At 43.0% G+C, this 72,089-nt stretch overlaps 2 protein-coding genes across 2 annotated transcripts; both read right to left on the bottom strand.

Annotated features, from left to right (window-relative positions):
- Positions 1-15,069: 15,069 nt before the first annotated feature.
- Positions 15,070-54,263, bottom strand: GLB1 (galactosidase beta 1). Its single transcript, XM_059819080.1, has 16 exons — positions 54,228-54,263; positions 52,780-52,949; positions 45,612-45,762; positions 44,651-44,711; positions 43,725-43,819; positions 42,238-42,418; positions 40,861-40,919; positions 39,839-39,960; positions 39,697-39,737; positions 39,121-39,233; positions 36,037-36,111; positions 30,183-30,272; positions 28,202-28,315; positions 26,963-27,094; positions 20,409-20,642; positions 15,070-16,354 (listed from the first exon to the last, which is right to left on the bottom strand). Exons 1-16 carry the CDS (start codon positions 54,261-54,263, stop codon positions 16,094-16,096), a joined length of 1,935 nt encoding a protein of 644 aa, XP_059675063.1. The 3' UTR covers positions 15,070-16,093.
- Positions 54,264-60,197: 5,934 nt separating this feature from the next.
- TMPPE (transmembrane protein with metallophosphoesterase domain) lies at positions 60,198-64,764 on the bottom strand. The gene is made up of 2 exons (XM_059818507.1): positions 64,716-64,764; positions 60,198-61,776 (listed from the first exon to the last, which is right to left on the bottom strand). The coding sequence occupies exon 2, from the start codon at positions 61,685-61,687 to the stop codon at positions 60,368-60,370; it is 1,320 nt and encodes a 439-aa protein (XP_059674490.1). The 5' UTR covers positions 61,688-61,776; positions 64,716-64,764; the 3' UTR covers positions 60,198-60,367.
- Positions 64,765-72,089: the final 7,325 nt, after the last annotated feature.

A 72,089-nucleotide genomic window follows, 5' to 3' on the forward strand; every position in this document is an offset into this window, starting at 1 on the left:
CTATTAAACTGTCTTTATCTCAACCCGTGAGTTTTCTCACTTTTACTCTTCCGATTCTCTCCCCCATCCCACCGGGGGGGAGCAAGCAAGTGGCTGTGTGGTGCTCAGTTGCCATCTGGGGTTAAACCATGACACAGATAGAGTCAGAGTTTAAAAATACATATTGGAAGATATTTCTGGTGTGTCTTTTTGCTGGACAACAACCATTCAGCAGGAAGACACTTATTTTTCTTAGGCTGTCAATAACAAAGTGCCTGCTCAGCTTTCAGGCTTAGCTGCAAAGAGCAGACAAGACATTAAAATGCATCAGGAAAGGGCTGGAGAAGAAATGTAAAAATATTGTAGTGCCATTGTTCTCATCACGCTAAATAAGAAATGTAAGTGGAAGCTCACCTCCATGTGACCTCTCTCATGATACAAGACTGAAAATAAAAAGCAGCACACTTAAATACTCATGCATACGCATATCCATCATAATTAATTTTGGGAATGCGTTACCATTAGAAAAAGACTGTAAATTCTTACTGCTCAAAACCTTACAAGCCACTGAGTAAATCAGCTGGGAAGAACCGCTGCAAGGGGTGGGTTAACCCACCCATTACCTATTTTGAAAAGGAAGAGGAAGACAAACTGCAAGTGTCAGGTGCTTCAAAGTCTCACAGATGTCACTGAACCCAACAACATGTCACTCCCAAGCCGGCACGGCACATTGTCCTCACAGATGTGATGCTGATGGCACAGGCACTGCCAACTGCTGAGCTATTCATCAGTCAAGCGCACAGACTAACCTGGAAGCCAGACAGCACACCACGGTTATTTTTTTCTTGGTCCTGCTCTCTGATCCTTCTAGTCAGTAAGAATAAATGGGTCCTTTTGAGAAACCTTGCTTTCCGGACCAGGGGAAGGGCTGCCTGTGCTGGCCTGGCAAAAATGATGGGCAGCAAGCAAAAAGCAAGCCATAGGCTCTTGACGACCATAAGAGAGGGCCGGGGCTAAGAGGAGTGTTAAGGAATGGCACCAAGACGGCCAGCAGCTCGCAGGCTGGTCCAGCTCTGGGCACGCACGCTGTGGTGGGGGAGGATGCCGAATCTGCTCATGTGTGGAAGTAACGGGCCGCACCCAGCGGCCGTGCAGCATTGCCATAAAAGGAGCTAGCGTAAAGCCCCTTTTCCACACAAAACTCAAAGGTGCTTCACATCGCTGCTTGGCTTTGTGCCCCACAGCCCGTGCACACGTGCCTTTGGTGCAGAGGGTGCCTGGTGCAGCCAGAGGTCCCCCCAGGTGAACGTTGTCCTTGTTTCTCTGCCCAACAAGCTCTTCCAGTCCTCCCAGTAATACTCACAGCTACTCAATTTGTGTGCTGGATGAGCAATGGAGGTAAAAGTTGTGCTGTGAGCTGGTTTGCTGAATTGGGTGCAAGGGGAAGCTCACCTCTAAGTGATGGGCTCAGGAATCCAGGTCCTGGGACTGGAGCTCACCAGACCAGGGTGGTTTCATCCTCTCTGTCACCTGGAACAAACCTTCCTCCCCCATGCATTGAGCTGCAGTGGATAATACCACTCCTCTTTTGAGACAGGGCTTTGAAATCTGCCAATGAGAAAGGATGAGATAATAGTATTAACACAAGCAAAAATAAAGCAGGGATTTTCAAAATGTCAGTTGACCAAAGGTGTCATTTTAGCTGAGTAAGAGTTTCCAAGCAATGAATGATGGTATGTACAGACCTAATGAACCATGAAAGAGAATGGATAGACATTTGAGTGAAGCAAAACTGACTCATTCGTAAACCCACTTTTTTACACCAGAAGGCCAGCCTGCGTCCTCTCTTCAGTTGCGCTAAGCAAAGTTAGACAAGGGCAAAAATCAGCTTAATTATATTAAATATAAATAATGATGAAGAGGTAAAAACAAGCGCTTAGGCCACCACAGTCACTCCCTAAACATAAAGCTGAATTACACACTTGTCTTTTACTCTGGAAGACGGCTTCATCCCTTTTGATTGTGCAGAAGCAGCATCGTGGTCGGCAGCCTCCTCCCAATCTGCTCCTCTCAATCTGAGAGCCAGCCCTGGAAAGAAAGTAAGGAATTGCTATTCTCCTTCCTACACTATTACTGCTTGCCACTGTCCCAGCACCAGCTCTGCACACCTGGTCTGAAGGAGAGTGCAATTCAGCAGGCACTACAGTGCTGCTCTGTTACCAGGATGCTTCCAGTCTAAAACTGGAATCTAGAGGGATCTATACTCATACATTTTCCTCCAGGAGCTCTTAATGGTTTCCAGTTTTATCCAACATCTCTCCCTTAACACAGCCAGAGACCAACCTCATCAAATCCCACGTCTTATGCAAATACCTCCATTTGACTTGATTTACAGTTAGCAATCAAGAGCCATTTAGTAATGTCAATCAAAATGATCATTAAAAAAGTGCTTAAGACAATGGCTACAGAGCTCAACAGGACTTCACTATTCCAGGCACGAAAGGAGCTTTTAAGTAGGAGACTGGAAATGAATATTCAATATAACTGTGGTGAGATTTCTAGCATTTGCATAACTGATAAGACCATTCAAAGGTGATGTAGTACTGGTCATCTCTGCAGTAATCTTACTGTAACACAGCAACGATGTATGCAGGTGCCACTGGCAGTCATGGAGAAAACACACCTAAATGGAGCAGGCGCTGTCAATGAGCATACAGCAAGTTAGATGCTTCCAGGATGATTTTCACAGTCGTTCAGCAGCAACATCCATCAGAAAAATCAACAAAATCCCATCTCATGGGACAGTCATTGAGTCAAAGACACTTCTCACAGAAATGAGGCTCAAAAATGGAAAAGCCCTTTGTCTCTCCCTGACCAGCAAAATCCAAGTCCTCTGCCACGTTCGTGGTGGAGCACTGGCACGACTGGCCAATGCTGCTGTTCTCTTTCCCTCGTCATCAGAGCGTATCCCTCCACATATCCTTCACGTGCTCAGCTCAGAAGACAACTGCTCACAGGCCACGCTCAGGCTTTTGTCTTAATTTATTTCTGATCCTCCTTTAACTCTCACAAATGGTAGTATATGATATCTCTACTGAAAAGAGTCATTAATGTCTTCTCTTCTGCATCACTGGCCACTTGACCTTACTTTTAAAAAGCTGCTATCTTATAGCTAGGGGAGCTGGGGCACAGAGCAAGAGCTCAGACATTATGAGCACAATGAACATTTTTCACAGAATCTCAGAGCTCTCCTAGCTCTCCTTGGGGAGGATTCACATTTCAGCTTGGTGAGGGGGACTCCAGGGGACTCCGCCCACACTGCGCCCTTTCTGGTAGCCAAATCTGAAAATGGCCCAGCCAGGAACGTCCCTGTCTGGATCTGGGTTCTGCAAGGACTACCACAAGTTAATGTGAAGGGTATCTGGAGGTAAGTGGATGAAGATGACCAGCTAATGCCATCTTCCAATAAAAGATGTTCTTCACTGGCACAGATAACAGAGAGTGTTACCTGTCTTAAAACACCAGAGAGCAAGGATTCCCGTTCGCAGCTGACCGAAAAAGAAATAAATTCATCCTCTGTATAAATGCAGCCCAAATACACGATTGATCAGTGCATCGTACTCCTTTAGTTTTTGTGTTGTTTGGGGTTTTTTTTTTTTTATTTCAAGTCATCTTGGAAAGGTTGAAGTTTCTCTGGGTTTTAGTGTCTTGTTTCAGAGTAACAGCATGCATTCAGCATATGGAGCTCAGTAACTGCACACTGCAAGCTTTTTATGATTTCAGGTGCTGCAAAGTAAGGTACTAAGAATTTTTTAAAATTACAAGATGTTTGTTTCCTTGCTTTTGCTTTTAACGACTACAGCAAGTAATCAAGAATCTGATCTGCAAGAATCTGATCTGTTTCCACAGATATGAAACCCTCATAAAAGGCACTGTCGGTGCTGCTAGCAACCTGTAAGACAACAAAGCCTGAATGAAGATTGACATTACCAGATCCACTCTTCTGCTAAAAAGAGGCCGGTGGCATTTGATCAGCATTTTCCGAGAAGCTCCAAGCAGCCAAGTTCAGGAAGAGACCTTTGTACCCGGGACAATGATTGGAACAACCGGTGGACGTCCCTGCATGAACAGCCTATTTGCCTCTTTTGCACAGGGACTTTACACTCCTTAAAATATCTCCACAGAAGTATTGTGGTTTGGGCAGGTAGGTCAGAGAGGGTCCCTCCCTGACTTTTAACCTGTCGCCATCACACAGAAATAGAAAGAGCAGTACCAGCTAGTAGTAACATAAAACTATTTTAATCAAAGTGAAGAAAGACCACAACAGGTCTCAGTACTTGCTCATAACTGGTAAACTGAAATGTGACCACAAGTAAGACCATGACCGCAGACTGAGTGACTTGCCTTTTCCGCTACCAAAGTATGTGGGAAAGGTGTAAAAAGCATGTAGAGAAGAAAGAGAAGGATGGCTTTTCCTGTTGCTTATGCCCTTGTTGCTCATTCACAAGCACCAGGAATGGAAAGAAAATAAGGCTGGTTGACTGCAAGTGACAACATCGTTGTCTGCAGGCCCTGCAGAGAAACAGTGCTGAGAAGCTGCAGAGCACAGGTCTGCCCTTGCTAGCAAAAACCTTGTTTACGCTTTCTGGAAGAGTGAAACCCATAGCATGAGGTGTCACACAAAACCCTGCAACACTACAAAGAAGGGGCTGAAGAGTTTACAGAAGGAAAGAAAAAGGAAGTTTGGATTTAGGCTGTTTTCTCCTCAGTTCTGCTTCACCAACCCATCCTTGCATAATGCAGGTCAGTACTTGCTTCCTCTCCTCAGAAATATTAGGGAACCCCCAAAATCCCCCATGGGGAGGCTGGCTCCTGTCTCCTCCTGGCTTTTTGCATGAATGCGTATGCTGCAACCTCCTCTCCCACAGTCACATGGAATTGAGAGTGAATCCATTCATTTCCTCACCAGCTTAAGCTCACAGTCTCCGCATGCAGCGGTCACGCAAGTAGGATGTCCATCTGGTGACTACACTGGCAGAACATTTTGCATTTGAAGAGGCAGCTTCATGAAAATCTGAACACTGGAGAGAACAGGTTTTTGGTGACAGCTGCATTGGCTAGCGATCAACACCTTTTAACCCAATGCTATTCTTAGTTTTAATCTGAAGCTGAAACAAAATGCAATCTTAGAGTAAGTGCAGCCCATTTTTCAACCTTATTGAAATAAAATATTTCATTATTTCTGATCTGAATTCTTATTAAAATTTTATTCTGATGGGGGAAATAATTTCAAAAGTCCTCATGTAACCAAAAATTGTAGAAAGAACTGATGGATTTGTCTTAAAACATTTTTTGTTAAAAACTTCAATAGAATAAATCTACCACATTGCTCAATCAGTAGCTTATTCCACATACCCATAGGAATGTGCCAGAATTTAGAAAAAAAGCTAGCATTAGAAGCAAAATTTCAGTAAAGTGATGAACATTACTGTAGAAGTCTACCAGACAGAAAAGGGGTTTTTTTGTTGCGGGTTTTTTTTTAAATCTACTGACTTTGTTCATGAGAATTTGCCTAGCAAATGAACTTTTGTTGCTTCTATAGTGTAAAAAACTACAATGTTTTATAGACACTATTAAAATGGGACTATGTGAATAAAATTTAGATGATCAAACCTCAAATTAGCATTTATGAAAGGCCAACCATGAAGCGATAATTATTTAACAATTTGTGTCAGGGACTGACAAAGCAAGGTCAGCACTAGATATCCAAGGTTCTGCAGAATTTTTCTTTGCAGGTTTATTTTTTTTTTGTATGTTTGCTGGTTTTTTTGTTGTTGTTGGGGGGTGGGGTGGGCGTGTTGTTTTTTTTTTTAATTCCAGGAATGGGTTTGTACAGATGCAGGGTAACTACTAATTGTGTCAAACAGAAAAAAGATCTCACCTTTTCTGTAAAGTAATTCACAATAAAAAACTCAGTCATAATATAATAGGACTGAACGTGGCCTGGATTTTCAGGAGGGCACATGCCGAATTCATGAACTGTCATGCCAACATAAACCAGTGGGTACGTATAGGCTTCCAGGTTCCTAGAAAAATGTAAAAAGAGCTCTAGAAGTGTCAAATGCTTGTATAGAAATAGCTGTAGAAAAGCTGATACTCCCTAACAATGGAGCAAATAGGTAGCTAGTATCAATGTTTATTTTAGTGACACGTCCTAACAAAATCTGCCGTGTTTTCTAGACCTGAGGCCACAAGATCCCACAAAGTTACTGCTTTGGCAAAAGCAAAACAAAACACAGTCAAAAAATAAAAAGAAAAAAATATCAGTGAGATCCTTCACAGCAAAAGCCATGTCTGCCTGGTCAGCGAACGGCACAAGTTAGATGTGTCTACTCCAACAGGAGCAGTGGCAGAAGACCAGGTACATGAGACCTCGTACAGACCCACCAGCCAGACGTGCCCTTTGAATGGAAGGGTGCTTCTCCTTTGTGACAGCAAACGCAGAGAGCCCCACGCAGACAGACGGTGGTGCATGGGGGTAGACTGCAACTGGCCCTGGTCATGTTCATGCGGACAATGCTTGTGTTTAGGAAAAAACCCATATTTTATTACCTGCAGCTTACTAGATGGCTTCCACTGTCTGCACTAGCTTCCTTACCACATTAGGCCACAGACTTAAACCTGGCAGAAGTAGCCCAAGCATGTCCATCATTACCTGTCAACCAGAGTTGATATGCCCAAGAGAGACTGTAGCACCCTTATCCTTTACTTCTCCCTGGAGGGGAAAAAAAAACAAAAACAAACCAACAAAAAACCCCCAAACACCGCCTTTTTTAAGGTGCTGTTTTCAGCCTTCCCAGGGACCTCAGTCAATTCAACTCTTGCATCTGCTACATGGAAATCAAGACTCTGCCCTCCTTTGTAAAACAAGCCATTTTGCAGATGAAAAGTACTGCAACAAAACTAAGTATTTATTATTATAGAGACAAAAATCTGTATATTCATTGCTAGAATTCTTGCCTTGTCTCAAGACATCAAGAACCATGCATGCTCTTATTCACAGCCCAAAAAGTTTCATCTCCTTCCACAGAAGATGAAAACAACTTCATAATGCATTATTCTAAAGAAAAAAGAAAAAAACCACCTTTGGTTTTGAGCAATTTCTTCCTAACATTTCTCAGTCAACGGGTGACTGCTGTCCTCAATCATGAAGGTTTGCAGGCAAAACCCCTACCCTTTTAGACTTGCTTGCCTGATTTACTTCACATTTTGACATTAGTACTCAAGCAGGGGGTTTCACCAATTTGCATGAACACACTAAAACAGGTAGCAGGAAAAAATTGATTACTTCGTAAGAACAGGAACATTCTTTCCAAGTCAAACCAGCGTCACGTTTTCGCATCAAAAGGCGACAGCCTGACAATAAGTGAGTAAGCCCCAAAATCAAAACACGCTATGGAGCACAGACCAAGGTTGTTAAAAGGCAGCCAATGCTTTTAAATAATCTCAATTGCTGTACACCAGTTTGCATTGCAGAGTGTGAGTTTTATAGTTCAGGGTTTTTTTTTTGCAAACTGAGTCATGGTGCACGAGCAGCAAGCAGCTGAATCAGCAGTCAAAGCTGAGTCTCTTCTACTGAAACGACTTTAAAAGCACTGAAATTCCAGCTCAACTTAGTAAGAAAAAAAGACTTCACCTGAAAGTTTCAGGTGAAGTTTCAGGTTGAAACTCAGAAAGATGATCAGATATGTTCACCTTCAAAAGAGGATACAGGGCTAGATGGGCCTTAGTCAAACTCAGTAGCATTATTCTTATATGAAAAAAATACATTTTTATTACCTGAGAAAAAGAAAACAGGGACAACAAATAATGTGAGCTGAGCTGTGTATTTTTGAAGTCCCCAGCCTCTGAGACAAAAGCATTCTCATGTGCTGTGCCAACAGGGCAGACCCTTGACAAACTCATTACACAGAGAGGGAAGAAACAGTGGCAATCCCTAAATGTTCTTTCACTCACCTTGCAGGACAAGTACCACAGCGCGGTTGTATTTCTGAAGAAGGTACTTGCTCACCAGAAACTGTAGTGACACCAGACCAGGCATCATCTAGCCTTATTATTTTGTGAACAACTGAAAATATGTGATGCATATCAAGGACTATCAGAAAAAGCATGGTTTCTACCTTGAATTGCAAGAATAAAATGGAAGACAAGACGGTGATAAGCAGTTGGGGAGCAAGTACCAGCAGAGCTACGGGTATTCACAACCTTGCGGTTAAGTGTTTTTTTGTTAGGATTTGGATATATTTTCCCCACCCTGCACATCCAGCCAGGGAAGCTGAATCTTCATCCCAGTTTATGTGCTTTCTTTCATGTAAAATTTTCCACTTGTAGCTATGAAAATCTGAAAACCACAGAGCTCAGCACCATTCACCTTTGCCAATTCAGTGAGATGCAAGGCCGCAGCATGTAGCTGGTTGGTGGTGGCTGGAGGCACCAAAAGGGAAATTGTTTTCTTTCCCCTCTCCACTGCCAACTTGCTTGGGTTTGGGGAAAAAAAATTTAAAAAACCCAACAAACAACCTACTATTTACCTGACACATTATTATGCTTTCCCCTCTGTTTTCACAAGGCTTCTCATCCAGATCATGTTTTGTAACACTGATTATTCTTATTTGCTTGTAGGTCCATAGTGCTTAAACACCCCTTTTCAGCACTGTTCCTGTAGGTGCAATACAAAGAAGAAACAAGCTTCATGCAAGCCAAGTATGTTACTACTGTAATCTCATTTCAGTATCTTTGCACAGACTGGGATTTTTTTCAGAATTTAAGAAAGAAAAAAGCAGCGCCTTTTGGGTGATTTCAGCATAGCTAGATTCTACACTTGCATCTGAATTACTGGCACCTTCTGTCCAAGTTCTCTTTATCAAGCTTAATTTTAGGGTGGTGGTGGGTTATGGTGTGTCCCTTTTTTTTTTTTCAATAAAAGACTTTAAAAGGAGTCCAAAATTTGGCTAATACTAAAACACCAACTGTCTTGACATCAGACAGTTAAAATTAGAAAGGATCCGTAGAAGCTCTAGGTTTTCTTCAACATCTCTGAAGCCTTTGAGTCAAAACAAACAGACCTGAGAGGATAGACTTGTAAAAAAAAAAAAAAAAAAGAGCTGCTTCAGCAGATACCAACCAGCAGCAATTTTCTTCTATTTCAACATGAGCTAGATGGACTCAATGCTTTAAAGTCACGTCTGGAGGTGTCTAAGTTTGGCTGTAGTCAAAAGACTCACATTGTTTTAACTTCAGCCTTTGAAGCAGATCCTGCTCTGGATCAAAGGACCAAAAGAGCAACATAGGCATGCACTGTAGCAGAAGCCACTGCTTCGAGAAAATTTTGCAGGAAATCATGCTAACCCCTCACGAGTTCAGTACTAGGTTCTCAGGTTCTTCAGTACACCGGATCTACCTATTCATGATTAGTGCAAACCACATCCTAAAACTGAGGAGAAAAAAAAGTTAGAAAGCTTGAAAGAAATTATGTAGAGTGCATGCAGGATCCAGACCCATCTCTCAGACCCTAAAGTCTTCTGGGAAGCCTCGCTGGTATAGAGGAGTGTTTCAACATCCAGAAATAAAATCTAACATGGAGGAGGCAAGAAAGGAGAGCAAATTTTCCTTCTGCACAGCTTTTTTCTTATCCCGTATGTGCCTGCTGTGAAAACAGCAACTAACATTTTCAGTAAACACAAGAAAGGTTACAGTCTAAAGCTGAGCAACAGACAGGGCACGAGGAAGGTTAAGAGTAAGCTATCAGTTTCTTTCCTTCTTCTCCTCAACAATTCTACCCAGCTTCAGAAGGCCCTTTCACCTGTAATGCAAGAACACATCCAGATCCTGCAGCCACCACACACACGACACAGAGCCATTTGCCTTCTCCCAAGGCAAGTGCTTCGGAGAGTGCATTGGAGAAGTCCACAACCAGGGGACACTTGTGGCTAAATCTAGACTAGAGATCCACAAAGAATGTTCACTCTGTGCACCTAACCAAGATTTGTGGGACTTGTGAAAAGGAACCTCTGAATGGGATTTGGAAGAAATGAGAAAGGTGTAAGCAAGCTGGAAGCAAAGTCATCTTCGTCCAGCTTGCAAACAATGGATAGATGATGGAAGGGGTGCAGATCAACTCTGGTTCAGACAACCAAAGACATACTGAAGGAAATTTTTTTAGTTTCTCTACACATAAGACTTCCCTAGTACGAGAGGAAGAACCAGCAAGACTTAAGGAAGAATGAAACAGGAACCAGAGAAGCGTAATTTCTTAACTATAGCATTAAAGGGACAACCCACAATTGCTAGGCATTTCCCCACTCTGTGCTCAGATCTGTGCTCTGGCCCACAGCCACAGACAACACTGAAAATGCTCAGTTAATATTAGTATAGAAGCACCAACTTTAAAAAAGTGTATACACTCACAAGGACTAAAGAAACTTAAAAGAAAAATCCTTTCAAACTATAGATACTGGCTGCATTTTCCTACTGGATTTGCACCAGTATTCAACAGATCCACTCTACTTAACAAAGGCCCTTTCTGTTGGAGTTTCAAACTCAATACCCAGTTCCATTAGGGAGCCTTTTTTTTCCCTTGTCTACCAAAAAAACGAATTTAGAAAGGGTAAATTAGTGTCCTGCAGCTGTAAGCACGTTACCAAAGTGCAAGATAGTGATCTTATCACAATGCTTGCACCAAGTCTGCTATGAACGCATGCTGGGGAGTTACATGAGCAAGACTGTGCTGCCCATTACACCACTACAGAGTTAAAAGTGGGACCTTCCTAAGACCCTGACTTTGGAGTTCTATCTGTTCTTGGCTCCTCAGGGACAGGTGTATGTGCTAAAGTCCAAAACAGGAATTCTTAAATACATTGCTGATTCCTTGGCCACAAAGACCATATATCCTACTGAAAGGGAATTGCATTACCAAGGGTCTGAAACTAGCGCTAGCTCTGTGAAACCTCTTGTAGGTAACACATAACTTCAAGACTTCCCCCAAAGCTAGGGACTCTGGTTCACTACTCCCATCTTTGGTAACATAACAAGCAACGGAAAATACCTTCTGAAAAGGGATTTTTAAACATACATACTTTATTCAGCAAAAGCATGACAAAGATCCCTGTGACATCTTTTCCAACATTTTCCCATTCAGCCCTTTGCATCAAGTCTCAAGCTCATCTCTTCCTGCCCTGTTTTTTTTCTTGTTGAAGAAGAAAGAACCATTAAAGTAGACCTCATTCTTCTGTAGCTTCCAGTTCCCTTTGTCACGTGATCTTCCAGCCAGGATCTTGAGGCCGACTACCACGCTTTTAAGTCCTGGTCTGCAAGACAGCTTTCTTGCAACTCAGTCATTTCTTTCAAAAAAAAGCTGCTGCAGCACCTGGACCAGGTCATTCAGGACCTCATCACCCTTTCACATCCTTGCTGAGTCTTCTCTATGTTGCTCTGCACCTCTTAAAATTTCTGTAAATCCAGTCCATCAGAGAGGTAAGAAGATAACAGAGAGGGCACGAAACAGTTTCAGAGCACAAAGAAATACTTCATGTTGGCTGTGGACAGTGAAACTGATAACTGACTTATATACAGCAATGAAGACTTCAGTTTGCTGTTGACAAGTTTCCTAAAAGTAAACACTAGAATAACTTGCCCAGGGAAGTCTGGGGTCTCCACCACAGGAAACTTTGAAGAACAGGTTGAACAAATACACTGGGAATACTTTAGATACAGTTGACATTGGCTCAGGGTAGAGAGGCATAGGGCTAGATCATCCTCTCATGAACCTTTTGCCTTGTGTTAGCTGTTAAAATGGTGTTTGCAGTCTGGAAAAGATGCATACAAGAAGATATTAAAATGAAAATGTGGGGACTGCACATCAATCAGCGGTTCCTTCGGGAAGTTATGCTAGAGCATTTGCAAGCAAAAAAAGGAAGATGATGAATGATTGCAAAGCCATGTAACAGAAAAACATTCTCAAGTAGTTTCCTGCTGGTACAGAGACAACAATGCCCAGTAAATAACTAAGCTGCTGTCAGAGGCTCAGGTTAGGATCTATCAGCACTGTGAGCTATTTGCTCAAATATGGATGGATGTCCAGGGAGACCATCCTAGGAAAACTGTCAGAATATCCATTTTACATGTACGGAGACACTGCTGTTCCTAGTGATTTCAATATATCTGAAATGAGAACACAGGGGGACTGCAATAGTCTAGTCAGTCATCCAGTTATATCCAAGTGACCAAATCCATCCAGAACAGTAGATTTCTTCCCTTTGCAGTCCAGACTTAAGTGTTTTGTTAACAGATCACCTTCTCAGCCTGCATAATTCAGTATCACTTCCTTCAGAGCACACTGTTACACACAGGATTCTTCTGCAACTGCCATTTCTGAACACCTGATGCATTTGTCAGGTGGATAGTGTTTGCTGTCCAATCAAGAGGATTATTTCTAGAGTCAGACTCATGTAAACATTCAAACAAATGAGTATTTCATCAAAAAACTGGAAAAGAAAACCACAGGCACTGTGGAGCCCCCAAAAAGATGGGAGAGCAGGGAGACAGGGAGAGCTGCCTGCACAGGAGAATTACAAAAGGCACAGAGAGTCTAAAGGGGTATGGACAAGGTCAAGTCTCAAGTGATTCAGGAACTGTGAAATTTTGGTCAACACTTAGGAAGATAATTGTATTGTGAATATAAGGGAAAGAGTAGTCTCATACATAGGTTAAGAAAGAGAATTCAAATATATACTGCACACTATTCACCAGTTCATATTCACCTACTTGTTCATTCATCCCAGATTATCACATTTAAAAGGCCTTCATTCATGCGTACACAGGATTACAATCTAAATTTACAAACCCCACTCCAAGGCTGGAAAAAATATCTGTGCTAAGCTGAGCCCCTACAGCTACACTCTAGGGGCAGATTTCAAATGGCGCTCCTCTACAGAATTGCAAAAATCACACTTACCTTCCAGATGGGACCAGTGTAAGATCTCCGCTTCTCCTTACAGACTGATTCTGACTAAATACCAGGTTTGCACTGGTCTGCTGAAAGCAGGGAACACTGTGCCCTTTATTCAGCTGCTGTGCCAGCAAAGCACTTGCAAATTCCCGAGGACAGACAGGAGGGAGCATTTGAGAAGCCACAATTTTAGCATTAGGAACATTCTTGCCACACCATCAGGAGGCAGCTGGCTTCACAAGACAGACCATCCCATTGAGCTTCAGCATCTGGAAGAGATCACACAGCTACACTGCAGATACTAACCAGGGGTCTGACAATGTTTTCACATCATGCCCTTCAAAACCAAATTGAAACTTGGTCAAGGTGAGCCAGCTAACTCCCCCCAGCCCCTGCATTTGGCCTTCAGTCAGAAGGTTTCATTCTGATTTCATTTCCACCCCTGAACATGGACAACAGAACCACATCTGAGGTTAGGTTAAAATAACCGACCTGCTCGAGACTGCAAAGGAGCAAATGCCAAGCTGTCCCATTTTGTATCACATACTGAATCCCAGGACGACTGCATGTGAAGGCTAGGAAACCTAGGATAAGCCCCAGCCATGTAGTAGCAGCAGTGGTGTGGGCACAGCGAGCCGCTACGAGACACGGGCAGGGCAGAGCACCCTCCTGCAGCACCTACAGACACATCCTTGGGTAAAGCAGCAGCAAGTGGCAACAGGTTCTTCTTGGTAGTGCTGTATTCTGAAAGCCCTTTGTCACAAAGACCTCCCTTCTGCATAGTCAAACAATACCACACCACTTGGCAATCTCTAGCAGTGCTTTCACATAGGTAGACCAGGATTAGGAATCAGGGCCCCAACTTTCAGTTCCTTTCTGTAGATAAGAGATCACTTCACTGAAAGCAGTAAATAGGCAGGTGTGTTAATGAAGCTATCTAGAGCACACCTGAAAAACTTTTAAGCCCATTTTTTCCATGTTGTTCTTGTTAGTCTTGTATCTAACCAGATGCATGTTTGTAATCTTTGATGCAAAGCCTTTCTGCTTGTAATATTACAGAGAGTTATGGCAAAAAGTGAAGCCTCATGGATTACACTATGTTTTCACAAGCACAATGTAAAATGAAACGAAGTTAGAATGAGAGCCAGGAGTTCCACTCACCTCACAGCATTAACTGCCAGGAAAGTAAAAATACTCCTGGCTGTTAAAGCACTGAACTGTTGTAGGAGTAACACCTAAATAGTACTGTCATTCTGCACACTTCAAGCCACAAATCCCACAACCGGTATGAAACTAATTCTGTTCCATTCCTTACTTTCAAGGCCTGGCTCTGAGGTAATTAATACTTCATAATAAACTGCTTGCAGAGCATGTTCCGGGGTCTGCATAAGGATGGTGCCAAGAAAAAAAACAAATCTGGGGTCAGGGCAGACCACTTTATACCAAGAATGAAGAGTGTCAGGTATTGAACACACAGCCCCCAGCCACTAGACTTTGCATTTGATGTGAGAATTTAATAGAAGCAGCTCTCTGGCTCAGGTGAACTGCATATGTCTGGTTTGAAAGCCCATCAAACACATGTCAAACACATAGCAGAGATGTAGATACTCAAGGGAGTGGTGCTTCTTTTCATTCTCTCCTCAGGTGACAGTAATAGTCCTCATCAGCTAAGAATAAATAAGGTTTTGCATTGGCTATCTCAGAAAAGGGTGGCACCTCTGGGGTCCACACAGTCCATTACAACCATTTCTTTCGCTTTACTTTGCACACATCTTCATAACACAGAAAACAAATGAGATATCAACAGGAACTCCTTGATCATAGAGACTTTACAACCTCATTTCTCCCTTAATACTGTAACTACTCATAACTCTTCATCATCCTCTTTTTCCTTCCCAAACAAACACAGGAAGGATTTAATCTTTAAAAAACCATTTTAATAATGTCAAACAAAAATCAAAGGAAGAAACCACAGATTATGAAAATACTTGATTCCATCATCGTAATCTTTCGTTGTTTAAATCTCACCAAGGAGTTTACATGATTGACATCAAACCCATAAGAATCAAAAAGAAGATTCAGTCTGTTGTAGAAAGTCAGCTTTACTGACAGAGATTGTGCATCTTTGCAAATATCAGGCACTTACAAAGATCATCAGTTTACTGGAACAAAACAGATGTTGTGAATCTCAATGACTAAAAGAGAATTAAAATTCTTTAACTTAAAGCTTTCCACTTCCAAGGTGCTGGCCTATGAAAAACAGGTACTCCAGGCCCATTAGGGAGAAAAAAAACAGGATCCATTAAAAGGAAAAATGGCTCATTTTAAGACTACATTCTGCAGGCAGGTTAATCAGAGGCTATAGTCCAACCAAAACAGCCTAAATTTTACGTATGTCCTTGTACTTATCCATTTACTTAAAGTCTTCAGAGACAGCAGAAGGCATGCAGTAAACTGGCTTTCCAAGAGGGGACAGATGCAGACTACAAGGTCCCTCCATGTTACTGCTGTTTGGACCAGCCTGCATTTGAGTGCTCTCTTCTCACTGCTCCCATGAGAAACCACCTGAAATTTTTCCAAGGTCACTTGCAGGGAGGTGAAAAAAATGAGGTCCACTCAACATTGGCAGTGAGCCCCTTCAGATTATTGATACTAACCAGATGATAAAAATCAGCTGAAAGCATCTAGTCTATTGGCAGCTCTGACCTACCAGTCCACATGAGTAAACAGCAAGCTAGTGGGACTGTGCACCCCTTTTGTAGGCTCCTCTCCAGTTGCAAAACATGGTAAAAAAAAAGCATAAAAGGGTTCCTGCAATGTAAGCTGCCTACAAGGACTATGTTTTTACTAGACTGATGTGAATGTTATCTTCCAGTTGAGTTCAGTTTCACAGTCCAAGGCAAAGACGAAAGCTACAGCTTTTATTTTTCAAGAGAATTTCTGTATTTAACTCTGGTAGATTTAAAAAACCAAAAAAGTCCTTGAAGAATTTAAAAAGTTGCCGCAGCTAAACAACTTACTGATTAACAATGAGTCTTTAAAAAAGGGAAGTATGGTTTGAGGGAAAGGGAAACAAAGTGGGGGGGAGATAAGGAAATACTCAAATCCTTATAGATAGTTCAGCCATATGTCTCTAACAAAGAGTTGGGGGGCATCATTTTCATGCTGTGCGGTTGCATTGATATTAGGTTTGTCTACAAATTCTATCTCGCATGCCTGGGTGCTGCAAGGAGAATGCTCCAACTCCAACACTGTTACATTGTTTGGCACCGATGAAACAAGTATATTCCTTGGAACAAAAAGGGTCAGCTGAGGACCACGGGCCGGCCAGTAGCGACCAAGATTAAAGCCATTGATCCAAATTTGCCCCTGTTAAAAGAGAGAAAGAAAAAATAACGACATTTTAATAATTTGACAGAGGTCAAATGACAAAACAGCTTTAAGCATAACTCTTCACTGAATTTCCTCCATCCTTCAGTTTGACAGAACACAAGGATAGAAAATTTGTTCAAGAAAATGCTAATGACAGTCAAAATAATTTAAGTTCCCTGATGAGTTAAAGCCATCATTAAAAAGACAGTGGTCAAATACTGCAGTAAATCCAAATATGACAATACTTAGGAAAACAGAATTGCAGGTTCCTGGCACTGAATTTTGCACCAAGTTTCAGATCAAAGCAAACCTGAAAATTTTATTTGCTTGAAGCTCATTGTTAAAAGGAGAAAGAATTCACAAAACAAAAAAGCAGATCCTAATTCTGCTGTGGCTGTCTGTACAAGTGTCAGACTACATTATCTCGGTAGTCCCTTCCTGTTGCATGATTTCATGAAAAAGATACAGCTTGCCTAGATACATCAAATTCAGTTGTCTATTATACTTGTAATAGCTTAGTCAACAAAAGAACTTGTGAAATCACACTGCAAGAGAGTACTGTATTTTGTTGTAGTTACGTACAACCACTAAAATCTTTGGGGGTCTTCTAGCATTAAGTTCAATGAAATTGTGGTTAACTTAGCATACAAACTCTTTAAATTACTTTTTATAGTGGAGGTGGCCAGAACAGCTAGTTCAAAATACTGTTCTAATATTATAAATACCTTAAGTTCAAAAGATAAAACAAAATTGGGCAAGAGGAAAAAGAAAAACCTCAGAACAGTCATTTATACACCACAAAACAGACACACTGAGGTGACACAAATGCAGATTTTTTCCAAAAATCTATAAATTGGTGAGTTGCAGGATGTTCAGTAAAACTATAAATGGACTCCTACTGAGTTGAGCTGAATCTTGTTCACTAAAAAAGACATAAGGGAGGATATACAGCTGATTTGGACAAATAATTTGTTTTTACTCCTGCTAAGTGTGTCTTTTCACCATATGTCAGACAAAAGTTCAGTGGACAAGAAAAGGGATGGGAACAGATAACTGCATCTGTGTTTTCCCTCTTGCTTTGACCTTTGGTAATCAGAATATAGAGGAAAACAAACTAACTAATGGTATTGATGTACACTGATAAAAATAATAAAACAGTCTGAATCAGTGGAAAGTAAGGACTTTTACTGCACTCATGTTGATTTCTAAAATTGTCTGGGATAGCTGAAATCAGAATAATACTTCTAAAGGTTTTACAGAAGCACAATTGTAATATAGTGAGTATTGCCATTCAAGCTGTTTTAGAGGCATTTTTCTTGTGTTTTCTTTTTCAAGTATTTATGAAAACAAATTTTATGAAACTCATAAGGGAAATTTTATAAGGATTTAGTACATTTGCAAATGCAGATGAGTTATTTCAACTCTGTATTCACTTCCGTGGTGTAAGATCCTGTCCTGCACAGTTCTGCCAAGGTGTTAATAAACTTTGACCTCAAACTTTTTTTTTTTTTAATAATTTTATTTTGCTTTGTGGCTTGTTTTTGCTGCATTAAAAGGCAAGAGAAGAGCTATTTATTCAAGCTCACTACTCTGCTTCTGTAGTAGTTTTAGAAGAAAACATGGCATTAATGCAATCTCCCCCCACACAAGATGAATTAGTGAGTGTACCTACCAGACAGTAGCCTACCTACTGCAGAGAGTGACTGTAACCCTGGGGGAAGTAGGAGTTTATTGTAGGAATCCACTGCATTAGAGTTCTAATGCAGGAGGTATGATCAGACAGGTCTCTGTTTCTGATCTTAGTCACCGGTTCTAACTCCTTTTTCCAGTAAAGCTATGAACTTAAGTTCTCAATTCCAAACTGTCCTTATTAACACTGCAGTTTCTAAAGACTGCACACTCAGGAATTTGTATGCCTTAAACCAGCAAATCATGACACTATATACACTACCAATAAATATGCCAGAGACAAAATAAAGGAGGGGGGGATCTCTATCTTCAGTAACAAGATTTCCTTTAGCAGGGTCAGCAACTACAACTCATGATTCCACAGAAATCAAGAACAGTCCTGACTCCAAATCCTCTTTTCTGTTGAAGAAAAAAAAAAAAAGTCTGATAAATCTAGCCATACATTCAGAGGCATGTATGCTTAAAGGCATCGTGCTTCCTCAAGCGATCGTGGAGGAAGTTTTATTAATAGTGAAGGTTTTAAAAACCACTGAAGGCAAGCAAGCTACAACATACGTTATGTCTGTTAATGCTGCACCCTTCTTCCAGGCTGTCCAGCATGCCATATTCCTTGTCTTAATATGCAAAGGCAGGATCATGATTAGAACTATGTGTTTTTTGGTAAATGTTGTTTCCATGGTTTTCCAGCTACTCAAACAGGTGGGTTTTAATCCCTATTAAAAGTCCCTCTCCACACCTTGGCATCAGCAATTTATACAGTGCCACTCAAGGAATTAAGGCCCAGAACCAGTGGGACCTGAGTGGAATTTAAACCCTTATGGCCCTGTGCCTTAAAGGCATTTGCTCATTGGTAAAGTTATCTGGAAGTCTCAGTTTCCGCACCCAGTATCACCTCAATCTTATTTACTCCTAGTATCTTATTTAGAACTTTGGTCCAATCCATATAAAGCTTGAAGGACCAATTCAATAGCTCTACTTGCAGTTTGTCTGGGATCTCTTCACCTTGACTGCTTTAGAGGGTATACAAACTGTGTAAAACAGAGGTTTATGTTCAATAGATCAGAGGAAAAGACTCCCACCAATACATGAGAATTCTTGGACTCATTTGCCATTTCAAAGATGAGTTTGCCAACAGGCAGGTATGGTCATCTCACTTCCTGAAGAAGCTTTATGATTCACGGGGTCACAGAATTTACTGCAAAAGTCTCAGATTCCAGTTCCTGTGCAAAGAGCTATTTTTGGATTTTATTCAGTGATTGTGTAAAATATGCACATATATAGGAAGAGGGACTAAGTAAGACTTCCTCATCCAAGCTCAGTGCCAGCAACACTCAGTGCCTGCAATGAATCACAGTCTTCTGCACATTGGGAAGTACTTTAACCACTACAATACTGTAGACAGATCACCAGCAACTCCTTCTCCTACTCTGTTTTAATAGCAGTGAATTAATTGTTTCAGAAGAGAATAATTTTGCTACCTGACACTATCACAGACACTTCCCTGAAGCCTGGACTGAAATACTTAGGCCTCCAACAGAGTGGCACTTCAGTACACACATTCTGCTCTCCATGCCTCCCACCAGCTTGTTGAGATGGTCCTTGCCCATCCTGCATGCTGGCTGTTTCAAACTCGGCACTGTGAAAACACACTCTTTGCTGCTCTAGCTATGCTCCAGCCCAATGAGAAATTCCCATTAACAGAGATCTGCCCACACGCTTCTCACAGCAGTGGTCTCTGATCCGTTCAGGCCAGTTACAGGTAACCTCCAGAAGACAAGCAGTAACATCTTCCATGCATTCAATCCATATCTATGGGCACAACACCAGCAGTTGTGTCCAAAACTCTCTATGCTTTGTAACAGGATCCATAGCTCCTCACACAACAGCACAAATATGTTCTTAGTTACTTTCATATCAATCAATATAACCAAGAAAGTATCCTATAGCATCTCACTTCCTCCAGAATAAAAAATTGTTTTATCTCAAGGCATGTATTCCCCTCCCTCCAAAAAACTGTTTCTGCTCCACATCAAGACCAAAAAAACCCAACACAACTAAATGCAGCACTTCTAAATAGCCTGATAGTTCATCTTTCTCAATGTTGAAAAACTAGGGGGTTTTTGTCGTGATGCTCCACTTTCTGGACCAATACCATATATCTTTTGAACATGTTTCCCTTCTCTTAATGGTTTATCTCCAGATTTAAAGCAAGGAATCCATTTCCTAGTCGTTTAAACATATTTGAGACACCTCACCACCACAACCAACTTCTACCCATGCAAGAGAAGTGTACTTTGATCGTCTGCAGAAGTTTCAGTAGCTTTCTGAGCGGACTTCAAGTTTTTACAACAAAAAGTTGTACCTTTGTCCAGCCAGGAAATTTGACATAGGTGTCTTGAGGCAAGTCTGGAATCCCTCCAGGAATTGAAAGTCTACCGGTATAAAAAGTAGGTGCTTCATAACTCAGTGGATCACCAACAGATCTCTTTGGTCGGTCAAGGTTAATGTCATGGTTCACTGCTCCATCTACGTCCAGAGGATAGATTTCCCATTCAACAAGTATGTCTTGATCAAGAGTTAAATTTGAAACTAGACCCTAGGAGGAGGAAAAAAAAAAAAAACCAAAAAAACCCCCATCAAAACATAACATAATTAGGTTTGTGTTATTGAAGTTATTTGGCTGCAACTATAAGTCAGTCAGGAATAAAAACTGAATCGAAGTACTTGCAACAGCTGCCAATCTGTGTATGAAAAAAACCAAACATCTGGTCTTCACCAAGTTATAAGCTTTGCTTAAGAATAAAGGGTTTCATTTATTTTGTGTGAATGATCTGTTCCTCTTCAAAGTTTTGAGCTTTCACTAATGCCCAAGGTTTTTTTTTTTTTTTTTTTTTTCAAACTTTTTTCCTGTAACTGAAGATTTCTGTTTTAACATGAACACGATTCCAAAACCTGGGGCTTAGTAAAAAGTGGAAGAAGCATTAAATATCGTAAGTTTGAGATACCATCAAGAGATTTAGTAACACTGAGTCACTAACCCAAGACATTAACCTGCACAATAGCAGAGAAAGCAGTATTTACTTCCTACGAATCTTCTACAGCTAACATACAGTATCACAAAATCAAGGCACATGCTTTGTGACCCTGATTCAGTGAAATACTTTAAGCTTACAGTCAGCTTCAAGCCCACAGAGTCCTGTTTCATTTTTCACTACTATAATAATAGTTTCTAAAGTTGTGTTTCAGTGCAATGCAAGGGGTTGATTTTAAACCAATGCTGCTACATCCATGTAATTGCTTAAATAGACCCTGTATAGAAGCTGTTTTTCAGTGCAACTTCAGTTGTGTTGCAAACACCACATGTCGAACAGAACAAGCAAAACCACATTTTCTATGACCTTGGAGGGCTGATATGTTGTGTGTCTGTTCTGATGTCTAATAAGCATTGCGCTGATTACACAAGCCTCATCATCAGTACAAGCACTAATTGGTTTTCTCTTCCTTTACCTAGATGCCCACTTTACAGAACAGGAGCTTATTTTTCTTATATCAAAATAAAATATCTGCATAGAGTTAAGTGGCAAAACTTTTCAATACAACCTAAACTCTACTGTGTCTAGCAATCAACTGAAATAATGCAACATAACTTTAGCCCAAACTAACCTGCCTCCCTAAGCCCATCTTCAGGCACTACGAATCGTGTGATTTTTCAAATGAGATGAAGTGCCTACTAAGCAGTCTTACTATGGCCTGCATAAGAATACATATTCAACAGTCCAGATATGGATATAATATTTCCAAGTAAAACAAAGATATAGGTGGCAGGGAGCATGTGAAAAATACAGAAAAACCACACTCTTCCTTCCTTTCTGTCCTTCAACAACAAGACTTAGATCAGCAGGATGTTTTAAAACCAAAACCCTTTTAAGATTCCTTCCCAAAAGCTAAATGCCTAGTTCCATTTCAAGCTCAAAAAAGTGATAAAAAAACAGACAAAAAAACCCCAGAAAAGTGACCCTACTTGCTTAAAAATGCAAGGCTTCACAAGGCAGGAACCTCTTCCCTTAAGGTTATTTTTGAAAGCACAAAATATCTAAAACCCAAGGTATAGTTATTCCCCATTTTCAAAATCAACACAGAGAACGGCATTAGGGAGGGATTATCTGGGGAACCTCAGGCCTGTCAGCCTGACCTCAGTGCCAGGGAAGATTATGGAGAGGCTCATCTTGAGGGTGCTCACGGGGCACGTGCAGGATAACCAAGGGATCAGGCCAAGCCAGCACGGGTTCATGAAAGGCAGGTCCTGCTTGACCAACCTGATCTCCTTCTATGACCAGGTGACCCGCCTGGTGGGTGAGGGAAAGGCTGTGGATGTTGTCTACCTGGACTTTAGTAAAGCCTTTGACACTGTCTCCCACAGTATTCTCCTGGAGAAGCTGGCGGCTCATGGCTTAGACAGGTGTACCCTGTGCTGGGTGAAAAACTGGCTGGACGGCCGAGCCCAAAGGGTTGTGGTGAATGGAGCGAAATCCAGTTGGTAGCCAGTCACAAGCAGTGTTCCCCAGGGCTCAGTTTTGGGGCTGGTCTTGTTTAATCGACTCGATGATCTTACAGGTCTTTTCCAACCGTACTGATTCTGTGATTCTGTAATGTATTTATTGATGATCTAGATGAGGGGACCGAGTGCTCCCTCAGCAAGTTTGCAGAGGACACCAAGTTGGGCGGGAATGTTGATCTGCTCGAGGGTAGGAAGGTTCTGCAGAGGGATCTGGACAGGCTGGGTGGATGGGCTGAGGCCGATTGTATGAGGATCAACAAGGCCAAGTGCCGGGTCTTGCACTTGGGTTGCAACAACCCCATGCAACGCTACAGGCCTGGGGACGAGTGGCTGGAAAGCTGCCCTGCAGAAAAGGACCTGGGGGTGTTGGTTGACAGCCGGCTGAAGATGAGCCAGCAGTGTGCCCAGGTGGCCAAGAAGGCCAACGGCATCCTGGCCTGTATCAGAAATGGTGTGGCCAGCAGGAGTAGGGAGGTGATCATGCCTCTGTACTCGGCGCTGGTGAGGCCGCACCTCGAATCCTGTGTTCAGTTTTGGGCCACTCACTACAAGAAGGACATGGAGGTGCTGGAGCGCGTCCAGAGAAAGGCAACGAAGCTGGTGAGGGGTCTGGAACACAAGTCTGATGAGGAGCGGCTGAGGGAACTGGGGTTGTTCAGTCTGGAGAAGAGGAGGCTCAGGGGAGACCTTAATCACTATCTACAATTACCTGAAAGGGGGTTGCAGAGAGGTGGGTGTTGGTCTCTTCTCCCAAGTGACTAGCGACAGGACAAGAGGGAATGGCCTCAAGTTGCGCCAGGGGAGGTTCAGGCTGGATATTAGGAAAAATTTCTTTACTGAGAGAGTGGTGAAACACTGGAATAAGCTGCCCAGGGAAGTGGTGGAGTCACCCTCACTGGAGGTGTTTAAGGAACGTGTGGACGTGGCATTGTGGGACATGGTTTAGTGGGCATGGTGGTGTTGGTTGATGGTTGGACTTGATCTTACAGGTCTTTTCCAACCGTAGTGATTCTGTGATTCTATGGGAAGCAGCAATGCACGTTTTCTAAAGCTACCTGAGAAAGGCTGCCTCTTCTACACGGAAGGATCCTGCTTTTAGAGGATTATTCTCACAATGCACATGTCTACTAAACTTGCTTTCACTCTTAGATCTTTAAAAGGTTGAAACCCTGGTATAAGTGTGAATTTCAGCTCAACCACAGCAACACTGAGCACCTCCCTAGCCCTCTATTCTGTTACCTTCATTTAGCACTAAGCACATAGGTTCCTTATCAAGTGGCCTGTTACTAAATAAATAAATGTATCATTTCTGCTGCCTTTACATGAAGGCAAAACATTGGGGAACTAGCTACCCTCTCTTGCCACTCAGAAAGGCAAGGTACCTTGAAAAGACAGTATAAACAGAGGTGGAACTCTTGCTGCCCACTGAATTTATATGCCACAAGCACAGAAAACCCTCAGTTGCTGATGCTTTTAATTCAGAGGCTTCCATACATCCTAAAAGTTCCCACATATATTTAGTTTTTGTCTGATTAGGACTTAAATAACTGTATGCCTTTCAAAGTGTAAGACAGGTGAAACTGCTTTTTGATAAACTGAAAGCCTGTAGGCTACCAGCTTTGCAAATGCTGAGAGTTACATTGCTTTGCCTTGACTAGAGTCTTAGCATAATTAGAAATACACCTAAAAATCCTCATCACAACACACTTAAGAATAACTGGTCAATTAGTCTCCTTTAAACCAAGCCTCAGCTTCAATTCTTCCATGCTGCTTAATCATAACCAATACACCCTTCTTTTAACAATGCAAACAGGCCTGTCCTACCCAAGGCAAAACCACACAAGTGTGAGAATGGGAGATTCTGCCTACTGGAGATCTTGCAAGTCTCTTCCCAGTCTATGTTTTATGATCGAACTGGATTCTGTAACAGGCCCAAACTCAACTAGAGTTTGTAGTCTCATCAACTATGTTACTCAAGATGCATACACATTTGGGTTTACTATTTTCACTACTTACAAGCTTAAAAAGAAGTTCCTCACAGCATGTGTGCCTTTGCTTGATAACTAAATGGTACTCTTCAGGCACATGTCCTTCCTGTAATGTTTATCTTTCTCCAGCTCTTGCATCCAAACTAACCAAGAAACACTTTGGACAAGTCTTAATTCTGCTCTGAGACACATGTCACAGGCAGAATTCAGATTGAGAGGAAACAGAAGCTTCTAATCACCTTAGCACTAAAAGGGACCATAATCACCAGACAGCTATTAATCAGGACAGTCATTAAACACTTGACAAGCTTTCTGAACACCGCCAAATCAATTTAGGCCAAGTCAAATCTAGGGACTGTTTAAGAGATTCTTGCAGTTAGGGGGCTGCAACCCCCTTCTAAATTGCAAAGCTTTGTCATTACTTCATTATTACCTGTAACCCGGTAATATCAAGAACTAAAAAACCAGCATGCTGTGGCACTGAACACAGCAGAAAAAGACCACAAGACTGGCTTCTACAATACTCCTCTCTTCAGCAAATATCACACAGTGCTTGGGGTCCCATAAAGTCTAAAACCAGAAAAGTTTCCTTTTTGCCCCTGCCCCTCCTAGTGTTATGTTAGTGGCATTGCCACTGTATTGGGTTTCCGTGACAAGGTTTTGGTAGCTCAGGGGCTGCAAGGGTGGCTTCTGTGAGAAGATGCCAGAAGCCACCCACATGTTGGAAGCAACTAGTTCCAGCTGACTCCAAAACAAACCCAGCTCTGGCCAAAGCTGAGCCCATCAGCGATGTTGGCAGCACCTCTGTGATAACATATTTAAGAAAGGGTAAAAAAAGCTGCGCAACAGCAGCTGTGGGAGAGACAAGTGAGAAAATGTGAGAGAAACAGCCCTGCAGACCCCAAGGTCAGTGAAGGAGGGGGAGGAGGTGCTCCAGGCGCCAGAACAGATTCCCCTGCAGCCCCTGGTGAAGCCCATGGTGAGGCAGGCTGTCCCCATGCAGCACATGCAGGTCCACAGTGAAGCAGATATCCACCTGCAGCCCGTGGAGGACCCCACGCCAGAGCAGATGGATGCACCCTGAATGAAGCTGCAGCCTGTGGAGACCCTGTGCTGGAGCAGGCTCCTGGCAGGAGCTGTAGCCAGTGGAGAGAAGCCCGTGCAGGAGCACGTTTTCCAGCAGGAGCTGTGACCCCATGGGGGACCCATACTGGAGCAGTCTGTTCCTGAAAGACTGCAGCCCGTGGAAGGGACACATGCTGGAGAAGTTTGTGAAGGACTGGAAACTGTGGGTAGGACCCCACGCTGGAGCAACGAAGAGTGTGAGGAGGAAGGAGCGGCTGAGATGAGGTGTTATCAACTGACCACATCCACCCTTCCCCGCACCCCTGCACCTCTCAGCAGAAGAAGGCAGAAGAGTCAGAAGTGAAGTTGAGCCTTGGAAGAAGGAAGAGGAGCGGGAAGGTGTTTTTAAGATTTGTTCTTATTTCTCATTATCCTACTCTGTTTAATTAGTTTCCTCAAGCCGAGTCTGTTTTGCCTGTGACGATAATTGCTGAGTGACCTCCCTGTCCTTATCTCAACCCACAAGCCTTTCGTCGTATTTTCTCCCCGTCTTGTTGATGGAGGGGGAGTGATAGAGCGGCTTGGTGAGCACCTGTTAGCCAGTCAAGGTCAACCCACCACAACCACTCATGTGGGGAGGTGACAGTCCCAAAGTGTAGCATGGACCCAGAAGCATTCGGAAGCTTTCTGATAATTAACTCTAACACCTGACCAGTCCAAATCTGAACTGGCAATTTTGCATGGTAAAGTGCTGGTGAGAGAGCCTCTCCTAGCCACACTGAAAATATTGCAAGGTTACGCTGCTGACAAATGAAACGGGACATGGAAAAAGATACAAAATTGTGCGTGTGTACACACGCACATGCACTCTCACACACACACACACACAAAAAAATACAACCCCAGGATTCACAAGCCTCGAAGTACAACCAAGATCTAGACTGATTTCCAACCCATTTTTGGAGTTTATCCAAACAGCTTTGCACATTTTAAAATGTTAGCTACAGGCTCAACTCAACCTGAAAGTCTTGTGGGCGACACTTTGGCTGACAACGTAAGTGAACAGACAAAAAAAAATTTAAAATATGTCTGGCAGTTTTTAATTCCACTTTGATTTCAGTGACTGGAAAAACTCAAATGAAAACTAGTGAGTAGTTATATTTTCAGGTAAAGTTACAGCTGTGTAATCCTGATCCTTTTGCTCTTTTTCACCCACTACTTTCTTTTTAACCCACTACTTTCTTTTTAACCTGTGGAAAAGAGGAAAAGTCCCCACAGTCCAGTAACTCAATTGATTTTACTTACCTTAAAGTCATTATTGTATCTACCAAAGTTGACTCGGCCCATATTCTCTACCAAGATGTCCAGATTTGCTCCAGCCTTCCCAGTGATATTTATCATAAGTGATTTGTCCCTTTCAAGGACACCTTGAGGAATCTATATGAATTACACCAAGAGGAAGAAAACAACAACCGCTGAAAACCAACAAAACCCTGTTATTTGTCTCTTCAACTTGCATGAAGAAAAGAAAGGGGACAAAGGAAACAAACAAAGTAAAAAGAGAAAAACAGAAAAATTCTCCTTTCCTCCTTTTGCATGGGAGCACACACACACACACACAAAAAGCAGCTATGTCAATATTCACATTTCAGTACATCAACTGGATGTGCTGCTAGACAGCATTTGTCTAGCTGACACCATCTCTTTCTTTAGCTGAGTTCAACTAACTCAATCAACTTTTAGAACCTTAGTGTTCTTGATGCATCCGATTCACAAAAAGCAAGTTCTCAAATATAGTCTAGTGACTGAAAAGATTTTGGCAATATCAGCAATTAAAAGGGGCTTCATCTTCCAATTAAGCTTGCATCAACATTTAGCTTGGAAAGCTAAAGCTTGACCTGGACACAAAAGTGATGAGAGTCAGCACAGGTCAAAGAATAATTAAAAAATAGGCTATCAAAGTCCACGAATTGATATTAATTCTCATTAAGCAGGAATAAAACCCTGCTTAAGGGAAGAAAGGTAAAGTTCAAATCCTGTACAATGAACTTTTTTCTTTTTTTAACTTGCTGTCAGAAGCCAGTTTCATAAGGTAAGACATAGGCTCAGGCTTCCACTTCCTCCCTCCCTCAAAGGAAAAAAGAGAAGAAGGAAAAAAAAATAAAAAGAAAAATCTGTGGAAACACTGTAGAAAGCCACCAAGCATATCTACCATTAACGTATTTCATGAACCTGCACGTGAACCCTTCTTCTAGATTCTTTTTTTCCACTGAAGCCATGAATCTGTATCAACATTCAAATATCTCAAAAATGGAAACAATTACATTTTCTTCAGAAATAATAGTCATATTTTCTGAAATATGAATATGAACATTTAGTATAAATCAACTGTATACACTTCCTTACTTTCTTCATCTGATTAAACAAGATTATCTAGTAAAGTTGTTTTGGTAAGCTGGAGAAAGGAGGAAGAGAGGCAGACTATATCCATGACTTTTGTGAAGATCACTCATAGCAGAAATGATATGAGCAAACATTGTTTACCCCATCGACAGAGACATAGGCACGATCATGGACTCCATTTAAAGGTGAAGACAGTTGTGTTGGCTCCGTACAGTTTTTTGGAAGCGTAGTTCTGTACAGTACAAACCCAAAATACTAAGAAAACAAAAGAAAGGAAAAAACCCAAACAGATTAATGAACCAAGTCATTCTGTAGCTTCAGTTCAGGTCATGAATTAGAAATATCCCACATTCCTGCCTACACGCTCAGATTGAAACAATAACTTCCATTCATTTCAGATAGCATCTATCACAGATACCAGCTTAGAGTTCATTTTGACCTTTAAGTAATGGGTCAAAATTCCACAGAGTTTTCATTTTTAAATGTTTCATCAGAACATTTACATAACTTTAAAAGATAAGGGTCTTAGCTATGAAGGTGTTTCCTCAAAACAAAGCAGTTAATGACCAACAGTATTATTTCTTCATTAAAATCAATGAAAAGATAGTTGGAAAATCCCTTCATAACTGAGTTTATATAACAAACATGAAAGTTCACTTGTCACCCAGTGCCCATAAACTGACATATTCATCAAGTCAATATTATCTATTTTAAAAACTACCTGATTTACATCAGGAACATTTTGGAATATTTTTCACTAAGTTCCTCATCATGAAAGAAAAAAAAAAAAAAGTCACAGTCATTGGATTTGTTCTCATCGCAAAGTGAAACACAAATTAAAAACAAGACAAAAAATGCATCGTCTCTTTCACTCAGTAGCCACAAAACCATTTATCTTCAAGACTTGGATTAGAACTGAACATAACCCTGGCAGGACGAAGTGAGGGTAAACCATTTCCGTTCTGCTGTCATTATTATATTTGCATTACATTTGCAACAAGGTGCCCAGAAAAGAGGTGGGGGGAGGGAGGGAAAGGAAAAAAAAAAAATTTAAAAATGCTAGGAAGCTCCGCTGTCTGCCCTCTTCTCTCAGGAGCTTTCCTACGCAGAGTACTAAGGGTGGGAAGGACAGAGGACAAGAAAGAAAAGCCCACTGGAAATTACACTCAGCCACAACATACCACCCTGCAGCTTCTCTCACACCTCTGTATTAGTGACTTGGAAAGGAAAAAATCTGAGCTTTGAACCCCTACTTGACTGATGCCATATCCCAGGCATCTGCTGAACTGCTCCCCACTCTTCTCCCTCCCCCAGCTACTACCACCATCACATTCTCTCCAAGTAGTTTATTTTAGCTGCAGGCAATTAGCATCCATGCTCCAGTCTCTGCAAAACTCGGCACCGAAGTGATCAAAAAGCCACGTAACCTTAATGGAAAGGCAGAGTCCCTCAGCAGCAAGGGAAAGATCTTTGACTGTAAGGGAAGAGGGAAGATACAGAAAGTCACCAAAATTGACAGGGAAACTGATGCAGAGACTGACAGAGAGGGAACACAGGGGAGAGTGGGAGCCAGCAGAAGCCACAGGAAAACACAAAGAAAGGTATTTTTCCTATTTCACCACACTGGTGGAGTGACCAGTGGGTTGCAGTAACTCCAAAAGGTTGCTCCCAAAGGTTTCTCTCATCGCATTCTCCTGCCTCACCATACCTGTAGTAAAAGAAAAGGACTACAAATAGAAGTGTCAAATGGATTGTATTCCCCAATCTCCAAGGCCCACTGACTCATATGAGAAAGCGGTATCTCAGCCAGTGTGGCTCACTCTGATAGCAGGTGGTGAGAGGCAAAGAAAAAACAGGATTGGGAAAATTAATAGTGAAGAAAAAGATGGATTAAAAAAGTCTCTTAAGAACCTGAATCAATACTTCAGAGAAGAGAGAGATAAAGGTGAAAGCCTGGACAGCATATATACCTACATTCATGGAAAGAGGAAAACCTCAGGTGCAAAAGAAGAGGACTGTACAATATGGAAAGGTCTCCAATACAAGAATCCTGGACACCTTTATAATACTATTACTTCTGTGCACAAAATTACTGCAAAGTGCCTACTGAAGGAATCCTCACCTGCTTTAGCTCAACAAAGGTTAATGGGTAAATGCTTTTCACTGGTCCCGCAGGTGACAGCCTGTCAAGAACCTCCTCCACAGTGCCCACCTGCAGCATAGAAAAAGCAGATATATGAAGGTCAGTAAATTTCAATTGAAATATAACAGCTTGCATATCCAGCCACCTAGCTGCACCTGTCCAGAAAGCAAAGAAATCTTAAGCCCTTACATCATCCTTACAGACACATTAATGATACAATACAGTACAGAGAACTGGTGAACCCTGAAAGAAACATGCTACATGTGGAGCAATGTTTTAAAAAGCCAGATGTTCTAAATTTGCTATGCATTCATAAAAATAAAAGTGACCCTTTATTATTTAATGAGAACTAACTCAAGAGTTTCTCACAAAAGTTCTATAAACAAACACAACTGCTCTGGACAATTAATACAGAACAACTATATTATCTAAATTTTGCTCAATTATCCTTACAGTCAAGCTAGGGAAAATGACACTGATTTCCAGTGAGTTACTCTGGAATCATTCTGTGCTAAGTAGGGATACAATTTGGTTCCATCAAGAGTTATCCAAGATTAATCTACCCTATTTAGTCTTAATTATTTTAGAAACCCTAAGACTGTAATTCAGTGTCACATATAAGTAGCCGGACTGATTTTAGTGAGACTGGGAGCAAGGTTTAGTCTAGTCACATGCATAAGTAACTTGCTGCATAAGGACTTACATGTGTACAATTAAATTGCCTTTTGTTGCTATCTGCAATTTCCTTTTGTGATTATAGTTTTCTACTCATCTACAATTCTCTCTCAAAGTCCACTATCAATTTTATGTTAGTCAAGATGCACACAATATGCCTAGCGTCTTACAAGGTCAAAAAATCAATTGCATTCGTATTTTTCATGCAAGATGTCAGTCTGTTTCACCAGAAGTATTGTCACTGTTCAGTGGTAATTACACATCAGACATTCAAAGTATTTCTCAAATGTGAATTTACTTCAAATGCTTAAGAAAAAAAACAGTAAAAAAAAATTAGGCATTTAAAATCATGTAAAACTGTATACTATAAGAGCATTCACAGCATTACAAACTTCTGAAGCTACTTCAGTAACAGAAGTATTGAATTTTTGTGGAGCATACATGAAATTTAGCAGTGCTGAAATACTAAATTATATATTAAATGTACATCACTGTGCAAAATCCTGTATGTGACAGACATCAGCATGAATTGTCTATGTACATGCAATTATTTCTTAAGTATGGTAATGGTTTTGGGTGGGATAGAGTTAAATTTCTTCATAGTAGCTTTATGGGGCTATATTTTGGGTTTGTGCTGGAAACTGTTGATAACACAGGGATGTTTTAGTTACTGCTGAGCAGTGCTTACACAGAGTCAAGCCCTTTGCTGCTTCTCACACCAGCGAGTAGGCTGAGGGTGCACAAGAAGTTAGGACACAGCTGGGACAGCTGACCCCAACTGACCAAAGGGTTATTCCATACCATATGACATCATGTTCAGCAATAAAAACCTGGGGGAAAAAGGAGGAAGAGGGGGGGACAGGTTTGAAGTTATGGCATTTGTCTTCCCAAGTAACCATTACACATGATGGAGCCCTGCTTTCCTGGGCACGGCTGAACACCTGCCTGCCAATGGATAGTAGTGAATAAACACCTTATTTTGCTTTACTTGTGTGTGCAGTTTTTGCTTTACCTATTAAACTGTCTTTACCTCAACCCACGAGTTTTCGTACTTCTACCTTTTCGATTCTCTCCCCCATCCCACCGGGGAGAGTGAGCAAGCAGCTGTGTGGGGCTTAGCTGCCTACTGGGGTTAAACCACAAGCAGCAGGCAGACATAGATCTAAATGGGCTTTTGAAATGAGCTGATCTCAACTCTTTAGCTAGGAACAAGAAAGCAGAAGGACACCATAGGTATACAAAGGGTAATGCCATTACTACCTGGAGGTTGGGTCACCCTCACTAGTCCATAGCTAAGCATGTTCACCCTGGCAAGAAGGCTGTCAGTCAGATGATGGCTTGCAAAAATTCTGATGAAAACAGTTCGCTCTTATGTTTTCAGTTTAAGCATTGTACCTAAAATAACACTCAGCTTTCGTAGAGCAAAATTCCCCAAATGCTCTGGACTGGGTATGTGCTCCATTCCTTATCTTGTGCTCCTCCAAGGGAGCCAGTAATGTTAAAGCAATATGCAGGACTTGGCAGGCCACGGGAGAGATTGAACTGCTGGGCCTTGTACAACAGCTGTGAAGCAAGAGATGAGTATCTTTGCACAGACACTGACAAGAGTTGATTTATAGAACTAAACAACAATCCTATGAGCATTAATAGTCTTGGCCCCAGGTGGACAATGAAATTAGGAATGAACATAAGTGGTGTTAAGACACAGATGGTCACTTGAATGAGCTACTAACTGGCAACGAGTGCTGCTTTGTGCCTTGCTGAACTATTAGCAGCTTGTACATGTGCCTGTTTGACTTTTTTTTTAAGCTCCTGCTACCAAGGGGGCTTCTGTTCTGAATACAGGTTGACCACATATGATTTACTTATGGACTGGCAGAAGGTTGTTTCTTTGAAACTTCAATGGATTATTTTTGTTCAGCTTTTCACTCTGAAGTGGTGCGTACAAAAAAAAAAACCCAAACAAGATCTGCTCTTGCTGCAAGTTCCTGTTGACTGCTACTTAGAGGACAATCAGTATCACAACAGAAACTTAACAGTAAATTTAAAAATTACAAATACTGTCAAGAATTTTTAAAAACTCAACCTGTAAAACAACCGATGACGACTAATAAAAAATAGCAATACTTTCTATCCTCCAGAGCAAGGTCTTCAAAACCAAAATGTAAGATCAAGCATGAAAAAAAACAAACACCAAAACAGCTCCAACAGGAATGGAATCAATTATTGGCAGCATCCTGTTCGCTTAACCTCTTTCTGCCCCCAACTCATATCAGCATTGCCTGCTACCTGCTATTGCTTGAGCTCTCCACATCCCAAAAACTGAGTAAAACTCCAGAACCTACGAGTCTGCAGGCTGCAGCGTTGGGGCAGGCATTTCCTTGTGATCAAGCACTCCTCAGGGCCCTCCAAGTGGTGACCAGAAACCTGCTCACAAGCCTGCACAGCCATGCAGACACATTGCAGGCACTAAGACTCATTCATTTCCCTCTGGAAAGGATGCTCCCCACATTCTGGGTCTTAAACCCCTAAACCCCGTCATCTTGCTCACATTTCTTGAGCCCATTTATTGCTCTTCTGCCTTTGCCTGCCCTCATTCCTCATCTTCACCACTTCTCTTTTGCATCTATGCGATAAGATTTTTTTTTCCTCATCACCTGCTTTCCTGCCTTCTGCTCTTCTGTAGCAACGTCAGCGTCCCCAGCATCTTTTAATAAATTATCTTTTTTTCTCACCCAGGAGAGTTCTTTAAAATAATTCAATAGCTCAAAACCAACAACTGCCTGATCAAGGAACAGCAGGGGAGGGTTTTTTTTGTTTGTTTGTTTTTATTTTTTATTTCTTTTTCCTCCCCAACTAGCCTGGGTTCCCCAATTATTTTTATCTGGGGCAACCTATTTGCAAACCTCCAAAAAACAGCAAATATGACAGGCAGCACTGCTAAGGGCAAAGATCTCTTTTCCTCAAGTTTAAGTACCTGATCAACTGATCAGGTACTTAAGGACTGAATTGTCACAGAATATCTTGTGGAAAAAAAAAATAGAAAACAGCCTGCTCTGGTTACACATACCTCTGTAAAGTATATCATATGACTCCTGAAAATACTCTGGAGTCTCCTTTCCCTCTTCCTTTCTGCAAAAGTGTCAAAAGAGTTTGTTCACTGCAATAGATTCAATGCTCTGCATAGCAGACTGACTGCTGGACCTCAGCTGCACAGTGAAGCTTCACATAGTACCTGTTTTAGCACTATCACTGCAAACGATACAGCTGGGAAGTTTACTATTACCAAGGCTGTCCTACAATTTAGAATATTCCCTCTCTGATATTCACCCGAATACATTCAGGCTTCTCCATACAACAAGGTGTACTGGACCTGGTCCTAGCAGGGGCTAGAATGCATGATGGAGTTGGGAGGATGGCTTTGGCTGGGACGGTACAAACCTTCTGTGATTTGAGACTCATTCTGTGTTGCAGGGTAACCAAGCAGAGGAGTAAACTGCTGCTGAAGTTAAGCAGTGGGTTCACAGAGCAAAAAGCAGCCTTCTTCACAGAAAACAATTCTAGAGGCTTTCAGTGCAGATGTCAGTATATGTACAGGCAATGACAGGAACCTCACACCTGGCAGTTTAGACATGCCATCTGGATTCCTAAAACTGCTGGGTGGAGAGTAAAACATCTCCACTCAAAAAAGAACAAAGTGTAGAGGGTGAGAAGGTGCAGGAACAGGGCTCCCAGTGTGATGGCCAGGTCAAAGCTGTGATATTTGAGCAAGTTTAGTCAGACTCCTCCTTTCTAAGACAGGTGTCTGGGCAAGGCACCCTGCAGCATTCATTTCTTGAAGGCATGAAAGAGAAAGTTCTAGTGAAACTGGACAGCCTTATCTGAGAGCCACGAACCATGAGAAGATGGGAGAGGCAAAATCTGATTGCTAGGCTCCCAAATGCTGGCAACCTATGATAGCAGTAGAAGTGGTGGGTGTACTGATAATGGTATACAATTAGTCACTACCAAATATAAGCCAGTTCAGTGAAACCTCATAAAGCAACTCCTGCCCTAAAAGGTCTGAAGATACTCAAAGGTTGTTGAAAATGACATAGATCTGTTTCAACTTCACTGGTGAATCACTTTTCACGTAAAAGCATTTCTGCCCACCACTTGAGTGGGATGACTTGAAAAACGCCTGCAAAGCCTTATCAGTATCAAATTTTACAACGCTTCAGCTGCTGTGCGTAACAGATCAGATACATCACTGATTGGAAAGGTGGCTGCCAAATTAAAAGTACAAAGTATAAAATCAAAGCATTATGAATTACAGTATCCAGCACACCAACTGCAGTAATCCTCCACCTCAAAACAACTTGTCTGTGCCCAGCTGAATGAATACAGCCAAGTTCATACCTGTTGTCTCTTTCATCCCCACTTAAACCATCCTCTACACTCTACACTGCAGGAACCTAGTTCTCAACTGTATTTCACAGAAAATTGTCACCAGTCCTAAAATGATGGTGCTATGGACAAAACCCAGCTACTCATGTGCTGACCAGTTATACCTCTGTTGTCAGACAAGATATAGCAAGGCTGGGTTCTGCATACTTTTCCCTCAGCAGGAAACTAATTTAATTTCTCTCATCAGCTACAGATTTTCACAAATCTTGTTAGGAACTTTTCAATAAATTTGAAAGTCCTATTGACAAATGTTCCATATTCAAAATGTAAACACCTAGAAGTATTTAAAAGATATGTATATCCTACCTGCTGCTTCTACTTCAGAGGCATCACCAGCTACAAAAACAGTCTTTGCTCATACCTCATGCTAGCATTCCCCCAGCTACATTACTCATACGTGAGTTATCTTGGACAACTACGATTCTGTTGTGTTAATAATATATTAATTTCAGTTTAGCAAAACTTCAGGCACATATTGTAAAAAATATCTTTTTATATTCAGATAACATACATTTTCTCAATTTCCACCATGGGCATGATACCTAACTCCCAAGCTCTGCTCCCTCCTTCCTGAAAGTTTGCTTTCAAGGTTTTCCTCTTTATTTTGTATGATATCTAAAGACTGCCATGACACCCTCATAAATGTTTTTTGCAAAAAGCAAACATACAGCATTACGGAAAGCTACACAGCATATTACAGATGTTAATTTACCTTCTGCAAGCGAACCTTCCCATATGCAAATTTGGGTGTTGTTGGAGGGATAAGACCTTCTGGTAACTGCTTATACTAGAAAGGGAAGGAGAAAAAAAAAAACAACACACAAAATTTAAATACAAACATGCTTTGACTGAATTCTCACTTTCTACTTCACAACTTAGAAAAGCAGAACTTTGGCTAAAAGTAGATAATCTCACTGTGCTAAAGGATTACAGCTGCATCTAGTCTAAGATGGAGTTTTAAAAAAAAAATCCGACTTGATCACATATGGTAAACAATTTTTAGTAACTACTCAACTTGAGGTAACGGTAAAAAGCATAGTGAACAAACTATCTGTCAAAGAATCACAGTGCCCTTGGAGCCCTCCTGTGGCTAGAGCTTTTGTTACTGTCTTCCACAAGCCTCCTGCAGTCGTCTTCTCAGCCCATGGGAGCTTGACTTAACCTTTCCAAGTCTGTAGGGCAGTATTTCCACCTGACCGTTCCTTAGCAGCACTTCCATATGGGAATTATTAGCCTCTTGTGCCTTTCCTTTCAGTGTTACTATACTCTACCACCACCACCACCTGCTAATCCGTTACTGCCTTGGCTGATTTCTTTTGAGAAGCAGGCCGTGAGACCACCACCTCCCCCACAGCTCCATGAACCCTTGTGGTCCCATCATTAGCTTCCCTCTGGTCCTGGTCTAGACAACTGCCCAATCAATCATAGGGAAACATGGCAAGGAAACACTCTGATTGCCAGGCTATTTCTGTTTACTTCTTGCCCTATATCTCTAGGAAGAACCACCTGAGATCAGCAGAGAGAAGGGGTGAAGGATGTCCACCACTTCCCTGGACACCTCTGAGGAGTGGCAAGTCTAGACAGTGGCTTTCTGCCCCATACCCTAGCCTCCTCCTTTCTGAGCCTACAGCCTTCTTTTCTCCTTGCCATCATCCCCTTCTCCCTTTCCTGCCATTACCTGTCTCCTGTAATGTCCACTCTTCCCATCTGTTCCTTCATTTACCGAACATGGCCCTGTCTGCATGTTATAGAGAAAAAACTTCTGCAGACGAGATACCCATGTGATCAAGCAATCTAAGCCTACATTTTAATATACATGCACAAATGACTGCCCTTGTGAAGGCTATCTTAATCTACACATTTGGAGACTTCTGAGTCCTTATGTTGGCAGATCCTAGTTCTTTTTTAAAATAAATTTGGTAACAGACTGAAAGGGCATTTTTCTTAAGAGATTTTACTTTGATTTCAGCTTGAATGTTTTAGCACAAGGCATGATTTGCTGGGCTTACACGTGGTATACCCAGCATAAAACTCATGCTCAGAAGTTGCCTCTGCACCAAAACAAGGTGTTTTTTTTAAAAAAGAAAAAGTAAAATAGACCAACTAAACAGACCACAGCAGTATAATTCCCAATGCCCTCCTGTCAAATCTCAGCTATGGACTGATGAAAGCCTGATTTATATTTCTGGCAACAAGTTCATTTCTTCCTCTCTGTATTTGAAAATAATCAAGCTATTCAGGCTTAAAGAAAAGAAAAACTATATTCACCCAAGAGAAGAAGTCAAAAGTAGAATATTTCAGCCCAAATAGTAAAAATTAGAGAATGCTGTCAGCAATTGAAAGAAGCTGTAGGCTGAAATCCTTCTTCTTTATTACATTTATTAACTGAAGGAAACAGTAAAGGAAGATTATAATGTGTTAGCCTAGTAGCACAGCTAACATGTTGAACACAGTCATTAGTTACAGCTAACTTAATTTTCTTTCATCAGCTCCACCTCAACCTGCAACTGACTAGATAAGACTGTGAGGGGTTTCGAGATAGGAAAACTTCACTGAGATCCTATGGATATGGAAGGTAAGAGATAAACAAACCACACCCAAAAAAGCTGTACCATGACGCAACACACCTTAGGTTATACTGAACGCTTCAGATCTTATCAAAGCTATCTCCGTGAACTAGAACACTACTTACATTTCAGATAAGGATCTTGCCTTGAAGAAAACAACTAAAAAACAGGAAGTTTGGGAATTTCTCTGGTGAGAAAAGCTATATCAAGACAGAAGGTTCCCCTTGAAAGGCTATCAAAATTATCCCATCAGTGGAAAGCTTAGGGATAATTAAGAAATCAAAGAAAATGATCCACAGCAGGCTTTCACAGGTACAGAGATAAAGGAATGCTCAACCCTACAGAAAGTGTAATACACTTTTGGGAGATCTACTCCCATAAAAAAAAAATCTTCTAGTGAATAAGAATGTTGCTGGCATGCAACAGGACAGTGAAAGGAAACCTGAGCCTTGGGATTCCCATGGAATCTGTTTTTAAGCCTCATCTGAACGGCCTCCAACGCAAAGCTATTCAAAATCCTGATACAGGTTCCATGTTTCACTTCAGTCTCCAGTTTGTAGAGATCCTGTGCATTTTGACAGCAAAGGCAAAGCTGGTCCCACCCACTAGCTACAGTTTGTGGCATCACAAAAACAAGATGTGTTCATTTGGATAAGCACGCTTCTTCTCATAAAGGCCCAAAACCACATGAAACTTGGGATACAGACAGCCAAAGCACTAACTTGTAGTGTGTATCAGGCTGACGTCAAGTGATGAGCATGAGCTGAGCAAATGGCTGATCAATGCTGCAAGGGAAAAGCTCTGTTCACTTCTCCAACTCTACCCCCAGCCAAACCCTTCCTGCCTCCCTCTGCTCCCCTTGTGCCAGCACTGGCTCTCATCTGCCTTAGCCAGAAAATTCAGCTTACTGACCTTGAGCTGAAAGAAAACAAATGCAGCAAAAAAGCAGAGCTGAATCATTTCAGCGTCAGACCTGCACCTGTATCCCCAACTCTGAAAGGAAGGAGGGAGCCATCAGGACAGAAAGGATAGCCAGAGAGGTGCAAGATCATTCCCCTTTTGTAACAGCAAACAGTTAGGTTTGCCTAATCACCTTGTTCTACTTCACTTCCCTTACCTGCAGAAAATAGCAAATTCAGATGTAACATATCAATACAAGAGCAAGAGAGTTTGCAGTACACCAGGGATGTTTCAAAGAACGACTCGAAACATGTCCTAGGGACACTCACCATACCAATGACTTCCCTCAAGGCGAAATATTTTTCTGTCAGATCCCCCGCTTCACTCAGTGGAGCATCATAGTCATAACTAGTGGGCTGTGGCATATAGGGCATATTAGCACCTAAGGGCAGGGGGGGGAAGGGAAGCAATAGAAACAGTTAAAAAATTGGGTTTTTTCCAAAAGGTATCAACTGTCAGAATTCTTTCCAATCACAGCCAGACTCTGCTACATTTTTAGATTCAATGTAGGCCTTGGGATTTGGCATAGAGAAACTACTCCTGATGGAGGACAATGTCCTTCCAAGTTCACACTGCTCTGTTAGTCTTCAGAAATATTCTGAAGAGAAACAAATTTATCCATGTTTCAACTGTTTCTCAGGACTGAGTGCAGCAGAAGTAGCCTTTATGAAAGATAAATACCATGTGGGTTTAGTATAACATGCTGGCAATAGACAGAGAACAGCTAGTGCAGTTATCTTTTGCCATGTGAAAGCAGGCACAGCTTATTCTTTCACAGAATACATTACAACCTACTTCATGAATGGCTCCCCTACATCATTAGTATTATTCAAATAATTGCTTACCATTCCAATAGGCAAAGTTAGTCCCACCTATAAACATGTACCTAAAAAGGAAAAAAAGCATCCACTTAAATCAGGTTTTGCTGAATTGGGAAAAAAAAAAAAAAACAAAAACAGAATTAACCTCTACTGAACACACACTTACAGGTTAACGTTAGCACCACGTGCCAGGATTTCATTAAGTGTTTTAGCTATGGTTTGTGCGGGCACAACAGAATGACGGTGCCCCCAGTGATCCAACCATCCAGTATAAAACTCAGAATTAACCTGAAATGAGGAAGGGCAAAAGAGGAAGGGAAAACATGAAGAGGGAACAAGAACAGAATGTAATGTGATTCAAGGTTACTAACTGTAAGAGGGAAGGAAAAAAGGCACCTTGACTCATTCGAGCCATTTTTAAACTACTATAAATACAGCAAAGTATACACTAAGTCAGTCCTTTTCAGCAGATTATTGGTCAAAGAAATTAAAGGATTGTTTCAATAATTTTATAGGGATACTTTGAAAATAATTGCTTAAGTACCAAAGAGCATGGATTTCCTTGGAACCTGTCAACATGAACGTGTTTCAGATGCTTGGCATTCAAATAACTGATGGAACCAATACAATCGCTGCAGAATAGTGTACGTAGACTAGATGTAATGAAAAATAAATCTTTCAAATACTCAAATTGTGTTCTACACAATTTCATAGCACAGAGATAATCTTGTACCCTCAATGGGCCTTCTCCCTTTGTCAAAATGGCTTCCAGTGATATCACATCCCATTACAGCTTGTATAAAACCTCTAGGGTAGCCGAAAACAGGAAGCAACTTCTAACCTGCCCTTTTAATTTTGCTTTTAACTTCCACCCACACATGTACCTCACTAACTCATCTAATAATACTTACTGTTTCCACTGCTTTGTAAACATCTGTCTTAGCAAGGAAAAATAACTGAAACAAAATCAAGACCTTTTGAGACTAAAACAGTATTTGCAGAACAGCAGTTAACGTGGATTTGACAAACACACACAGAATCTCCTCTATTTGGTTTTTCTGACTGACTTGGAAATTCTGTCTTCTTAAACGTGTTCCTAAAACTGTCTAACACACTGTTGTCAACTCCTCTCTTATTAACCACTGCAAGATTAGGAATGATACAAGAAATTTAAGTGAAAAGACATACCAAAGGGCCTGTAGGTTCACTGCCCCTTTGAGCTAAGAAGGCTGCTGTGACATTGCCACCTATAAGCAAACAGAAATAAAATTGAATTGCTACACCCATGACTTTTTCAGTCCTTCATTCTACTGAAATAGGTGTCTTATCTCCATTCCAACATCTAGCAAAAACACAGACAAGAAAGTTACTTCAGAAAACACAGGAATCAGTACCTTTGATTCCAGTGTTTAAGTTGCAGAACTTATTTAAAATATATACATACATGTATTCATGCATGTATGTCTTTGCTTTTGAGATACATCTTCTGAAAACGCAGCTTTTCTCAGGAATGACATCCTGGCACCAAAAACTCTGAGGTGTGTCAGAATCGCTACTTGGTCATTGGAAAGTATAGGCCTGCAGTTGCAGTACCAAGACTACGGGGAAGAACAGAAGCCAGGCAATCTCTAAGAAGAGTTTCACTTCTGATCACTCCTAGTGGCTCAAGCCATAGGGACTGGAAGTAACTACTTCTATGAGTAGCTCACCATCTTATAAATGGTACACATGAAGGAGTTCACAATTTCAATCTACTTGTAAGAAAACAGATTTCTGCTAAGCACACATCTTTGACTGTAGAGAGGATAATGTACAAAAGAGGACACATGTAAAAAAATATGGGAAGATCTATCTTGGAGTTTGCTTTTTGTGCTGTAGGCCTATTTTGCCAAGTCCGTGAAGTATATGAACATTTACATCATTAACTCCCCTCTTCTATCAAAAGGGCACTTTCTGAACACACTATGGTTGCTTAACCATTCTTCAGACCTATTTCACAGCAAACTGTGGCAATGTGCACATTTCTAATGATGATCTTCAGCAGTAATACTGGCTTAAAAAGAAATTAACTATCAGGGGATTCTGGGACAGACACAGGACCTAAAAAACGTCCCCAGCATAAAAAAAAAATTAAAAAATTAAAAAAAAAAAAAATCAATGGAATCAATGCCAACTATTACTGCTAATTTGCTAATTTTATTTTACTTCTAAATTTTTATTTTTTAGTGCTAATTATACTCCTAATTTTTAGGAGATATGCACTATGAGCAGTGTAAATTGTTTATTCATGATTTCATGATGCAAGGAAGTGATTATAACTAACTGGGTACTTGTGGAGGATTCTTGTACGTTTAAAAGTACATCAGATACACATAAATGCCAGGGAGTTGGATTCAATGATCCTTATGGGTCCCTTCCAACTTGAGATATTCTATGATTTTATTACTCCATTTAAACAAAGCCATCAGATTTGTCAAGCAGTCAAGTCAGTTTGTCCTGTGACACCCCCACACCCCCCCCCCACCCCAGCCCGGGATTTTTTGGTAACAAACTGTAGTTTCCAACCTGGGGCAAAGTCCACTGTTGCGTAAAGACCCTGAAGAGCTCCACATCTCAGGTGAAACTGGCTTGCACCATCAGTTGTGAACAGCACCACCTCATCCCCAAGATGCTGGCGAAAGAGCTTCAGAAGGGAACGCAGATAGTCATAGTCGCAAGCGAAGTAGCTTCCATACTCATTCTCTACCTGCACAGTAAAAGCAAGTCAGTAAAGCAGTAGCCAATTTCAGTCTGCATCTGATACAAAACATGGAAAGCTCAAATCCAACCATCCTCTTCCTTTGACGGCAATGCTGAAAATGTCATTTTAACTCCAGACCTGAGGAGTTGGAGATGACAACAATCCTAGGCACTCATTCCTCTCACCTGTATATTAGTGGAGCAATCATTGTGTGGAGATGAGTCATTTTCCTACAGGTTCACCCTCCACATAAAAATCTCTACCCTAGCTACTCAGCAACAGTGATCAAAACACAGTCTCTCTTAAAAATGGAGAGCTATGATCCACCTCCCAAGCAGGACAATAAAACCATAAAACAGGTTGTGACATGATCAAAACTGCAGCAAAATTGGACTTCCAGAACATAGACGCCTACAAGGGGCTCACATGAACAGCAAAGCCCTGCAATGGACTCAAAGGACTGAGGAGAGAAGGACAACCCTGCTACTACTGAAAGATGCATCTTGCACTTTTCCCAAGGGGATGGACTTCCAAACTCCAGATCCAATGCCATGCACACCTGAAGGTTATACCTGAAAATCCTGTTACAAGCTTCTTATTTCTGCCAAGGAATAATTTTGCCCAGTGCTTTTGCTCAATAGACATAATACATTGTTCAAGAACAATGATATTGGGCATATTATAAGAAGGGTCTCCTATCCCATCCTGTGCCAACCAGGGAGTTTAACAAAAAAAAAATTAAAACTAAGCTTTTGTTATGGTCAAATACTAAGAATATGGAACAATAACTACTGCACATCTAGAAGGAGTTTCAAGAGAGAAGCTACTCACCATGGACGCACAACATTGTGTCCTGAAACATTTACAGCTTAAGTTAGGTGCTAAGAACTAAAAAGCGTAAATTTTGAGGCTGTTTTTGTTACAAGTTTTAGGCTTACTCCATACTGATTTTGCTTCTATCTGCAGGTATCCTTATTCCCCTTTTTCCTGTCAGATGATTTCAGGCAATTGTAATGTATTGTGGCTTTATGTGAGAACTGGCATGAAACTCAGATAATAAAAAGCTCCACAAGTTTCCTCTGTTGCTTTCTATAGCTGTGGGGAACAACTTTGAGAGAGCAGACGAGTGCTTTCTGAATTCTGGAGACAGTGCACTCGATTCTTTAGGATAAAAGGATTTCATCAGAATCTTGCAGCTACCTGAAACTGTTAAGGAACATCTGTGACATTACCACCCAACACCCATGGAGTGTCTGCAAGAGCAATATAAGCATTCATGCTGCTTGGGTTCATTTGATTTTCAGGAAGTTACCTGCACCATGATGACTGGACCTCCATTTTGATAGAGGTGAGGCCTCATCTTTGGCAAGAGGACACCCATCCATTTCTCTACTGCTGCCAAGTAATCTGTGATACACAAAGTATAAATGTTTCACAACTTCTCTGCTTTTTTCTAGTTTTTGTTTTAAATTATATATGGGTAGTTTTTACCTAGTGTTCTAAACATGTAAAGTAGAACAGAACTGCATTTAATGAACTGGTGTGGTCTTACACTTGTTCATAAGTATCAGCTTCCAGTACAGTTTACTAAGAAATCAAACATTTAAATACTGATGAACTTTGAAAATCACCAGAGAGACTTCGCTATGTCTCACACAGGTTGTCCTAATACATTTCAACAGGAAAACAAATTCGAATGTTGCTATGTGTACTATTTGTTTTAAATAGATAATTTATCCCACTATTAGCAGAACTGAAGTCAGATATGGTATGTATCTTTGTTGCCTAATACACACTCCAATAACCACATTAATCTCCTCTCATCTCATCCCTCCATGTCTGGTCCATGACCAGGCAGCACATAAGAATGCTGTAACTAGTTCTGGCGTTACATGCACACTGACCAGCCAGGAAGGGCCCCCACAACGAGTGGCCAGTTGGCTGTTGCAAAACCGAAAAACTCAAAGCTGAGAGCTACCTGTCTTTTCCTCAATGGCGACAATGATTTCTCTCTTGGCACCAAATTTTCATGAAACTTGTCAATACCTTGGAAACTTTCTATCCTACTTTGCTCGTTCTATATACTTCTTGAACGCACACTTTTTTAATTAAAAGTACTGAAGATTTTACTTACAAGCTAACTTAAGCTGAAATATGAATTATCTAGTGACGGCCTCAAACAGCAAGTGGCCTTGCTGCTAAAGTGTATTTTTTTCTAGTCCTTTTTGATGCCTCTACCTGAATCGGAAGACCTGAGAACAATAGATTTCTTCTCCAACAGCCATGCAGGAAGACCTCCCTAGGAAAAAGAAAGAGAATCACTTCAGTGACCATTTTTAGGAAATGTAAGAAGAACTTAGCCTTTTATCAAAACGTATACTGAGACCTGAAGATTGATTTTCTACGAGTAAGTAATAATTCCCAATGAAAAAAAAAATGCAAAGTAAGTTTGTGTCGTAAGAAGTCGCTTAGGATGCACGGCATCCTGGCTTGTATCAGAAATAGTGTGGCCAGCAGGAGTAGGGAGGTGATTGTGGCCCTGTACTCAGCGCTGGTGAGGCTGCAGCTCGAATGCTGTGTTCAGTGTTGGGCCCCTCACTACAAGAAGGACATTGAGGTGCTGGAGCGTGTCCAGAGAAGGGCGACGAAGCTGGTGAGGGGTCTGGAGCACAAGTCTGATGAGGAGCAGCTGAGGGAACTGGGGTTGTTCAGCCTGGAGAAGAGAAGGCTGAGGGGAGACCTCATCGCTCTCTACAATTACTTGAAAGGGGGTTGCAGAGAGGTGGGTGCTGGTCTCTTCTCCCAAGTGACAACTGATAGGACAAGAGGAAATGGCCTCAAAAGTTGTGCCAGGGGAAGTTTAGATTGGATATTAGGAAAAACTTCTTCACTGAAAGGGTTGTCAGACACTGGAACAGGCTGCCCAGGGAGGTGGTTGAGTCACCATCCCTGGAGGTATTTAAAAGACATGGATGAGGCGCTTAGGGACATGGTTTAGTGGTGGACTTGGCAGGGTTAGGTTAACGGTTGGACTTGATGATCTTAAAGGTCTTTCCCAAGCTAAACAATTCTATGATTTTAATACGCTAAACCAAGAGTCTTGTCCAGGGATACACCAAGTATGTTTGTCTACTTTAAGACAGAAATACTTGCATTAGATTTACCCTAGAAATGAAATAACTGTTACAAAAGGCTGTACCATGTCCCATTCTGCACAGATGTAAGGTCCAGCTCTCAGGATAACCAGCAAACCAGTGTCGTTAGCAAGCTGCAGGAAATACTCTAGATCTTTGTCACCAGAAAAATCATACACGCCCAGCTGGGATTCGTGGTAGTTCCATGGCACATACCTATGAATAGAGAAGATCACCTTCCATTAGGAAACTGAGACTAAACCGGAACTCTGAATAACAACTGTTTGCACTACACGCCCCAGAGATCTGTAATGCTGAACTGGTCTTCAGATCTGTAAAATACAAGAATGACTCTAGGGCCTTTCTTCTGTGAGGTACTTCATATGGCAGATAGTGTTAAAATTAATACTGAAATAAGGCTTTGTACTTTGCAGTATGTCTACAGGAGTCTGTATCAATGCAAGAACAGATTTTGGTAGTGCCATTTTGAAACCATGGTGTCTGTTCCAAAATGTAAGTAGTTAACTGTTTTGATGTTAGCAAGTCAGCTGCCAGTTGTATAGTGGTGGGAGGTTTGTGAAGAGATGAATACTGTAAACCACTTACAAAGGAGGTGGTCAAGAACGAGCTTGCCCAAAACAGCACAAGATCCTTTGTGAATGGGTCACCCAGGTTACACAGGAAACACCAACTAGGCTGACAGGTCTATGCTGCTGCCACTGCAAAGAACTTAAAAATGTCTAAGCCTCAAATGATATTGCACCTAGGTCCTGAAAGTCTTCACTGATCAAGAGCAACGCAGGTTCTAGAAAACCAGCATGGGAAGAATGGTCAAGTTAGAGGATGCTAAGGTGCCCAGGAGCCTGAACAAAGTAAAACTTCATTTCAACCAAGTAATAAAGCTGCCAAACAAGCAGATAACCATTTGAGAGAACATCTCTCTGCTACTTCCAGGACTTAGGAAACCACAACTTCACCACAGAAGATAAAAAAAAAAAAACCCCAACACTTGGTTGCAAGACAACAAAGAAACATGTTATCTACCAACTACTGTGCGTAGTTTTGTAGCTTATGGCCCGTGCTTGACAACCATGAGAGTTTTGGCTTGGGATAGTACTGAGTGGCAGTCATAGCATAGACAGACATTAAAATTAGGGATGAGTACAGCCTGAGCAAGGATTCAAGAGAATGGGAAAACTCATTCTCCATGCATTTACTTTTTTGCACATAGGTTTGCAATTCCTCCAAGAGAACTGCTGCCACTGTTCCAGAGAGAACAAATTTGAGAAAAATTTGTAAAACCAAAACTGTGGTTGGTCAAGCAAAGATCCTCTCAGGCAACACTTTTCTTACTGTCTGGGTTTGTTCACATGTTCCAGAGTTAATTTTGCAAGAACTACCCAAGAGGAAAAGAAAGTGCAGAAAACACTGCTTTCAATAAGCAAGAAAAACAGGAACCCTCACATGAGCACACTACTGAAATGGCCACACTCAGACATACATGCACGTGAACGTCAAATAGAAAAATTATAATCTTTCAGCAAAATTAGTTAATATTATAGCCTCACAAGTGCCAAAATCTTAAGCCTCTGTTTGAAAAGATAAAGCTTAAAATTTGTAAGCCAGGATGAAGTCAAAGCAACGCACTCAGGCATCAAAATGCAGATTTTCCCCTCTATGTAGCGTATTTTATTTCTTTGTCAACCTGCTCTAATTGTTTCCAAAGCACATGATTAACTCACTTGTAGAACAAACTAAATGTACATTTAATGAATATATGAACTATGTGAAAATACATTCAACGTTAATTTAGTTTTGTGCACTTAGTCTAAATTTCAAGCAGAGGAGCTAGCTGATTGCTGACTTAAGATCAAAGTAGATAAAGTAGAAAGTAGATAAAGTAGAAAACTATTTAAAACAAACAAATGACCAACCTACCTCAAAGAAGCCAATACCGGAGTATCATATTGTGCTTGCTTTCTCTGTTCCATATACCATTATCCAGGTTATCACTGCAGAATAATTTTAGTTTGCTCTAAGCCATAACAGCTATGTTATTTTCAAAACTATTGCTTAGAAATACAGAATTCTTTTAAGTTATATATATATGTGAGTATGGATTTGTCAAGGACAGATAAACCTAACTCCACTTGTTCACAGGAAAACTTGCCTAAAGGATTAGAGAAAAGGAAAAAAGCTGATGTCTCTTGACTTAGCAAGGCTTTTGGTACTTTGCTGTGCGACATCCCTATAAGCAAACAAGAAAAAAAAAAAAAGAGGCTAGTTGTTATAACATTAACATAGAATAAAAATTAACCATAAAAAGAACAACTCACAATTTGCTGGGAAAGCAATGGAATATTTTGAGGAGTATCCCAAGACCTCCTCTATAGGTCTAACTATATCCAAAGCTTTAATTGACATCTGGGTGATGTAATGCACAGCACGCTTTGCAAATGGGGAGCACTTGCAAATCCATCTGTGAACATGAGCAGGATTCTAAATGCTCTTAACTAGTGAGCAACAAGGAATTAAGAGTTACCACTTTTTAATTCTCTCTTGCATAGGAAAAGGCAAAAATACAAAATTAGAAAGAAGACATATGAAAGTGGTACTAGTAGGAAAAGGGTCTGCACGTACCACTGGAAAGTACCATCTGACTATGAATCACCAACATGACACTGCAGGAAGAGACAAAGCTCTTTCTGGGAGGAATTAACAGGCATGTTGATGTAGCAACTCATTCACTGAAAAATGCTTCTAGCAGAGAGCCGCACCTGTCTGAGCTAAATAAAGACGACTAGATATTAACTTCATAACCGTTTCTCACTGCCTAAAATACTACTACAGAAAGACAGCAACTGCTTATACTCCTTTGTCTTTAGGCTACCGAAGAAGTTATAAATAACTGGTAAATAACTTACAGGTTAATACGAGAAAAACATTCTAGCTGTAATCTAACAACACCTTATAACCTGTTTGTTAAAAAAATATACTCATTGGAGAGTTTTATGAACTTGTTCTAGAAACAAGTCTGAAGGTCTAAATATGGTTAATAGTGTCTGAGGTGAGGACAAAAGGGTTTCTCCAGCTCCCTTACACTCAGGATGAAAGAAGATACAAAAATTCTTTGAGAAGCAGTTTTAATTTATGTCCCATGCTTCCCCACAAGGCCAGAAAAAAAAAAGCAGATTTTAGTGGAGAAGGCGGCAAGAAAGTAAAGAAAAGAAAGCATTTCACATACATTTTTTACAGAGTGAATCATAATATAAAAGTATTTTAAACACTGCTCTAAAAATTGTTACTAATATACTTTAATCCCCCAGTGTATTTTCTACAGCTAGCAACGTCCTCAAATTACACCATTTTACTTTGACATTGTTATTATTAGCAAGTATAATTGCTATATACCATTGTACATATCTATAGTCAGTTGTTAATGTTGTACTGCTTTAGCTACAGAACAATGAATTTATAAAGGAATGCCACATTCCTTTTTCAACCTTGAAACATGGTATTTCTTCTGTATTTGATTAATGGCATTTACTCTCCATTTACACACAATTCTAAGCTTTATCCTATAACCTTTCTTTTCTTTAGAAGTCACAGTTTTCCTCTCCTATTTCAGAGAGATGTCAACAGGCAAAAAAATCCACTTTAACTACCTTAATGTACAGGATAATTCTCTCTGTAATACCAGGGTGTGGGGTTTTGTTAATAGTGTAAAATTAAATAGCTTGTACTAATTTCATAAATAATAGAGCCTCATTTCATACATGCTAGTTAAATTACACATTTATGAGTCTTTAGAAAAAGTAAATTGTGCTTATTTTTTAATTAATAGATATTCTAAACAGCAGCTCTTTCTTAGAGGGAGTTTCTACAGACTTACAGTTTTCTGCTCATTAGTCAACAAATACAGTAAAACAAATAAAATGTTCAACACCCTTTAACTTTCTATGATCCTGTACGGTAACGGCCGATTCTTCCAGGAAGCTTCTCCACTAATCTGTAAATCCTGTAAATATTTAGCACCATCTAGTGGTTAATTGTTTATCTCCTCCATGCCAGAACAAAACAAACCACACCACTAACTTCCAATCTTTTCCAGATGTCTTTGAAGCATTTGTTTCTAGTTGGCAGACACAGTCCAGGAACTGAAAACAAGGAAAGTTACCCTTGTGCGACCAGATGCCTCTGCGTGCCACCTACTGCGGTCAGGAGTGGAGCTCCTAGGCACACCTCCATCATCTTCTGGGATGTCATACCAACCACAGTATCAAATTTCAACCTGCTATTTGGAAGGTTTAGGCCTTGATATTTTAAGCTTTAATGTAATATCAAGCTTCCTGTCACCTGTTTTCTCATATTCTGTTACTGCTTAAGATGTTTCCAGGTGCAGATGGTTATATACATATACTGACTTCGCCTATTCAAGAGTCCCAGATGAGCTGCTGACTCAGTTATTAGCTGAACAATGCATCAAGGCATAGCGAGTCTTTTGGAAATGAGGCTGCAGAGAACAAGAAGGAGAGCAGGTCTGGCTTGCTTTGACCACAAGGTATTTACGAGGACAATCCTGTAATAAAAGTATCCTGTTTCCCTTGAAGTGGTAAGCCTCACTGGGAGCACCTTATTAAGAACAAGGAGGGCTCCCATATTTCAAATTATAGCAAGACCCTTCCCTGTCACGTGGGAAAAACCCCAAGCAGCAAAATCAGAGCCTTCAGAGGTGGCCCCAAGGTTGGGAGTCCAACTACCATGTTCAGCCAGAAGGTCTGGCAGTGCTGCTGCCTGTTCTGGAACGACTTCACACAATTGGTATCTCAGTCCCTTGCTAATTTTACTGATCCAGGAAAGAGTAGGCAAAAGAAGAGAAAACAAAACCGCAACTAAATAATCATCTAGACCAATTTTCTTTTTTACCAAAACCACACAAAATCACAGCAGAGCTGTCTGGGGTAACATGAAAATTTATGGCTTTATCTCAAATAATCGAGAGCAGTAAGGCTTGATTATCTGCAAATTTCAAAGAAAAACAAAACAAGTTTGGTGCGTGGTTGGTTGTTTGGTTTTTTTTTATTCGCATCAGCGAGAGAGAGAGAGATATCAGTGTCAAATGGAAAGATGCATGGATTTGATTCTTGTAGAAAACACAAGGCACAGAGGTACTTTTGCTTATAAGATACATGTTAGAAAAAATTCAAAGGTAAGCAACGGTGGGGGAGAAAGTTGAAGAATCCCAGTCTGCTCTACAAAAAGAAAAGGAGGTTGTAAAAAACCTGTTATCTGTCATGGGTGATCCAGCAACAACACCTAAGGCCGTAGGTCACGTAACCACAGGGAAACACTTGCTAGCTGTACTGTACCTTCTGTGCCTAAACAGAATCAACATGGCCCTCCCAAGACAAACAGAGACCAGCCAACACCAGCAACACAAGAAAATCTCCACTCCTTCCTGCACAGCAGAAGGACACTAACGCAAAACAGTAAAGCACACAGAGTAAGAGACCCCAACAAGTGGGGGAAAAAAAGAAAAAAAAGAAAAAAAAAGAAAATAAAGAAGGAAAAAAAACCCCCTTGTTAATGGGAGATTACAAAGGAAGAAGAAGGAAGCAACAGAAAAAAAAACAACAAACCAGCCCTGCAGCAATTTTGCCATTACACAACAGTGATGGGGGGAATGGGAAAGAAAAAATTCCTACCTCAAAAGACCAGTGATGCAGCAGAGACATGAACAGGCAATTTCAAAGAAAAAAGGAAGGGACTGCTTAAAAAAGCTGGAAATGAACAGAGGGCACTGAAGATATATGGGTGCTGGGAGGAGGAGAAGAATAAATATGAGACATAAGGGAAGTATGAGACACTACAGATCACAGGAGTCACAGAGCCACTCTCAGGACCCACACTGATCCTCAAGCCAGACATCAAGAGGTACAATTTTCAAGTCCATTTCAGATTACTTTTTTTGCAGCAAAAAATAATTACACGGCCAATTCCAGCAACTCCGTCCTGAGCAAGTGTGTTACTTAATTCCATTGTTCTTATGTGAGGGAAGATAAAACTTGCTTGCTTGCTTTATTAGAACACAACAAAAACACCCCAAAAACCACCCACCAAGCAAAAAGTCACTACATCATCACAACACAGGGAAGAGTTTTAAGATCTACAAAAAAGAGAGAACCCTAAATTTGAAAAAAAGCAACTTCTTTTCTTTCCCTGCCATCTGTTCTTCACATACTAACCCTTACTAATCATATCCCCAAGTGTACAAGGCAACGCTGCAACTCTGCAGGTCAAACAATATACAGACTTTCAAGGGAGGAGAAGAAGAGATGGTGCAACACTCCCACTGAGCAAAGTGCCCTGGCCTATGGGCTCTGCACTGCCAGAACCAACACTGTCTGGCAGTCCACAGTACACAAGCAGGCTGTTTCAAACAGAAGTTCCAAGTCTTGTAATGATTTAGGAAAGAAAAAAAACCATGTTTGGGAATTACAACCATTGCTTGAAAAGACTGTGCCTTACACTTTTCTACCACTCCTCTTCCCTTGTCGAGGAAGCTTTGGCAAAAATAAGAATAAGCTGCATTTTTTTTTAATCTGTGCCTCACCTGTTGTAGTAAGTACACAACGAGGTAGGAAAGACAAGAAAGATGGACTAAAGGCTTGGTACATGCAACTGAAAGCTGTTTAAACTGTCCTTTTTTTTTTGGTTTTTGTTCTTTGAAGTACACCTACTTCCCAACCATTTTTCTAAATTTAAACACTCCTGGTAAAATAGCTTTAAATATTACTGCAGCCTTTGCCAAAATTTTCAAGGCTTCAGGGTGATATAACCTAGGCTGTATTAAGCGGTTATTTTCTCCCTCTTACCTCGTCTGCCTTTTGACCAGAGATTATGATACCCTTGGCAGAGGCAGAGCACATACAGCTGTTTCATATTTGCCACAGTTCACAGTTCCATAACTTATTTCAGGTCACATTTGCACCCCGGGTTGTGAAGCAAGAGGTGTTGCCTATCAGGAGGGAAGTCGACTATTAGCTATAACCTGCCCAACTGTCCCAGTCTATGCTGTTAGAGGTCATCCTGTACCACCCTTCACTTCTCTGGAGCTTTCTCACCTATTATGTAAAAATTAATAAACCAAGTAACAATGGTAGCAATCCACTTAACTACCTCCCACACATCTCCCAGGACTACAAATCACTTTGAAAGTCAACAGCTACTTACGTTTGAATGGCATCAAGTCCTGCCATCTTCATCTTCAACAAGCGGTCTTTCCAGTAATACCGGGGCACCCGTGAGTAGTGAATGCTACCTGAGATGTAACGGAAAGGTCTCCCATCCTTGACAAAGCAGTCACAGTCATAATCAATCCCAAAACTCCTCTGGGGTATATTCTGCGTACAAAAAATAAAAAATAAAATACACCATATAATCTTTTTCTGCCTTGAAAGACATGGAGAACAGTCTATACAACATCTGTAGGTTGTCCACAATAGAAGGTACAATGGTGTTAAAATAACTGATTGTGAATGGCTCTCCACTAGCTACATATAGCCCACCTGAGCCTAACACACTAAAGGACTACAGTGCATCTGCCAACCACGCAGCAATGACAGGATTCACTACTACACCAAAATATGCTGCATGCATTCTCCACTTTTAATGAGTATATAGTACCATCTTTCCACGGTGATACCTTTTGCAGTTGCTTACACCACTGAAAATGATGAGGAAAAAATTAGGGGAGATTTGGTGAGTGCCAACATTTCGCACTCAATGCTTCAACTTACCAAACTGTTGGAAAACACAACCCTAATTCCAACTTACTGTCACGCTCAAGTGTAGAAGCAAAAGCCAGCTGCTGGAAGCTTTTGAGGAACAAATACCATATTCTAAATGCTTCAGGGCACCAATACATACTAGAAACTAAGCTTTCAAACATGTACGTATAAAACTGTTTGATAGATCAGTCTGGCGAACTGCATACATTTACGTAAGTCACTAAAAATCAGTCATTTTTTGAGAAAGTCCTACTTTCAATACTTTTCCAGTTAAGCACACACAAACCAGTGAACTCAAAAAGGAAGCAGGTAAATTAAGAATAAGAATCTGCACTTCCTAGCCATAAGAAAAATACTTTAACTTCAAGAGCATGGGATTACTCAAGTGAGCCTATGATCTTAGTAAGATTTAAACTACTACGTCCAACAGCAGTACTTCTTTTGCTTGTTAAAAAGAAGAAAAACAGAAGACCTTTTTTTAAGTGCCTGGCCCTATGTCTTGAAGAACCTTTAACTTTTATTTTTTAAACAAAACTTAACACCTCACATCTTACATCTCCCACGTATCTTTGGCATCCCTGTCACCAGTACTACTTTTGTCCTCCACACATCACTGAATAGTTGGTTGTTTGTCTTCATGTTCTATGACTTTGGATTTCCGTTTTATCACATTAATTACTGAGCACATTAAAAAAAATCCCTTCAATGAAAAATCAGTAGGTATTTATAAAGTAAAATCGCGAGCAAATGTACTCAGTTAGTTCTCCATACCTATCAGAAAATAAGTCAGAAGTCAACCAAACAAGCCTCATGATTCATTGGATGTTATACTAGTCCAAATGAAACACGCCTTTCAATAGCGTACATTAAAAGCTGTTGAAAGACACTGGCCTTGTTCTTGAAAAGATGGGCCTTGGCCTGTCCCATATTGAGAATGGGGCTTAGCAATTAGGAAATTGATTACACGAAACAAAAGCGATGAAATTAGAAGGGCAAGAGAGATGTAGACCACCATACAATCCCAGGTGACCCCCACTGCATGAAAGCCATCTGAGGAAATATGCCCAAAGATTAAGTAGGGACCAACAGACCACACAGTTTTGAAGAACCTTCCCATGAAACCACTTTTTTCTGTTAACTGCTGAACAATTTTGTTACAACCGTGTGTACAACTACAGGTAAAGTAAAGAGAAAGAAGTGGAAAAAGTGGAAAAATACAGCAGGCATGTATAACCATAAAGTTGCAAGTACTGAGACTCCTGGGCAGCAACTGGACACAACTGTCAACCAAGACCATACTCCTAGTGCAACAAGACAGCAAAAAGGAGCCAGTGCAATGTGTCACAGGCCAAAAGAACAAGAGTACAAAGAAAAAACTACACTCTCCTGAAAATTGGAGGACAAAATCGCCGAGTAAATATGTCTATCCCTAGACTGCCATGAAACAGAGCAATTGAGTGAGTTAACACTCTACAAACATTTGAAGACTACAAACTCCAAGGAGGAGGAAGACTACAGTGTGTTGCAACTGTGATAAACACATTTCTTCACAGCCAGCCTAAAATAAATTTGTGGGAAATGTCTTAAATGCACAATCCAAAACATTCTGCCAACAGTGAACAAGTGAAAATGTCTGTGTGGTTGACATGTAACAACAAATGTAAGAAGATACAGCCCTGAGCTGGCAGAGAAACAAGAACTGTAAGGGACTGCGAAGTATTGCATAGGGAAAGCTATTTAAGCCCTAATCCCACAAACACAGACCCATTCTTAACATTACTGAACAAATTGTTCCATGAAAGTTGGAATAAATCTTGACTAAACAAAGGTATGAGTGTGCCAGGTGTCCACAAAATCAGGCCCTTACAGAACTGAGAAATATAAACCAACTGCTCTGGAACAAAAGTAACTCAAGGGTTGGGATTCTCCCTGGGAAATTATGTTGTTGTAGTAACTCGAGGCTGTTAAACCTTAAGTAAATTACTGCTGCAGAGGATGCACAGGTATCTACCATCTGCTTACTTTCCTTTCAATTCAAATCTAAATGACATTTTGCTGATCTTTAATCCTGCATCTTGATTCCTGGGCATGCTGCACTAGGATGGAATTGTACTGTGTATTCATCCCCTAAGGAAACCATTCACCCTAATGAACACCAACCAGATGTTTCACATTCTTCAGATGTTTTTTACTCTAGGGCACTGTGACAAGTTGTGGCATTAATGCAGAACCGAGTGCTTCAAAATGATTGTGACTAAATGAAACTCAGAACCCTGGTGCAGCAACACAATCCTGCAATATTAGAAAAAAAAGAGAAGCATTAGGGAAAAAAGCACATTAAAAACCCATTATCCCTGACAATAAAGAAGGAGAGTCAAAATAAATTGCTGTTGTTTCCCTCTGGAAGGGGATTTTAACCCCCTCACTTAGACTAACCACGTCAAGAGGCCTATAGAAAAGACACTTGCTCCATTTACGGCAGGTAACTATTGAGAGATGCTGAACATTGAATCAACTGTTTACATAGCTCCACCCTCAGGAGACACACACCTCTGGCAGAGAAACAAGAATTTCTAAAAACAGTAAAACAATGAAAAGAAGATATTAATTATGAAAGTGATCAGCATTGAACTGGTTACCATTTAAAGAACATGCTTTTAAAGCTGCGACCATAACTGTAAGTCACCTTCCTTACACATACACTTCCTGATAGAGTATTACTATTGGGGCAAGAAGAGGGAGGAAGCTTCCAGAGTACTTACTCTGATTCACCTCATTCATTGCCCATTGTAAACAGACTTCCCTTCATGATCGATTGATCAACATTGTTCTATTGTCAGTGCATTACGCTACCCACTGCTTGCAGACTAGAGCTTGGAATGAAAACAAAACAGTTCTCATCATGAATTTATGTCTGGCTCTGTCAATATTGTATACTCACAGTTGTGAGTATATGGCAGGAATGAATTCCCTGCATCTCCCTAGAAGATGGGTAGTGGATCTGCTAGCTTGGTAAGCAGATTCAACAGGCACAAAACTAACCACACACTGTTTAGGATGCCACTTCATTCACCCAGCTGAAAATTCAGACCCTTGGAGGCAATGGTATAATGTTGCATCATACATGTTCAGAACATACTCACAGGGAAAAGGGAAGAACTAAAGAATTTGTCCTTTCTTAAATCAAGTAAGAAGTTATTTTTGCAACCTTAATGCTCTTTCAACATTTTATAATGCTTATGTCTCTCAAAATAGAAAAAAAATTCATAGCTTCAGCGCACAAAACCATTTAACAGTGGCTAGAATCTCTCATTCTCCAATTTTACCAAACAGGTACATTTTTCTTATTTGGGAAGCAAACAAATGTGGATACAAATGCTCAGTGAACCCCACCACCTGTGAAGATTTCTAGTATCTCGTACGTAGACCACTCAAACACAGAACATGCCTTTCTCTACCCCAAAACTTAAGTATCAAAACTGAGAACCACAAACCACTCATTTTCTTCTGCTCCTTCCAAAAAAAACCAAACCCCAACACCTCTTAGTATCCTTTCTCTGCCCTTGTGGTTCTTTTCTCTGCATCACATCTTCATCTCTTCAGCCTGTACTTCTTCCACCTGGTAGGCATTAGGCAAATTTAATAGTGGCCTTACCTTTCTCACTTTCCACCATGTCTCACTTAGCAGTGTGGGTGTAAGATTTTCCAAAACTAGTCACATTTATTGTCAGTAACTTTTTGTTGGTAAATAGCATGAGTGTGTTAAAACTATTCAGCATATACTGCTACAATAAATATTGGTACAAAATAAAAGGTCATTAGAGGCATCTTTCTTGATAAGTGAATAAAGTTTTATTAAATACCAACATTTAAAGCATTTGTTATACCACAATTTACATATTTTCAAACCCACTCTATACTGATTATATAATGTAATAAATATAACTTTGACAAAGTGATAATACTATTCTATTCTGGTATTATTCTGACAGTGGTTAACTCCCCTCCCCCCCAAGTGAACTGGCCTTTTACAGGAAGAAATATATATTCATTTAGTTAAGTTCTCCAGATCAAATACATTACACACACAAAAAAAATTTATAAAAAAAAAATTAAAAAAATTACAAAATAAGCAGCACAGCAGTGTTTTTTTATCTGGAATACTGAACACAGGTCTAAATCATGCACATTCAAGTCAAATTGGAAAAAGTATAGAAAAAGCCTTGAAGGACAATTAGGGATTGCTGTCTTAGGGAGATTTTCGAAAAGGTTAATTCCTCTTACTATCAAAAGAAAGTTGATCTAGGATACTTTCCATTCATACTTTAAACAAAAAGCAAAATAAGAAAAGGCTTTGAAGTTTTTTGGCACAGAAAGAAAACATTTTAAGATAACTAATCATCGAGCAAACAAGCTTTCAGAGGGAGGGAGTTGAAAAAAACCAAGTACTGAATTATATTGGGAGAACTCAATAAATTTATGAAATGATAATATGACCACTCCTAAAAGGACCGCATCTGTTCCTAAAAGGATATACAAAGATCTTAAAGCATAGCATGTACAAATTAATGAAGAAATAATCTACACACCTGTGGTACAGAAGGACCACTTCAGCGAGGTTTTTGTACACATTTGGATAGAATGAGGAGAGAAATAAAAAGGGTAAGGAAAAAAAAAAAAGAAAAAATAATACTAGCAACTCACTGAGAAACTAACACCATCTAAAACCAGTCCCGCAAAAGCCTTCCGATAAGGAAACACGGTTAACAATTAGACTTCTAACACAGTAATAACCCTCAGTGTAAGAAGTGAAAAGCTATCCTCCTGGAGCACTGGCCTAGAGCCAATACCCTGCACCACTAAACCCAGAACACAGCTTTTAACTGAAGGCATGTTGATAAGTAAACAGAGGGTATCAAGGCTATCAAGATTCTCTCTACATGAGACCATTTGACACTATGCCACCAACTGGAAAGAACCTCAGAAGGACCCCATGTGGGCAGTGGGCAATGTTAAATACACGTGGAACCATCAGGATACTTAAGCGGGTATTATTGCACAAGCATAAAAAAATGTTTACAAAATTACAGGCGCTGGGAAACAGAAATTACCTAGTCCGACAAGTAGAGAGCCTGGCTGGTCAGTTTTCAGACAAAAGAGGACTGACTTCCCAGCTCTTCCACCAACCTTCCAGCTCACATGACACATTTACAGCATTTCTCAATATTCCTGTGAGTAAAAATGCAAGATGTTTGTACAGAGGAACAGGATACAAAAACAGCTTAGCAGTTAGAAACTGCCGAGGGGGTGGAGGCTAAAAGGAGTGGATGAATTGAAACTTCAAAATTTCACTTATGGAAAAACTCAACTTTTGAAAGCCTACGATACTCTTCAAATACACCCCTCCACACCTCCTGCAAAATGAGAAGAGGGGCTGAAGAATAAAACAGAAGTGTGTCTGGTTCAGGATCACACAGGAAGGTGGGAAAAGACTGAACACCGCAGTTCTGGTCTAGCCATCCTCAGCCTCCCGTGTAAGCACTCATCTCTTTTGCCCCATGCTACACAGGTCTGCCTCAGAGGAACCCAGGTACCTGTGGGCAGAAAGGCAGAGCAAGGGAGACCCTGTGGCTACAGCTGGAAGCCTCAGAGTCAAGGGCAGGATTCCCAGACTTGTATTGTTCGTGGCGTTTCATACAGCAATGCTGAGGTGGAAGGGGAGGAGAGAGGAAGATGTACAGAAGTAAACTCTGCCATCAGCCTGGACAATATATGCACATTAATTTACATCCTGGCTTTCTTAATGAACACAAAGATATGGAAGCATGAATGTTTTTATTAATAATTTTCTAATCTCTCAAATTTCCCAGAATTACATTAATTTGTGTTAAGCCCTTCTAGGAAAGACAGAAATTCTCCATCTCTCATTATCCTGTAGCAGTTATTCTGCTATATGCCTATCAGACAACCTGGACACTGATGCACAAATGCTAATAGGGAAAGTCACCTGCTGCAGAGTTTAGTCTTCTTAAAAAGGACACCATTTACTTGAAATATTAAAACCTTAAACAAAATTCAAGCATTAACCTATCTGCATTGTTTTCAAATAGCATCAGCTTATTCTTGTGAAGGAAAAATCACAGAGGAGAAATTAAGCACAAACAATAGAGAATGAAGAGAAGAGAGAGTGAGTATTTCAGCTTTGGATTTTGTGCTTTACATCAGCAGGTACTGCATGCTCAGAGAGCAAGAGAAGTTATGTTAAGTATGAGTTTTCTTTCTCATTTGGTTTTATTAGAGCTATTTTCAGTAAGTAATTACTAGATGCCCAGTTATTCTGGGGAAAATGCCTGCAGAAAGACAGCTTTCACCCTTTGATATCAGTATCCCCAGCTTTTTAACTGGAAAAAATTGAATTTTGGGAACTGATGCCTGGTACCTTACTGTACTGGTAAGCAGCTCAGACTGGAAGTCCTAGTGCATGCTGCAGACAGATAGCAGGATAAAGATATCCAGCCTCAATAAAAAAACCAAAACTATTCCCTTCCCGTAACATTTCTAGCATAAGGCTTCTAGAGTTTACATACTCAGTGGACACTCTTTAGTCCCTTCCACAATACATGCATGAGTGATTTCACTGCAAGAGATCAGAACTTCACCTGTCTGAGATTTGATAAGGCAGCTGCCTGATGGATAATAAACAGTGGAACATGAAGTAGCCGCAGGACACAGATATTAATAAACATACACAGGACACACATTATCTCCATGACATCAGTGTTATCTTTAAATGCAGAACCTCAATAATAACAAACTCAAAGAATTAATTTCTTCAGTATTTTAACATGCCCCCAATTTGTTTCATGGGTCCAAGATACAGTTAGTGTTTTCTGCTCAAACTTAACAGAACCTGCTGAAGTCCACCTTAACACATGTCCTCTGGCTTCCCTGAAAAAGGATTTGCTTTCAGAGCAGAAGAGCCAATATACTGACCAAAAAGGATGTCAGAAGTCTGTCAAATTAAAAACTACTCAAGGAGAACGTAGAATTATCTCCGTTATTTCAGCTCTGCTGCCCAGCCTCATGGGTATTCCAAAGTACATCGTTCCTGGACTGACATAGACAAAGGTGTTCTGCCCAACTTTGTACAAGCCAACAAAAAAGGGATTCAGAAAATAAGCCCCAGCATTTAGTGGGAACATCTGCCCTCCATGAGTATGGCCAGAGAGAATTAAATTTATGTCCGGTCTCTCCTGAAGGGCCCACTTGGCAGCAATTGGCTGATGAGCTAACAGCACTATCGCATGCTCACTGCTACAGTCTCTGAGAGCTTTTTTTAAATCCATGCCGTGCCCTGAGTAGCGCAATACGTCTGCTTCAATATCATCAACACCAGCCAGGCAGAACCAGTCATCAGTGCTCTTCGGTGAAACAATCTTCACATTCTCATTATGGAGTGGCCGAATATTAAATGATTTTAACAGCTCAAACCAGTTGCTAACATCTGATGTGTAGTACTCATGGTTTCCTGTGACAAAGTAAGTTCCCAAAGGGGAATTAAGTTCTCCAAGAGGCTCAACAGCAGGCCGTATGATCTCTGCCTCAGAGTCAGTCAGGTCCCCAACAATCACGGTGATATCTGGTTTCAAAGCCTTAACCATTCTCACAATCATGGCAAGCTTGGTCTTCCCAACTGTAGGCCCCAGGTGGATATCTGAAAGCAACACCATTTTCAAATTATTCATTGTTGAGGGCAGCTTGTGAACTGGAACCTCCACTGAATTCACAGTGGGAGGCCGGGAAGCATTTAACAGCCCGACAACAGTCAGCACAACAGTCAGCATGACTGCCAAAACTGGTTTCATCGCTGTTCTGCTGTTCTTGTTGCCAGTACCTGCCTTAGCGCCTCTCCCAGCCAGGAACTTGTAAGCCTGCTCTACAGAGCCTAGAGTGAAGAGGAAGAAGATAAGAATAATATAGGCCCCCAGGCAAGTGTAGGCAGCTAAAGAAAAGAAATAGGGCTCTTCTGCAACAAGAAATAGCAATGTAAAGAAGCTTGAATGAGCCAAAGCTAGAAACATTAACACAGCTATTTTCCAAGGCATGAAACAGAAGGAGCTGGCAGCTGAAGACCTGGAGAACGTGGTGACCGTGCTTCTCCAAACATGAAGAGATCCTATCAACATAAGCGCATTAGCAAATAGTGCCATCTGCAGCCTTAGGAGCCAACGCCGCGTCCTGAGCTCGAGCTGTTCTGCCAGGTAACTTCGTGATAGCATCATGGAGAAGAAAACCACTCCTGCAGCCACTGCAGCCTTTGCTTCAAGAGGTAGTTGCTTGAAGGAGATCATCTTTGCTTCCTGACCGTTCCCTTCTGCTCTGCAGAAGTCTCCAGTAGGCAATAGTGTGGTTATGAAGGGATGCCTTGGGTCAACGAAGCCTGCAACCAGGAACCAGTATCAGCCGTTTTAAAATATTACACACATTCCCTTTTTCCCAGGCTGCAATAAAGGACTGTTACTCTATACATACTAGCCAGGACACTGGGTCATGCAGAATCACTATCATAATGACAAGGAGGAGATTCTGTGATGTGGAATAAATCAGACAACTGAAAACAGTGGATTCTGGCAGTCCACTTCCAAGCTCCCTGCCTGCCTTTCTCAATGATTCCTCCCCCCTTTTTTTTTTTATATGCCATTTCCCCATTAAGACTTCCTTACAGTAGATTGCAATAGATCACAACAGTGATACAATGAGTGCTGGAAACAATCATTACAGTATTTGTAAACAATCATTATACTGTTCGCAAACCCCGTACACGTTCTGTAACTAACCTGCTTCTGCTGTTAACTTAGCACGTGTTTTCTGTTCTTCTTCCCAAACAGTTGGCTCCATTTCAAAAGCAGGTATCACCCTACATCATTCTTACCGAATGCAAGAGGTTCTACTAACACATACTACAGCAGCAGTGAAATCCCTAGGTGCGACTGCAGTCCCAGAAACTGCAGGTGATGTATCGGCAGATATCCTTGCCTCCAGTTGTGAATAAGACTTCCCCAAAGTCCTCAAAATCGGTAGAACCAGTGAAACCGACATTGTGTTTTGCTACTCACTTCCACTACGTGTACAGTTCCCAAGACTCAACACCTATTTCAGCATCTCCTGGTCCACCAGGGATTAAAACATCACACACTGTGCTCCTTTAGAAGTAAAGGGAGCACTAAATCTAATGCAACTCTGCTCCCAGATTGAAAATAAATAAGCAAGCATAAGTTACACTGGAATCATACCGGAATTCCCTGTTTTGCTCTGTATTTTGCTCAGAGTTCATCGTGATTCTGCTTGTGCCCAGTTTGCACATTTCTATTTAAAATGAACCTACTCATTTATTTAACCATAGTTGAAAGAAGTTTGGATGGTCTTTCCTAACACACAATAGAGACCAAGTTTGAGATAACAAACTACCTTATTTAAAGTAAGCGTATGTCACTGCATGGCTTTCAAAACACTTACTGTATCTCAGTCCACACTCAACTAGAGAAAAAGTAAGCAATCATTACAGCCAAAAATATCTCAGAACTAGGGCACAAAAGCAGCCTTGTAGGGCTCTGCAGTGAGCTTGAGCCCAGAAGTCTACAAACCCGAGCTTGCCAGGTTGCTTATCTGCAGCATATAATCTCCCAAGCTAATTTAAAAGAACGTTAGCACCTCTGTCATGATAGGAACCTGCTGTATTTGAGTATATTGAAACCAAGTTTTAAGAAGACCCCTTCCACCACTGCTTGGTCAGTGATCTGTGGGTTGACAGGGAAATCATGCCTCCCAGCCTCAGCTCCTCAAGCCCTCTCAGCTGTTACAACAGTATTCTTAAACAACAGTACTATTTTACACATGTGCCTCTACAGAAACTAAACAAAGCTAGCAAGATAAACATATAAGAAATGCCCTACTGGTTTGAATCCACCGTTTCTCTAGACAGAAGGCCATATTCTGTCTGGAAAATAGCAACAAGAAATGCTGCTTAAAGAAACAACACAACCCTGACCACTCTCGGGGGTCCGCTTCCTTCACATTCCTCCAGCAGACAAAGCTGTTACATTATGGATGTTGAAAGGCAAAGCATTGCCTAGTCATTTTTGAATGTTGTTTATTAACCTGATGTATTTTCATTTGGCTTATCCTTGTTTGCAATCTGTTAAATACTGTCTGCTTCTACAACATCCTGTAGCAGCAAATTCCTGAAATTCACTATGAAGTATTTTATCTGTTTTAAACTGCCCATCTGCTAATTCCACCATGTGCCCCTCTTCTACTACTACCACATTTGGTATGCGTTCTCCATTCCTCTTACCCACCACCTTCCGAACTTTTTCAGTCTCAGCCACGATCCCAGCCCTCACAGACCATACTGGCATCCACTCTTCCCTCTGAGAAAGGTCTCCCAGGAGGCTCTGCTACTTTTCACCCAGCTTTAACCACCTGTGCATCATTCAATTGCGACAACGTAATCCTGACACTGTGCTTCAAGCTAAAGGGAGTGACAAGGCACAGCTCCCACAGCAACTGTAAAGACTACGGATTTGCCCGGGCCCTTCGTGAGGCAATGGTACGCCGTGCCACTGGACAAACAAGCAACAAGAGAGTCGATGCTGAACCTGGGCAGAACAGGAAAAACTCCTCTCCCTCCTTTCACACACCGCAGGAAGAGCAAGTTTTCCCACGGGATCTGCTAACAAAGTGTCGAGATCAGGTAACTGCAGCCCGATTTCCGCGACCGCCCCCCCCCCAAAGGAGTTTCTTAATGACGCCTTGTAAGACGTTATTTCCCAGAGCAGAACCTGAACGGTGGAAGGACCGCAGCTGGCAGCACCGCTTCAGCCCGCACGTCCAGCGGGCAGCAACCCCGGCCATCACCCCCTGAAGAAGGCAGCACAGCTCACCGCCCGGGCTGCAAGGGCAGGCACCGCCAGCCCTTCCTCAATAAAAAACAGCGGCGGCGAGGGCCCACCGCGGCGGCCGGGAGCGGGCAGGCCTGCTCAGGAGAAGGAGCCGGCCCCTCGCCGCCGCACCTGCCCCGGCAGCTCCCCCCTCGCCGCAGCCACAGGCCCAGCACCTGCGACCCGACGACCACCACCCGTGAACCACACATCGCTCATGGACTGAAAGCGGACCACAGTTAATCGTCCTCCTCCGGGGGCGGGAGGAGGCCCCCTACCAGCCGGGAGCCATGCCCGCCCGGCGGCCCCCCGCGCCCCTCAGAGCTCGGCGCCGCCCCCAACAGCCAAGGCGCCGCACGGCGCAGCCCCCCGGCGCCGCCGCGCAGCGGGTGCCCTCAGGGGAGAGGGAGGAGGAGGAGGAGGAGGAGAGGGGACTCACCGCCGCCCGGAGCAGCGCCGCCAAGCCGGCCAGCGGGAGCAGGAGCCGCAGCATGACGGACGGCGGCCGGCAGGCAGGAAGCGGCGGCGGAAGGGGCGCTCGTCAGCCCGCTGCCCCCTGACACGGCGACGTCAGCTGACCGCCCCGCCGGGCCGGGCCGGCCCTGCTCCGCTCCGCCCCGCCCCTGCTCCGCTCCGCCCCGCCCCGCCCCGCCCCGCCCCGCCCCGCCCCGCCCCGCCGCCTGCCCGGGGAACTGCCTGGCGCAGCGCGGGCATCCCTCCTTCCCACCGGCACCCACAGCACCGGCGCTCTGCCATCGGCGCCCGGCCTGCCTGCCTCCTCCCGCCCTCGCCTCCCGACACCTCCCAGCACTCCACACGCTCCACCCCGCCCAGCTCCGGGGACTCGCCCCCGCTCCTCAGAGGGGACGAAGGAAGCTCCCCCGCCACCTTGGCTGGGCAGAAAGGCCTCGCACACCTCCACCCGCCCCAAGGAGGTGGAAGATGCGTCTCCCGGTCTGCAGGCCAGCGCCAGAGGCGCTGACGCTGCAGACCGCGGCGCCGGCGGGACAAAAAGGAGCCGGGAGATGGCCCTACGCCCGTTTCCACCCGTGCGGCCCCTTTCCACATGGTGCGCGAGGAGGCTTTAGAAGGAGGACGACGAAATCCGGGCCGAGAGAGGAAGGGGAAAAAACCAAAAGCGGGAAGGGGCAGAGGCAAAAGGGTGTCCCGGGGCGGTTTCCCATCCCAGTAGTAACCGGGCCCGCCCCTGCTTAGCTTCTAAGTTCGGGCACCTTAAGGGTAGTGTGGCTGCACGCTGTCCCCCGCCACTGCCCCCGCCAGGACCGGCCTTAGCCCGCCCCGCCCCGGCCCCGCTTTCCCCACCACCGACTTTGCCCCTCGGCCGCGCACACCCTCCCCGGGCCGGGGCCGGAGCGGCTTCCCCCGCCCACCGCCCCGACCCCTCCTTCGGCCCCCGCCGCCGCCGCCGCCGCCGCCGGGGGAGCGCTGGCCGAGCTGCGCCTCCTGGCCGGGGTGCTGCGGCGGGCCCAGTCCCTGCGGCGCTGCAAGCAGGGGCTGCCCGCCTTCCGCCAGGCCCAGCCCGGCCGCGACCTGCTCGAGGACTTCCAGCGCCGCGAGCCCTACAAGTACCTGCAGTTCGCCTACTTCAAGGTCAGGCCTGGCCCTTCGTTCCTCCTCCCATCTCCCTGTCCTGCCTCTGCTCCCCCCGCCAGCCTCGCCTCCCCAAAGTCTCGCCTGCTGTTGTGTCACCCTCCGCACTAATGCTAGCACTGGAATGGTATTTACTTCTTACTCTTGGCTCAGACAAGACTGCGGACACACACCTCTTTTAACAGATTTCATCCTCTTTTTCTAGCTTCTGGTCATCCGTCTGTCCCGGATCTAGCTGGCGATTTTCTCCCTCCTTCTCACTGTTATCTTCTGTTCTCCAAATCAAGGTTCGTCCCTCATGCCATCCCCTCAGATACTGCAAGCACTTGCATTTCAAGTAAATGGGACATCTGTGGGGGAGAAAACAAGCTGAACTCTTTGGTTAGATCGCTGTTCTCCCTTTCAGAGATTCACTCCCAACATATCCCGGCGTACATTAACTGGGTTGCGTGCTTGCGCATTCTTTTGCAGAGCGCTGCCTGAAAACACGCATCTTCTTCACTGTTGCTGGGCCTTGTTGGTAGGAGTGCTGTTTTCTCATGAAAGCATTCAATGGTTTTCCCAAATTACACAAACAGAAGCAAGAAAATGTGTTCTCGTACAACAGGAACAGCACCCCCATGCGCAGTACCACACCGGCGTAATTCTATGATTTAAGGCCATCCCTAAGACCATGCAGAAGAACTTAACTTTGTACATCAAAGCCTCTGCCCACACGGAAGAGCAGATCCCAAACGGGGGACGTTTCTTTTGAATACGAGTGGGCAGGCACTCCTCGCATTCTCAAAGCCATATACGGATACCAAAATGACATCACTACAAATGCTGCCATTTCTTGTCTCACTTCATTCATTCCGCCCCTGTGGTACATACAAAGTTTGCAATGTATGGATCACAGCAAAAATCATCCCTACTTGCTTTTTCTGATACGGTTAAGTAACTGGCAGGTAGGAATGTGAGAGAGAAATTGGAGAAAGCCCTCCCTCTCCCTTTAAACTGTTTTTCAATCACACTTGCAGTAGGTTTGTGCGGTGCAGTTCGGTGGTTTTGCCTTTAGCATCATTTATATTGCCTTTCTTACTAGATTGTAGTCCAGCTCCGAGCTCTTCTCACTCACTTGGGGAGTTCTGAGTGGGCCTTCTAGAGGTACAAACGGCCACGTACAAAGGGCTTTTTCCTGGCTGGTAGTTTTCTGAAGAAAGGAATGTCACTCCCCCCACCCCACCAACAGCATTTATAATACAGGAAGAAGGCGGAGGGAAAGGCTTAACGTCATGTTTTAGCGTGACCATGTGTTTATTCAGGTGAAGTTTTACCACGTCTTAGCTCCTGGGAGGAGATGTTTCTGTGCCGCTGCTTGCTCCTCTGGAGGGAGCTTTCTCATAGCCCCCGAGTTCACTTAGGAATGTGTTTCTGCAAAACCCTGTTGGTTTTTTTTTCGTGGTGAAAATTGAAACCGAGAGTGAATTGTGGACTAAGCAAAAATGAGAGACCTGTCAGCCTACCAACAAGCAGGGTTAAAGCATAAAGCACAAAAGAAACCAGGCATTTGACGAAAGCGCAGCTGAGATTTTCCCTTTGCGTTTAGCGCTGTCTAGGCTGACTGGAAGCGCATAGTTTTGGGACAGGCAGGAAGGGCAGCTGGCGGAGTGCCAGGGCCGGGACACTTAGAGCAGCAGAGCAGCAAGAGCTCATGTTAGGGTTGAAGTTTTTCTTTGATGCAGTCGTGCCTCAAGTTTCTTTCTGAAATGAAAGGGCACCTTTTATGGATGCAAAGAGAAGACTGCATGTGCACATGCGCTTGTGATCCTTGCTCGTAGTTTTATACATGCACTTCCATAAGCTATTTCAGATGGGAGGTGGAACTCTGGATCACCTACACATCAGTACGCTGAACGGGGTGATACGGATCTTGGCTTACAAGGGAAAAGGTTTTAACTTTTTGCAAATACTGAAGACTTCTCCTTTCACTCCTCCTAAATACGTGCACATATACTACATAGTTTATAAAAATGTGCGTGTGTGTGTATAAATAAAACAAAAAATATAAATGCATGCACAGAGAAGGACAAACGTATTTGGCACATGCAGTTGTAAACGAGGAATACGCACTTCACAAAGTATCTCTGACGGGCTTTAAAGTTAGTTTAAAAACGGGTGCAGAAAATCACATAGTGCATTAGGACACAATTACTGACCAAGTCCCTGCTGTTTGCTCTAACTTCGTAACACCATCAGGAAGACAGAGTACTGCAATATTGTCTTCTGTGCTGCTGGGCAAAGAGGTGACATAAACACCATGTAAACATGGTCAGCTATCACTCCTGCCCAGTATCCCTAGGTTAGCATCGGTAATTGCTGTGAGACTAATCCCGTGCAGCAGCAACGGTATACTCTTGTGCCTTGTCAGATTTATGAAGAAGGGAAGAAGGGAAAAAAATCTATGCTATTTGCAACAATAATAGGTTTTTAAAACAAAATTAAAAAAAAAAAAACAAACAATGAAGTGTTCCTAGTGATGCAGCTAGTAGTAAAACCGGGAAGAATTCTATCCGGTTTACTGTACCATTGTGTCTGCTGAGACTGTGGTTTCAGTAGAAGTAGGTTTGGGAACAGAGAGGCCGCAGGAAAGTTCGTCGACAGAAACTGAGAAACTTTGAAGTGTGTTTCCAATTACCCCTTGTTTTCCCCCCTTCCTCTTTTTCCCATCCCTGTTTAGGCTAATAGTCTTCCAAAAGCTTTTGCAGCAGCTCACACATTTCTTCCAAAGCATCCAGAGGATGAAACGATGCAAAGAAATATGGCCTACTATAAGAGCATACCTGATGCTGAGGAGCGTATTAAAGGCTTGGAGACAAAACCTTAGGAGGTATGCTTTTTATTCAGAGTCTGGTCTTTTGGAAGTGTTCTGTTCCTTCTCCTACTGGCTGAGATTCCAGGGTCTCATTTGCTTATGTGTTGTCAGTTCTTACTCTTCTTTCCCTCTTGCTGTCTTCCTGAATCGTCTCTGTTCTGCCTTTCTGACGCATTCAGTAATTCTCACCTCTTGTGCTTTTCCCCGTTCCGTAAGTCACAGGAAATCATAGGCAGTGGCATACCTGAAAGCTACTGCATGCAGATCCCTACTGGAGCTGAGCAGGTGCCTAGAGTTATTCAAATGCACGAGTGCTGTAGGGGCACAGCTTAAAATAACAGGACATTATTTTGGGTTGAGATTCCAGTGGCAATCTCTACCAAAACCTGTGCTTTAGACTCCCACCGTTCCCTCTGTCCAGCAGGTGCTTCTGTTGAAGTGGAATTACATACTCTGCTCTCTAGGAAACATCTGGCAAAAGCCACTAGCCATCTGTATTTGGCACGTTTTAAGTCTCAGAGGGGAGTCTTAAGGGGCAGAGGCAAAAGGGTAGTCGAGGGCAGTCTCCCATCCCAGTAGTAACCGGGGCCGCCCCTGCTTAGCTTCCAAGTTCGGGCGCCTTAAGGGTAGCGTAGCTACACGCTGTCCCCCGCCACTGCCCCCGCCAGGATCGGCCTTAGCCCGCCCCGCCCCGGCCCCGCTTTCCCCACCACCGACTTTGCCCCTCGGCCCCGCACACCCTCCCGGGGCCGGGGCCGGGGCCGGGGCCGGGGCCGGGGCCGGGGCGGTTTCCCCCGCCCACCGCCCCGACCCCTCCTTCGGCCACCGCCCATCTGCTAAATCCACCAAGTGCCCCTCTTCTACTACTACCACATTTGGTATGCGTTCTCCATTCCTCTTACCCACCACCTTCCGAACTTTTTCAGTCTCAGCCACGATCCCAGCCCTCACAGACCATACTGGCATCCACTCTTCCCTCTGAGAAAGGTCTCCCAGGAGGCTCTGCTACTTTTCACCCAGCTTTAACCACCTGTGCATCATTCAATTGCGACATCTATCAAGGTAATCCTGATGCTCTGCTTCAAACTAAAGGCCTAAGTTATTTCCCAGAGCAGAACCTGAACGGTGGAAGGACCGCAGCTGGCAGCACCGCTTCAGCCCGCACGTCCAGCGGGCAGCAACCCCGGCCATCACCCCCTGAAGAAGGCAGCACAGCTCACCGCCCGGGCTGCAAGGGCAGGCACCGCCAGCCCTTCCTCAATAAAAAACAGCGGCGGCGAGGGCCCACCGCGGCGGCCGGGAGCGGGCAGGCCTGCTCAGGAGAAGGAGCCGGCCCCTCGCCGCCGCACCTGCCCCGGCAGCTCCCCCCTCGCCGCAGCCACAGGCCCAGCACCTGCGACCCGACGACCACCACCCGTGAACCACACATCGCTCATGGACTGAAAGCGGACCACAGTTAATCGTCCTCCTCCGGGGGCGGGAGGAGGCCCCCTACCAGCCGGGAGCCATGCCCGCCCGGCGGCCCCCCGCGCCCCTCAGAGCTCGGCGCCGCCCCCAACAGCCAAGGCGCCGCACGGCGCAGCCCCCCGGCGCCGCCGCGGAGCGGGTGCCCTCAGGGGAGAGGGAGGAGGAGGAGGAGGAGGAGGAGAGGGGACTCACCGCCGCCCGGAGCAGCGCCGCCAAGCCGGCCAGCGGGAGCAGGAGCCGCAGCATGACGGACGGCGGCCGGCAGGCAGGAAGCGGCGGCGGAAGGGGCGCTCGTCAGCCCGCTGCCCCCTGACACGGCGACGTCAGCTGACCGCCCCGCCGGGCCGGGCCGGCCCTGCTCCGCTCCGCCCCGCCCCTGCTCCGCTCCGCCCCGCCCCGCCCCGCCCCGCCCCGCCCCGCCCCGCCGCCTGCCCGGGGAACTGCCTGGCGCAGCGCGGGCATCCCTCCTTCCCACCGGCACCCACAGCACCGGCGCTCTGCCATCGGCGCCCGGCCTGCCTGCCTCCTCCCGCCCTCGCCTCCCGACACCTCCCAGCACTCCACACGCTCCACCCCGCCCAGCTCCGGGGACTCGCCCCCGCTCCTCAGAGGGGACGAAGGAAGCTCCCCCGCCACCTTGGCTGGGCAGAAAGGCCTCGCACACCTCCACCCGCCCCAAGGAGGTGGAAGATGCGTCTCCCGGTCTGCAGGCCAGCGCCAGAGGCGCTGACGCTGCAGACCGCGGCGCCGGCGGGACAAAAAGGAGCCGGGAGATGGCCCTACGCCCGTTTCCACCCGTGCGGCCCCTTTCCACATGGTGCGCGAGGAGGCTTTAGAAGGAGGACGACGAAATCCGGGCCGAGAGAGGAAGGGGAAAAAACCAAAAGCGGGAAGGGGCAGAGGCAAAAGGGTGTCCCGGGGCGGTTTCCCATCCCAGTAGTAACCGGGCCCGCCCCTGCTTAGCTTCTAAGTTCGGGCACCTTAAGGGTAGTGTGGCTGCACGCTGTCCCCCGCCACTGCCCCCGCCAGGACCGGCCTTAGCCCGCCCCGCCCCGGCCCCGCTTTCCCCACCACCGACTTTGCCCCTCGGCCGCGCACACCCTCCCCGGGCCGGGGCCGGAGCGGCTTCCCCCGCCCACCGTCCCGACCCCTCCTTCGGCCCCCGCCGCCGCCGCCGCCGCCGGGGGAGCGCTGGCCGAGCTGCGCCTCCTGGCCGGGGTGCTGCGGCGGGCCCAGTCCCTGCGGCGCTGCAAGCAGGGGCTGCCCGCCTTCCGCCAGGCCCAGCCCGGCCGCGACCTGCTCGAGGACTTCCAGCGCCGCGAGCCCTACAAGTACCTGCAGTTCGCCTACTTCAAGGTCAGGCCTGGCCCTTCGTTCCTCCTCCCATCTCCCTGTCCTGCCTCTGCTCCCCCCGCCAGCCTCGCCTCCCCAAAGTCTCGCCTGCTGTTGTGTCACCCTCCGCACTAATGCTAGCACTGGAATGGTATTTACTTCTTACTCTTGGCTCAGACAAGACTGCGGACACACACCTCTTTTCACAGATTTCATCCTCTTTTTCTAGCTTCTGGTCATCCGTCTGTCCCGGATCTAGCTGGCGATTTTCTCCCTCCTTCTCACTGTTATCTTCTGTTCTCCAAATCAAGGTTCGTCCCTCATGCCATCCCCTCAGATACTGCAAGCACTTGCATTTCAAGTAAATGGGACATCTGTGGGGGAGAAAACAAGCTGAACTCTTTGGTTAGATCGCTGTTCTCCCTTTCAGAGATTCACTCCCAACATATCCCGGCGTACATTAACTGGGTTGCGTGCTTGCGCATTCTTTTGCAGAGCGCTGCCTGAAAACACGCATCTTCTTCACTGTTGCTGGGCCTTGTTGGTAGG

This window comes from Gavia stellata, chromosome 6 (genome assembly GCF_030936135.1).
Source record: "Gavia stellata isolate bGavSte3 chromosome 6, bGavSte3.hap2, whole genome shotgun sequence".
Lineage (NCBI taxonomy): Eukaryota > Metazoa > Chordata > Aves > Gaviiformes > Gaviidae > Gavia > Gavia stellata.

Bases quoted from the DNA above. Each gene is read 5' to 3' on its own strand.
- GLB1 (XM_059819080.1), bottom strand. From the start codon at position 54,263: ATGGGACAGGCCAAGGCCCATCTTTTCAAGAACAAG. The intron at 39,234-39,696 runs GTAAGCAATTAT...CCCTGCCCTTAG, and splicing joins TAACTTTGCCTATTGGAATG to GTGCTAATATGCCCTATATG. The intron at 36,112-39,120 runs GTGAGTGTCCCT...TTCCCTTTCTAG, and splicing joins TGAGGGAAGTCATTGGTATG to TATAAGCAGTTACCAGAAGG.
- TMPPE (XM_059818507.1), bottom strand. From the start codon at position 61,687: ATGATCTCCTTCAAGCAACTACCTCTTGAAGCAAAGGCTGCAGTGGCT.